Here is a 71,552-nt window from a genome sequence, read left to right on the forward strand (position 1 = left end):
CTGACGCCGCGTATGCGCAGCTTCAGGCGGCCACGCAGGAAGCAGAGGCCAGAGTGAAGGAGGCACAAGCCAGACAGGTAAGTACCGCTGCTAACCTGTTCTCCTTAGAATCACCTGACTCAGATACGGAGAACGTTTCTGCTGTTAATCCATCCAGCCAAACCCTTGGCTGGACCCCATCTAACCCCATCACTCGTGATGGTCACCGTGCCCAAGTAGCGGCCCGTCCGATGGACACAGGTTCACTGCCCTCCAGAAGTGTACCCCAATCCATCCAGAGCCGTGCTACTTTGCGGTTTGACCTATCTCCACCTCTATTCCGGACAGGGGTAAGTTACTCACGAGAAGCGAGTGGTTTTAGATCCTCATACGCGGACGATCGCTCAACGTCACGTAGCTCGCGACCTAACCCCAACCGGACTCCGCCCCCTGCACGAAGGAGGAGCCATCGTCCTTCCCGCTTTGGTGACCCAAGCGACTACGGGTCTTCAGATGACTCGGACCGTGGTTACCCGCCCCGAAGTCATGGCCTGCGTACCCATCAGCTTGAGTCCCTGGCAAAGGACATTGAGCGCTTTGATCCCAGTAGTCGAGAGTCCAACATCGACGACTACCTCAGGGAGATCGAGCGCTGCCTTCTTGATCTACCTCACGCTTCGTCACGTGAGGAGCTAAAGCTTGTGTGGAAGACTACGGCTAGAAGCGTTCATGTCTTCATGGAATCCTTGGCACCACAAATCAGAGACCGCTATTCAGCCCTCTGTAATGCCCTACGAGAGGAGTATTCTCCATATACGGATCCAGCTTCTGCCACTCTCGGCGCTTTCGCAGTAATGCATAAAAAGCATGAGTCCCCGAGAGACTATTACAGACGCCTGAGAGCCGCTTACTTTCAGGGACGTAGCGCCCCGGGTCTGGAGGAAGAACAAACTTTCAAGTCCCTGTTCCTGCACAACCTCCACGAAAGTGTGCGTTATGATGTCACGATGTCCAGCAGGTCAAACAACCTCAGCATGCATGAGATCAGGAGGTATGCGCAGATGGCCTGGGAGACACAGACACGCCCTGTTAAGTGGCAAGAAGACGACGCCGCCCGTGTCCTGGGGATTCAGTCCTCTGAGAGCAATGACCTGGCACTCGAAGGCAACGAAATGCCTCGTGCTTGGGAAAATGCCAGGGTGACTTACCAGGGACGCCAACCACCTCGCCAGTATGGTAGCCAACCACCTCTCCAGCATGGTAACCAACAGAACCAAGGGGGTGGTAACCAAGGTTACTTCCACAATCAGGCCAGGCCATGGCAACCTGATACCTTCCAACCGAAGAGGTTTCAGTACGACCAAAACCCCAAGCAAAGAGGTAAGTATAATGATGCAGTCCCAAACCCCCCCAGAGGGGAGGGTTGGCAAGAAATGGAAAACATGATTCGAAAGTGTTTCAAGGAAGCGATGAGACAGTTTGGGACAGCCAGTCAACAACCAGCGCTGCCGGACACTCCAAAGAAGTCCGACGACAGCCCCCCACCAGTATGACATGGCCGGATCCCATTCTCTTCTACCACCAAAGTTTACGTCGTAAGCTGGAGAAGGGAACCAAAGGAGCCCACGTTGCTCCCTGGGACCGCCACACCGAACGTACCGCAACCTCCATTCTTGACCTCCTTGGCAACCTTGTCCGCAAGGATAATGCCACACACATATACACCTCAGTATTCATAAGGAGCTGTATCAGCACCCTTGATCCGCTTGACTCCGGTTTTGAACTAAACCTTATGTGTTCCAACACTTGGGTTCCATCACTCTTCCGGGGATGACTCTCGTGCATCCCATTTGCATCTGCACTCATGATGCAGAGCCCACGCTCATCGGTCAGACGGACAAGCCGCCGTCATCCAGGAGTCCAGAGGACCCCCACCGATGCTCATGCCTTTTCCAGAACCTGATCCAGGTTCTGATCTTTCCTTCTGGATCCACACGGACCAGATAACCTTAAGCCTTTTGCACTTCCAGGAGAGAGGGCAGCCTCCACACCCGAAAGGGGGGGGGGGCAGTCCCCACTCTCAGAGGAAGAGAACACACCCATGTACACCTTAGAACACCACCAACCATTGCCTACCACGATGACGACCCGTCTCTCTACCTCATTCCCAACCTGAACATGTGTGCCAAACAAAGGACATACACTGGGTTTGCCCGAGCAACCCCTTTGTTCAAGATGTAACAAGCTACCTCCGCGGCCGGAGAGTGACACTCCCGGACAAAAGCGCCACGGTAGTATGACCATCAGGGATGAGACCACGGAGACACGGGTGGAACAGGCTGGCAATCGCTGGCTTGTGAGTACATTGGCCACCGAAGCCCTATTGTGTCATGACCGCCATGATACAGCCACTAAACTAACACTACCTAACCAGACAGTGTTTTTAACAATTCCATTGAGAGCTACAATATACATCGATGACATTGTCCTCCATCATCTCAACCCCGACAGACATGACGTGGAGATTGAGATCATGGACGCGTTCAGAGGTCACGACCTCACAATAGGCGACACCCTTCAACAGCAGCTTCTGGCTGAAGGGACTAAATTGGTTCAGTTCAGTCTCAAACCGACTGGACTTACCACCACATTTTCGTCACATATGAATGGGTTATCGTCCTATCAAGATCATCCGATGAATTGGATAGCCCTGGTGCTTTTGCTTGGTGGTTGGATCATCACGGCCATCGCTGCACACAGCATGTACAAGTACATCCAGACACTACAGGCCAAACTAGATTAACTTCTGTTTGTGTCACCAAGCTTCATACATCAGCCCTCAACCACACCTCTAACTGGCTCCACCCCTCTCAAGGAGTAAGTTGGTTAACCCTAACCCTAATTCTTTCCTCCCTCTCCGAGCAGCAAAGAATGTGATAAGATTGGTGTTTCCCTCAGGTTGAATGATGTATAAATGTAAAACAATGCAACAAGAAATAGATAAGTCATCTGCCCAGATACTAGAGCCTCTGTAAAACGTCATGCGCTGAACGGCATGGACTACTCCAACCCTTTCCCACTCAGGAATATGGACTGTAACCCTCAGGTTACCATCACCTACATGGACTGTTCGGCCCATTCATGCTCTAAAGACCGGGACCTGCGTCCCACTCTTCAGAACAAAGGGGGACTGTAGGGACCTCACGAGACAAAGAGCCTTGGCCTACATGGGAAACCAGAGACCTGATCACAGCAGGAGACCTAACGGCCCAGTTTTTAAAATGTCGCATCTACATGTGAAATTTCATTTTGAACCCAAACAAGGACCCCCATTGGATGAGGCTAACAGGAAATGTGGGGTCTTTCCGGTGAAACGCCCACTATTCTCACAGGAGATGTAGGCACGCTCACCTGAATCTCAGCCCTTTCCACTGCGACTCACGTTGCTACAGGAGGTGCCCAACGCTGCGGCGTTCACCTAAAGACCGAGCCACATTTTCTGACCTCGCTGGACGAGTTAAGATAATGTTGTGTCCATCAGACTTTGATCCACATCCCTGCAGAAGGAAGACTACAGCCCGGCTTCACCAAGGAAGCCGAGGACAACCGTTCTTCATCAAAGGAAACGAGCGCACCGCCTTTTCCTCCATTTCTGGCTGCTTTCCCCTCCGCTGCCACACGGAGGTCCAGCCCGCCGTTCATCAGACGTCCAGACCACCATACCTATAGAAGGAAGACCCGGATCCGCGTCCTTCACCAAGGAAGAGACGATCGCCCCGCCGTCTTCACATCAGCTGCTTCCATCCGCTGCCACACGGAGAGCCAGCCCTGCCGTTCTTCCCCCGCTGACGAGCATCATAACGGCCCGTTATTGTCCGAGCCAGCGCGACGCCGCCGGACCAACTAACGACGATCTACTCCACTATCGCTCCGAAGAAGCGATTCAAGTAAGAGGCTTGTGTCTGGGCAGAGACTAGTGAGATTGTATATTCCAATAAGTTAATAACTATTGTTGATGTGTCCTGAACGTACGGACCGCCGAGTCCGTCTGTTGGTTTTGTTTATTTAACTTGCTTTGCTCTGCTTTGCTTGTTTATGTTGCTTTGTTTACTGTTGCTGACTGTCTGATTACTGTGTGCTCCTTGTGTTAGCTCCTGCCAAACGTGAAGATCTGTAGCTGTAGTTTATTATGAACAGACCAGTGCACGGCTGACTAACGAGCATCTGAGTAATAATAACCCAGCTAGTACATCTCTCGCGCGGCAGTTAGGATTCCTGCTGCTGCGGTGTTTACTGTTTTGACTGTGATACTGTTTTCAGGCGCTCCCCGCCTTTCTTTCCTCCACTTCTACCACACACAAACAAACACTTTGCCGACACGCGGGATCCCCGTCCCGTTCGTACGCAGTCGGTGATTTCCGTGGCGCTTCCGCCACCAGAGCACCTCCTCCCTCGTGACGTAACCACTTCCGTGGTGACGCCGCCTCGGGGTTTCCCTTGCTCCTCCCACACACGCACACACGTAGATACGCCTCCTCACGTTCCCACCTTACTGATCACGCGGGACTTTCACATCCCGTTTGGGCGTGGTCTGTAACGTTCGAGCAACCCCCTCCCTCGCGTGACGTAACTGCTTACGTGGTGACGCCACCGTGAGCGTCCCCTCTTGCTCCTCCTACACTCACACACACATAGACACGCCTCCTCACATAGGCTCACGCCATTACCTTACAGGACACGTGGGGGTCACACCCCCGTTCGTGCGTGATCTGTAACGTTCGAGCAACTCCTCCCTCACGTGACGTAGCCACTTACGTGGTGACGTCCACTTAGGGCGTCCTTTGCTCCTCCCACACCACACACACACATAGACACTCTTCCTTCACACCTCAACACATACACATTTGCATTCACACACACATCTCTCTCTCTTACACACACATCTCTCTCTCTCCCGCACACACATTTTCTTTTGCTTTTGTGTTTTGTTTAATTCTAGTTTAGTGCTTAGAGCTGCATTGTAGGACATCCATTTGTTTATTAAAAGTGTTGTTAATTAGTAATTACTGCTGTGATAAATATTGATTTAGATTAATGTTGTTAGAGTGTTTATTATTGATTAAGATTACTGTATGTAAATAAATGGTCTTATTTTAAATAGCAGTTGTCTGTGTTTATTGTGCATTCATATTGTAATAACAGCTGGTTATGAGAGTTAGTGCTCGGATTCACCCTTCGCTATTCACCTCCTAAGTGTAAAGTAGTGTTAAAATACTGGCCTTTGGAGGGAATATTTCCCTTTTGAGACTGGATTAACGTTTTGGTTATTGGTCCCTGATTCCAGGGTGGTGCCCCGTTCATTATTAATGTTGATTAATAATTCTTATTAATAATAATAATTCTATGAATATTATTTATTAAATTAGCTAATAACCAAACCTGTTCCATTTGTAAATCCCTTACATATCTATCTGTCTATCTATTTACATATCTATCTATCTATCAATCTATCAATCTATCTATCAATCTATCTATCTATCTATCTATCTGTCTATCTATTTACATATCAATCTATCTATCTATCTATCAATCTATCTATCAATCTATCTATCTATCATCTATCTGTCTATCTATTTACATATCTATCTATCTATCTATCTATCCATCTATCTATCTACATATCTATCTATCTATCTATCAATCTATCTATCAATCTATCTATCAATCTATCTATCTATCAATCTATCTATCTATCTATCTATCTGTCTATCTATTTACATATCAATCTATCTATCTATCTATCTATCATCTATCTGTCTATCTATTTACATATCTATCTATCTATCTATCTATCTATCTATCTATCTATCTATCTATCAATCTATCAATCTATCTATCTATCTATCATCTATCTACAGCAGTAAAATGCAACATACACATTAATGCAGCAGTAATATTAATCCATAAACATCAGATATAACAGTAAAACCCTGACAATGAACATTTTACTGCACAATGAAAACCTTTACTTTCATACTTTAAGTACATTTAGCTGATAATACTTAATACATACTTTTACATTACCCTGCTAATGTTGATGAATTACAACATATATCTTCCTCCTCAGCATTCATTGAACTGTAACATGCTCTAAAACAACGTGTACATTGTTTATGAAACACAGCAGGTAAAGTTTTTAGTCGTACTTTGATAAAAAGGTGTTTATTTACCTGAATCAGCCTGCTTTAGTCTGCTTACTCCTCAGCTCATGAGAGTCGCTGTCTGATGACAACACACCACAACATCCTGTCGCGTGCTGCAAGGCTTATGGAAAGGAGACTGGATCACGCGTCATCAATGCGTCATGTCTCCAGGGGTACAGCGCATGCGCAGTGAAATCTTGCCATCACTCGTCGAAATTGAGCCGCAGCTTGGGTCACGCTGCGCATGCGCTGTATCCACCACGACAACACCCGTGTCCCATCCTCCTTCTATAGGCCTTGGATGTAGCGTTAGCATGAGCGTTAGCTACAGGGCAGATATTCACAGTTTTATCATCCTTTATTTTCTTTAATCAACTTCTTCTGTTGTTGTTTTAATACTTCTGGAGAAATGAGAAGACGAAGGTTCAGAAACATGAAGAAAACCAGCTAATGAACGAGTTCATGTGGAGATATCTGAAGGTAAAGGTTAAAGTAGCAGATATTCTGTTTATTTACAGTCTCTGATGTTAAACATCAATTATTCACTGCAACATCAGAGACTGTAAATATATATATATAATATATCTAATATAATGTAATGTAGTGTATGTAATATAATGAATAACCAGAGCTGTAGATGCTTTATTATTCACATAACATGGAAGAGGAAACTAAACCTCATCACAACATGTGTGAGGTTAACCTTCATTAACATGATACAAACATAATGTCCTCATGTTTCCTGTAAACAGCTCTGATTTGTTCCCTACATTGTCTCAACTCATCTTTTACATCTTTTACAACTCACATAGACATTTATTTTTTTAAATAAACAAATAAAATGCAAGACTAAAAATTACAACAATAACAGAATAAAATGTTAAAAATAAATAAATAAAAGTCAATTGAAATTAAATAAATTGAAATAAAACAAACAGCAAGGATAAAAATGCATATAAAAACTTAAATTAAAGCTTAAATACTAAGGCTATAACATTACTCCAGATCAAAAGCCAGATTGAATAGAGAGGTCTTTAAATTCCTTTTAAAAATACAGAGAGCCATTGCCATTGTTAAATCTGGTTTCTAAATTGTCTCAATTCAGCTTTTACATGCAGCCCAAAGTGCTTCACATAGAAAAAAAAAATAGAAATAAACAAATAAGATGTTTGCAAGACTAAAAATTACAACAATAACACAATGAAATGTTCATTAATAAATTAAAGTGAATAAATAAACACCAAGGATAAAAATATATATTAATAACAATGATTAAAGCTTTAAAACTAAGGCTATAACATAACTCTAAATTAAAAAGATCGGTCTTTAATTTCCTTTTAAAAATACAGAGTCATTCTATTATCCAGAGGCAGTAAGTTCCTCAGTTTAGCGGCATAAAAACAGAAGGTACTTAAATGGGACACATAAGGGACATTTAAAAGACAAGTGGTGCTCCTATCATGCTACTTTTCTCCTGAATTGTCTCCAAACTCATCTCCTACCTCGTCTCCTAACCTGTTCTTATTCACTCTTGTCTCCCTAAGTTGTTTCCTTCTTTGTGTCCCAGCTTGTCTCCTAGTAGGTTACGGTCCCTGTGTCCTCGGCAGCATCATGGTGGACATTGCAGTGAAGAGCGGAGCTGCTTGGACCTGTCACGCTCAAGGACGTCAGTTGGCTGATGTCCTGCGTCCCGTTCACATCGGTAACGAAGAGGAGCTCAGTCAGTCAGAGGAAGACGAGACAAACTGGTGAGAAGCTTCTATTGAAGTGTCTGTGGAAAATGTGGATTCATGTTTTGAACACTTTGCATCTTTGGGTGAGCGTCTCCTTTAACACGTATCTTCCCTCCACAGCGGCGTCCCAGTGCTGCTGGAGCAGACAGAGGACGGGTCTCCGTGTGTCCTGATGCTCCACTGCAGCCCCGGCTCTCCTACCGCCATCAGCCGCCTGCTGGTGGTCAGCGAGGCTCGAACCATGGAGGTGTACGACCAGATGGGAGAATACTGCGGGACAATACGTGGAGAGAAGGACGACAGCGTCCAACCAGACAGGTATACACACACACAGTTATCACCGCTTGGGTTGCATGTTTTACATGTTTTTTGAGGTAACTGAGGTCTCTTTGACGGCAAAGCTGTAATTGCAGGGGTGTTTTTGAATCTCAGTCAGACATCAGTCAGGATTTGCACTTGTTTTTGAGGTTGAATCATTTGTAGTCATCGCTCTTGTCTTTGCTTGTCGGAACCACAGTAGCCGTTAACTCACAACGTTAGCAGAGACTGGAGAAAACAGTACGTTGCTTCACACACAAGTGAGTTGAAGAGCGGGTTTGATGGGATGTTGAAGCAGTGTCTTCTCTCTCTTTTGCCCACAGTTCAGACAGAGGGCCTTTCTACAAGAAACAGCTGATCCTCGAGAATCCGTCCTCAGCCTGTGAAGTGAAGGTGAACAGCGTCTTGACGTCTACTAGAGACCCTTGCATCTTCTAAACTTTAGTCCTCACATCTATAAACTGTTGAGACATCTTTTAAGTGCCTTTGACAGTTTATTTGTCCAGTTCCAGTTATATATTTGTTTCATCTGGTTCTGTCTCTCTGTGATCGGTGTCCTAGCTGCTCTCCCTCGGCGGTAGAAGCAGCGTTTTGGTGTGTCGAGTCATCGTGGGCCTCCAGCCTCTACAACCCTGCGCGGTCCGCGGCCCCGGCATCGACATGCAGCAGGTGCAGTGTCTGGTTGAGGAGATGGGAACGAGCCTCTCTCCGGGAGCCCAGAACCTCATGGAAATGGTGCACTTCCAGCAGAAGGTGGGAGAAAAGGAATTACAATAACAGCGACCTAAATTATAGGACTATGCTGATGGATTATGTTTTAGCTCAGAACCGTCCACTTGCTTGTATTTTACTTCACTCATCATTGCTTTCCAAAGTGTGCCATAAGGTTTTAGGTTGTGTATCAGGCAACCTTTGGTTTCAGTTCATTTCACCTCATTATGAAAATCAACTTGCTGCTTGACACAGCGACTGTGTTTCTCTCCAGAACCAGACCAGCTCTCTGGGCGGCTTCCTGCCTCTCCTGATGGGCGGTGGAGTTTTCTCTGCTCTGGCTCAAGGAGCCGTCAGCAACCAGCCCCAGCCTGCAGACTCCAGGGTATCAGTATTATTATTATTACTAAAATACAAGCAATCTGACATACAACTATTTCACAATTTATAGATCACAAGCTCGGGAAACGATCCAGACAACCAATAAAGACACGGACCAGCACAGTGTAAACAGCTGTAGCCACGGAGTACACTTCAGCTGCAAAAGTTCAGCATCTAGTTCTCCTCCAACACAGTTCACCCATAATTTATTGCTGTATTTCTTGCAAGCATAAATCCTAATGCCAGTGAAATGTGGGTTCAGAAAACAGTTGGTTGCACATACTGCATATCAGATAGAATCATCGAGTCTTGTTTCTTTGTCACTAGCCTCCAGTCGGCTCCATCAGGCCTGCAGGTGAAGCTCCGCTGGCTCAGAACGGAGCGACGTCAGACGGCTCTAGCGCCTCGTCCCCAGACCGGCCGGTCTCTGGTGTCAACGCTAACAATATAAGTAAGGATCATCATTTCTCTCAGGTCAAACAAGAGTGCACAAGGTGTAGACCCAGAAAATAATACTTTACATTTGTGCTGAAACATTTGTTGAAAATCAAAACGAGTCATTTTTTTGATGTTTCATAGATGTAGAGAAGAGAATTTCTTTTGGAAATGGTAATTTGTGATGTATGTGTGTCAGCATTTCTGATATTTTAGAAAAAAAAAAGTTTCTTTCTTCATGCAATGCTTAGTCTCAGATTTTCATGACCAACCTGAATTTTGAAAATTGATTTGATCTGTGCGACTTGATGGAATCAAAAAAGACAAACTACTCAAACAGACTTGGAATGAGAGTGCTCTGAAACGCAGCTCAGGCCTGACAAAGAGTTTGGATCGGCATCAAAATAATCTGTCTCTGCCTCCAGTAGACTGTTTGTCCATCTCGCTGCCTAATGAAGGTCGTTAAACGTGTTTAATAATGTAACCAATGACTTTTTCTTAGTTTTCAAATTCACAATGCTGACCAGTCTGCGATGTGGTTTCCCATGATCTCTAGCGAGCAGTGAGAGCGGAGGCCCGGTGAGCCACGCCCAGCTGGCCGACATGGTGTCACACTTCCTGAAAGGGCCGGGGCCCGGCCAGGCGTCGGGCCCCGGCCCTTCCGGCCCTGAGCTGCTACCCATCCTCCAGAGCCTCTGTGGTCAGGTGACCAAGCTGAGACTGGACGACGCCACGGCGCTGGCAGAGAAGGAGAAGGTGATGAGAAACGGCTCATGGTGGGTGAAGTTTAGTGAGTCCGTCCTGTTAGACGGCGTCTTTCAATACAACACAACACAACACAATTCAATGAAGTCACTGTGACTGCTTTTATATGTGTTTAACACCTGAAGCCAACACTCTGAACCTGAAGATGTAGCTCCATGATGCTGATCTGTGATCAGATAAAGTAGCTCCACCTTGTGGTAGAAAGACTTCACTGCAGACAAACTCAGTCACTAAGGCTACCAAACATGGAAGATAACAATATGTTCAATTATAGATAATAATACGTTACTATTCTTAGTATTACTACTATAATATAATACCTCTATTATTAGAGTATAATAGTACTGCTAGTAGAGATAGTATTATCCTGTAATGGTCATTTGTTCTTTCTTTATTAGGATCCCCGTTAGCACTAACACATGCATCGACTATTCTTCCTGGGGTCCACAAACATACAGTCAAACACACTTATACACACTATAGCCACATAAACACAACTATGGGGGACGGAACCTGCCAAAATAAATAAACAAAAATTAATAAATGACTTGATAAATAAATAAATATAAATAATAGCCATTAATTAATTGATAAAATGTGCCATGAATTGATATTTCTGTTGTAATTTGCTTCTTCATTTAATTATCTTTGCATTTATTTTGTATTTATTCATTTATTTTTGCATTTATATCTTTATTTATTTTTGCACTTTTTTTTATTTATTTTAAATGTATTTATTTATTCACAATTTTTTTATATCTTTCATTGAAGCACTGGACTAAATCACTAAACAGTCAGTGTTTAGGTGCATTAATGATGAGTTTCAAAGCGAGTTTCAGAGCAACAGTTGATGTTTTCTAGCAGTTTCATTCCCAATCTGCTTCTGATTAAATCAAAAAGGCGACTTTGCGACCAGAAAAAAAAGCAATGAATTTACTTGAAATTAATGTAACTTTTTCACAGGTCCTTTCACCTGCGACCGCTCAGAGCTGTCATGTGATCGGTTTAGAAAACCTTTGAAACATGTGGATGAAACAGAGACTCATTTATTTAACGGGCCATTATAGTTCTGGTTGTGTAAGGTGGCATTGTTAGATGACGCCCAAATGTTTCCCACTCATGGTAGAATATTCACTGATCTCCAAACTCCCTGGCAGCATATATCATGTTGTTCATCAGACTACGTGGTAATAAAGTAAGAGAAGCTTTCATATTGTTGTTTTTTTGGTAACAGTTGTGGTCAGTGACCAGCTGACAGACTCATCTACATAGAAGGATCTGGGTTTGAGCAGCAGTGCAGGGAGGAGGCTGATACGCAGACAATAGAGTTCATTTATCAGCTTGGCTGTGTGCGTGAGTCATTAAATTGTGCAAACTGCACCAAACCTCATTTGAATAAATAAATTTTTTAAGCCAACACTGATGCAAAGGCTCAGTATCCGTTAACTTAATTTACAGCTGACATTAGTTTCACTCTACAGATTGAAAAATATGTGTTTAAGAGTTGGTGTGCTGCAGAGGGCAGTTTGATAAATGAGGCTCTTTGACGGAGTCGTGTGGGTTCAGAACGAACGTCAACTGAGTGTGACTCCACATCGAGGAGAGGACAGCAGCTCAGCGGTACGTTTCACCAAAAACACGTCAGCCTTTAATATTTAAAGAGTTTAATACTTTTAATTATGTCATTTGAGTGGTTGCTTGTTTTAAAGATGGCTATGTAACATCGCTGGCACAGAAAAATACTAAAAGAACTCGACATGCTGACGGTGATTTCTCCTGCAATATAAGACATGAACGTTGGTGGAGTTGAGCATCAATGTGAAAGACTGAGCAGCAGTCAGGATTTCCTCTGGTTGTAAGAGAAGCTGCCAGAGCGCTGGGATCGGTTTGAGAAAGACTGGAAGGTGGTTTGAAGATTCTTTCAGATCCTTGAGGGTGAAAAGTCATGCTGAAAAAAACCTAAATGCAAAGACACACACAGAAAGACTGGAAATGTTTGAGAGGGTGGAAAAAGAGGAGGATGTTTTATAAAGCATCTTGGCTTTGAAAGATTTCCTCCAGATGGTTAGGGATGAAACGAACCCAAAGTCAGCTGAGAGTTTCATCCAGACAGAAATGTGGCTGAATAGGATGGACGCAGCAGGACTGTGAGGTTAGAGGAAGGTTGGTGGTCAGCTCCGACTGTGTGGGTGGTTTAGTTTTAGTGTCTGTGTTTTTATTGGAGGTTTCATCTCTGATGTGGCTTCATCACGAGTCACACTCTCTCATTCCTCTACGCTAGACTTAAATACGCCTCTCTCTCCTCGTTTTAGTGCTTAATAGAAAGTCACATAGAGTCTCAACTATAGTATTAATAACAACACCGTCGAAAAGTGTTACGTCAAACTGCTGTTTGATTATTATTCATCATGTTCAGCTTAGTTCAACTTCATCAGATCACCTGTTTATTAGTGGCAGTAACGTTCAGTGCCACTAATGAAGAAGAAGAAGAAGAATAGGAAGTGAAAGAAGAAGAGAAAGAAGCGGAAGAAGAAGAAGAAGATGCGAAAGTAGAAAAAATAGAAATAAAGGAGTATATAATATGTAAATTATGTACATAATGCTACAATATATAACAGAATATATGTAGAGAAATATAAGTAAATAATACAAATAAGAAATGAGAATATAAGTACAAACAGACATGCAATGTACGACATATAACCACATAAGTGAATACAAAATGCTGAGAAGTGGAGAGACCAAAAGTGTCTCTATGAGCGTGTTTAGAGAGGGTGAAGCTTAAAGAAGTAACTACTAAACAAATCACACAAATAAGATAAATTCATTGTCCCTCCTCATTGTCCCTCATTGTCCCTCGTCTCTGCAGGGAGTTGGACGCGGCCATGGAGCGTCGTCTGGAGGAGATGGAGAGGAGGCTGAAGGAGCATGTGGACCGTCGCCTGGACGCTCTGGAGCAGAAGCTGGAGAAGGCCCTGCTGAGCGCCCTGCCGCATGTCGCCCTCAACCAGGAAGGAACAGCATCCACGGAACCGTCGGAGCAGACCGCCCCGACACCAGCCACGCACTGAGCTCACAACCACTAAAAGACTTAACATGTAACCTGGACGCCTTTCTGCTTCTGGAGCAGCGTCTGAGCAGGACGCAGACACTAACAGAGACATGCTGAATAACAAGAATCACAATAATCTGCTAAAGAAAATGTGTTAAACGACGAGCTGTCAAAGAGGCAGCGTCTGTAACGGTTTGTCTTTTATCTCTGGGAACATAGCAAATGAATGCGACACTGTTGGACAGCCAAAGTGAATGTCCTCCAGCAGGACTGTCTCATCAGCTTGTGAACACGATGCAAGAAATCCCATCTCCATATAACAACAAAAAACATGTCGCAAACCAAGCAGGTTTTTTAATCAATTAAACAGAGAATGAAGTGAAACATGTGATCTTATCCAGGTTTTAACATAAGAATAATTTTACATGCAACACCAGCAGAACACTTATTTATTCACGTTAAAATGGGCATGTAAAACACTTCAACTTTGTCCTCCCAGGTTTCATAATCACACGATCCTCCCGTTGATATCCCGACCAACAGTTACTCACTTTACGTTCTGTAACTGCACTGATCTGCTGTTAAGTGTTTCGGTTATTCAGACCTAATCCTGTTTGGTTAAGTACAGTTCGGTTTAAATCTCAGAATGAACACATTATACTCCCGTTACAGGAGTGGATATAGAAGAAGGTGTAACTGATTAAAATGTGATTTAATATGGCACTGTAATGTCTGAAATAATGTACATGTCTGTAACACAATGCTGCCGATGTAAACTATTAAAAGGACCTGTGATGTTGATGGTTTTAATAACTGCTGACATAAATAGCAATAAAAATATATTTATACAGATGAATGCACTCTTTTTTGGGGGGTTGTGTGACAACTCTTAGACCCATAATAGACCTGTTTTTGTCTCTTTTAGGGGGATCCAGGGGGTGTTTAGGGGGAGATAGCAGGTCAACAGTAGATGTCACATAGAAGTGGTGTACATCATCTGAAAGCTGGGAACATGAAGATTAATTTGAGATGCAGCTCAGCACTGTGTGTCAAGTTGTTCTAGTCATGAATCAGAAATATATGATGGTCATCCCCATGCTCTATTATGTCTCATAAGTTGTTTCATCAATGTTTGGGTTGATACCATTTGTTACACAGATTTGGTGCTAAATTTAACAATTTTTTACAACTGGAGAATTGATCAAAATGATCAATAATCACTCCAAAATACCACATTAAGACACCAAGACCTTGAGGAACACCATAAAAAAATGCTAGCTGTGATTTGGGATCACATTTTTTTTGACATTTTGGAGATTTCTGCAAGAATTTCTGCATTTTTCGGCTATTAGATGGCGAGCACTTCTGTTGTGTAAACTGCTCAGAAACCCCCTTATTGTCAATCTAGCTAGGAAAGCCATCCATCCTCTGAATGCTCTAGGTCTCTAGTTTGATCCATCCATCCTCTGAATGCTCTAGGTCTCTAGTCTGATCCATCCATCCTCTGAATGCTCTAGGTCTCTAGTTTGATCCATCCATCCTCTGAATGCTCTAGGTCTCTAGTCTGATCCATCCATCCTCTGAATGCTCTAGGTCTCTAGTTTGATCCATCCATCCTCTGAATGCTCTAGGTCTCTAGTTTGATCCATCCATCCTCTGAATGCTCTAGGTCTCTAGTTTGATCCATCCATCCTCTGGATGCTCTAGGTCTCTAGTCTGATCCATCCATCCTCTGGATGCTAACTGTGCAAGAGCTCAGAGCCTTAAAGCTGTAGGACAGCAAGACACTTGAATGAATGATGAGGGAGCGCAAAGAAAAACACAAAAATCACATTTTTTATGCAAAGAAATAAGTGCTATAAAAGCATATAACAGAAGTAACTTTAAAGCAAAGTTCAGTCGACTATGGCAACAATAACGAGCAGAACGTTTTGGCGTTGTGTTTGGTATCTTTGGGCTCGAGCGCCTGACAAAACATATGAGTCAGAAAATACTTTTAAGAGTCGACAACCCTGATTTATGTTTGGACGATAGTGGCAGTTAGTGGAAAATGTTGTTCATGATTTTCCTGAAAGTTAAAATCAGCTTGGCCGATGGTTCCTTCCAGTAACGCTGACTCATAAACGGGTCAGAAGCGAAGCGTGAAGGTCACTGGAAGTGTGGACAACCACTGCAGTTATCTGAAGTTCCCCGAATATAAAAAGAAACGGAGGAGATGATCGATGTCGACTCTGCATGAACTAAAAGGCAGCTGTGAGCCGAGTCGACAGAAATGAAATGGGTCACATGTTACATAAGGAGGATACCAAATTATAAAACGATGTGCGGATGTTTTGTTGGAGACATGTGGAGGACAGACGCTGAGTCAGCAGAGGAGAGCTCTGTCAGTCAGGTCACATCTCATCCAACTGGGCTCCAAATGAAAGAAACTCTCCCTGCTCTGCTTCTCCTGCTGCTGCAGATCATTTATCTGCAATCCTGGAGGAATTCAGTGATGAAAACATTCCTGTTTTTAATGGTGCTGAATCCAATTCTTCTAAGTGAGTGTAGCTCTTCCGCATTACAGTTGGACATCCCAATAGTTTGCATGGCCAAGCAAAATTAGCTGCAAGATGGGAACTGGATCACCAAAATCTCCATATTACAGAAGATGAGAGGATTTGCAAAGACGATATGTGTTTCCCCAGTAGAGTGAGTCTTTCTCTTATCTCTTAAACAGGCTCACAACTTTTTGAACATCAGACAGTCTGATTCTGTGGACTCCTTTAAATCCAAACCCAACTTTAAATTAGTAAGTTATTCTTTTATTATTCGGTCTCAGTCTCAATGTATAATTTAAGCCGTAGTCCTGCCGACGAGAATAATATTAATTTTAAAACACTGCCTCTCAATAACCCTCTGTTGTTTATATCCCACAAGTTTTCTTTTAGGCTACATAACCAGGCTACAAATTACTATTTTTTTTAGCATTCAACAACAACATTTCCCAAAAAGAGAGCTGCATGGATGACGCATTTTTGTACGCATTTTTTTTTTCTGCAGTGATCCATTGGATTTTGGATCACTACAAAAAATAATTACACGTTTTGTTCAGTAAGATAATCTCCACAAATGAACACCACTTTTGTGATTTTTGAAGCGTGAATGCAATCCTCAGAAGTAAAAAGCTAACGTTAAGGCTATAACGTTTTTACAAAACAAAACATGGCCAGTACTCCCTCAGATATCGTGGGGTACAATACATGTTATCAAGAGCTCGTTATCTTTAGAAAATTTAAAATTAAATTATCATCACAATTAATTCATGATGTCTAACTATCTTTTGATATGTTAAGATATATTTTCTTTATTTCTGTACTGTTTTTTTATGTATTTCATTGTTTTTATTGGATTGTTTTCCACTGTTTGGTTAAGTTTTTTCTGCTCATTTTGTGTGCTTCTTGTTGTTTAGCTTTTGTTGTATTTTTAAAATTATGTTAGTTTAGATCTTTCTTCCTTTTTTGTTATTGTTTTTTTCTCCCGGGGTTGGTGGGAGGAAGGTCCTTAGTATAAGCCTGTTGGCTTCTTGACCTCTCCTGACACATTTCTTGTTTTGTTTTTTTCATTGACTAGATTTTGTGCAGTTTTTTTTTGTGCAAATAAATTTAAAAAAGGAACTACACCACGGTCGCATGACTTCACATCACCATCCCTAAGATAAAGGATGACGAGTCGGCGTGATAACGTTTAGTCTCATTTAGCCGCTTCTTAGCAGCCGCCTTTTTTAAGACGCGTAAAAGCTTCAAATTTCACGAGTGGGGAATATACTGACCGACTCATTCCTGCAGCACCAAGCCCGCAGGAAGAGCGCTGGGCTTTGAAACTAATTTTCGTAGTGGCCAAACGGCGGTACTACAACTTGCCATTGGGCCCAAAAAGACTTTTTCCCATAGACTTACATTGAGAAAGAGACGTCTGAAACTCAGTGGATAATTTTTTTTGAGGTGAATCAACTTCCCAGTATGATCACTCTAATAGTCCTTATTTAAATCATTAGGTCCTAAAAGTTGTAAAATGCACTAATAGCTGAATCCAGAGTTATTTCTCTTCCTCCGTTCATGTGAATGAGACCCAGAACGAGGCTGTAGCGAGGGAGTTAAAGGAAACGCTACTGCGCCTGCTCTATCGGCCCAACGGATGAGGAAGATCACCGGATGATCCGGGTAATTTTATACTCAGAAGTCGTGCTTTTTTGACTTCATGCGCCGCTGAGCAACTCTCATAGGAATGAACGGGCGCCAGTTCTCTTTATACATCCATGTGCAGCCCTTTGTAATCAACAACTGGCACGCAGTCAAGACACTTGAGAAGTAGTTGTTGAATGCTTACATGAGAAATGCTGCTTTGTTTTTGTTAAAATGTCGAAACACTCAAATCTACAGTAATAGATACTAATTTAGTTTATGAGCTCTCTCTGAGAAAACCCTGTGGCATTGGCTTACATCAGCTGTCCTCCATGAACCTGCAGAGAACACATCACTAACCTCACTGTTAACTGTGTTACGTAAGCCTTCGCTCCACTGGGCCTACACACACACACACACACACACACACACACTGGGGCCAACATTGTGTCAAGCATTGTTGAAGTCAGTGTTTCAGTGTGTAACACGGCTCAGAGGGACGACACGAGAGCAAGATGTTTGAGCGATGATGGAGTTGTTTTCTCCGTCTCCTTGTGAACGGAGCTCGGCTGCTGCACGGGGGTCGTAGCGGAGCTCAGTTTCTGCTCTGTTCTTTTTCATTTTTTTATATTTTAAACTCAGTGTACATTTATTTAGTTTCTTTTGGAGCGTCTGCATTTGTCACATCCAGTGAAGTCCAGCAACAAAGGGAGGAGGAACCAAACGCAGACGGATCAGGTGATCACGTGGTGTTTGTTGCTCTTTATACTTCCTGGTTCACGATTACGTGGATTAAATTGATTTTGTGAGATATATATAAATTACAGTGTATTACTTTCTGTAGGTATACATGAACGTTATATGAGAATAGCCCGAACCTATAGACCTCATTAAGGGATGTTTGTCGTTCACAAAGCAAAGTGCTTCTTCTTAGTTCCATTTGAGGAACCTGTTTGAGATGAAACATCGTCTGACAGTAAATAAAAACATCACTTTTGAAAATAATTTTATTCCCTTTATTTTAAAAAACTGTCATCAAACACATAGAGACAAAAATACTATTAAAAAAATATTCCATCAAGAACGTACACAACCAAACAGAACTACGGTGACCTGCAGTAATCTCTTTGTAGCGACAGGCGGCGTAAGTAGAATAGAAAAGGTCCGTGATGATGGAAAGTAAAATGGGATTAGAAGAATAACTAACATGAGAAGTATGACGACGGGGTTGAAGCTTTGGTTCCCGGGGTCATGACGTTGGACCTGTGAAGGTGTGCGAGCGTAACGTCATGGAAGAGCAGTGCTAATAATTACAAGTTCTTAAACGCAGTAGGTGTGGCCCCAGACGCACACACAACCCTGTTGGTGGCTTGGTTTTTCAAAGTGTTCATGATTGGTTGAAAAACACTGAGAGCCAGCTCGGGATTGGTTGACTGGTGGTTGATTGTTGTTGAGACGTCAAGGCTCGATCTCCTCGGGGACGATGGTGATGATGACGTCCTCGTTGCCTCGCCGCACCACCACTCGCAGCGTGTTGTCATTCTTTATGGCTGCGCTGACGTCACTGGCCGAGGTGATCCGCTCGCCATTGATGCTGATGATGACATCTTTGTCCTGCAGGCCAGCTCTGTCAGGAAAGAAGAGGGAGGGTGTTTGTCTTTAGCAGGATTAATCTCTTTATAACTTTTCCTTATTTTATATCTATTTACGACACATCGTTTTACGACACGCAGCTTTACGACACGTCGCTTTACGACACATTGTTATGCTTTTTATGTCACGTTACGTAAGAAAGTCTAAGGGCGGTTGTTGTTTATTTACAGTAGTTACGGTTGTTAAGTTACATTGTTATGTTACCTTGTTGCATTGTTACGCTACGTTGTTACGCTACGTTGTTACGCTACGTTGTTACGCTACGTTGTTACGCTACTTTGTTACGCTACTTTGTTACGCTACTTTGTTACGCTACTTTGTTACGTTGTGCTGTTATGTTGTGTTGTTGCATTACGTTGTTACGTTACATTGTTACGTTACGATGTTACGTTACGCTGTTACGTTACGCTGTTACGTTACGTTGTTACGTTACGTTGTTACGTTACGTTGTTAAGTTACGTTATTACGTTATCATTTTAACACAAACCATTATCTTTTTTCTAACCTTCTAAAAAAAGTAGTTTTGTTGCCTAAACCTAACCAATCGTTTCAAAACGTTAACCACGTGGCATTGTGCGTTTCTGCAAGCGTGATACGAGGCTGATATGAAACGTACGCATTAAACTTTTTTTGGTTCAGAAACGTCGACATTTAACGAATCCCAGAAAAGTAAAATGCCAACATTTTTTCTGGCGACTGGGTTGGTATGATAGTTTATAGGTTACGTTCTATTCTAACAAATCTATAACTATTTGAATCTGCAAATATGTTTAATACATGTCTAATATATTTGTATACATTTCTCTCGTGTTGTTCTTTCACATAACTATAGAGAAATATTTCAGATTTGAAGGCTTTGCTTTTATAAATAAAGCAATCAAACATCGTTTTTTTGTACCTTAAATGTAGAAGCTCTAAAGTAAAGAGAAATCAGAATTTGCTCGACTGTGACTGAAGCAGTTTGTCTTCCCTGCCAGAGTCGGACAGTCTGAGTGGGAAACACTCATGATTCTGCCTTCACTGCCAGCGTTCAGCCCGTTTCCAAATGCAAAACAGCAGCTTTGAAACCAGAAGTGAACTTTCCATATGCTGCAGTCTCCACACACAGAAGGTTCACATCTAATAAATGTCCTTTCAGCGAGATCAGATCATCCTGACTCCGGCCTGTGTGCCAAAGAAACCCACCAGACAATAAGAAAACAAACTCTACCGGCTGTTTTCTCAGGTGGAACGCTGCGGTTTGATGTCAACAAGCTTTTCAACTGGATACCAAAAATCTCCCCACGGACAAAATACTGTATATTCTGCAGGAGTGAGTCTGGAAGAGTGGGCTACCTCCAGGTCTGAGAAGTAACGCCAATGCTGAAGTGTCTTAAACCTGCATTCTGTCTACCAGCCAGCAGGGGGCGACTCCTCTGGTTGTATAGAAGTCTCTGAGAAAATGAGCCTCCTTCTCTCTTGATTTATTACCTCAGTAAACATTGTAAACATGAGTTCATGGTCTCAATCGCTAGTTTCAAGTCTTCTTGAATTAAAATTACACATCCCAAAATCTTTTAACTTGCTTTTAACAAATTGGGCAGAGAACAACAGATAATGTGAGAATAAGAAGTGCTGAGAGAGACACTCACGCCGCCGCTGGAGTCCCTCTGATGATCTCGATGACGTACGCCCCGGAGGTGACATCTGGGAAGTCTGAATGCCTCTCCTTCAGCTCTTTAGCCAGCCTGAAGAGAAAAACATGAGCTCTTCAGTAAACTTGAAAGGGGTGATGCATTGCAACTCATTTTAAATTACAACATGTGAGGCATTACTCTGGTTAATCGTGACGCTCTGGTAAAACTGCAAATTTCAAGCTTTGAAAAGCCGCAATTTGGAGGAAGCATCTTGCTTAACGCCACCTGTACCATTCAGACACCATGTACAGATTTAATCAGGTTGTTCAGGCTCAACAGATTCTTATGATCAACAAGATCCAGGTAAATTTGGAGCGTTATTTAACCTCCTTCACGACAAGCTAGTATGACATGGTTGGTACCGATGGATTCATCAGGTTTTCTAGTTTCATATGATGCCAGTATCTTTATTCTAGCTTTAAAATTGCAAGTTACATTAATGCATTAAAGAAATTACTGGCGTTAAAATGAATTTGCGTTAACATGTGTAAATAATGTGTACATTTTGCACAATGCCATCAGAAACAGGAACTTACGATGGAGTGAGACTCATCATCCTGACGCCGATGTATTTCTTCTTCTGGTATGTTTTACCTGGAGAACAAGAGGTAACGTAGAAAATGTGAGGTTTATCATCTTCTCCTGCCACTCTGTTTATCTTTTTATTAATCAAACAGGAGCTCAAGTCTACTGTAACGTAGAGAAAGACATAAAGATCTTTGACAGGCAGCTTTGCATTGTGGATATGTTTTTGGAGTTAATGTCCATGTCAATGTAAATGACTTAAAATCAACAATAACATTTATTTCTCTGACACGGGAGGCAATAAACTGTGGACACATTGCGTGTCTTCGTCCTCTCTCTGTCTCTGAAATAAAGAGTGAAACCTTTGATCATTCTTTCGTGTGACTCTGCCAGGAACTGTCTGATCTTGTCTGAGGGGATGGCGAAGGAGATTCCTGCCGTGACCTTCAGAGTGTTGATGCCAATCACCTCTCCGTCCTGCAGGACACACACACACAAACACACACACACATTCATTAGCCATTATTCCTCCAACGCCCACAGTAAAAGTCCAATATCCACACGAGGCTTGTTAAACATCATTTGTGACATCACATTGTTCTTTGTTTTAGTAACACGGCCGTCACAAAACAGACTTATAATCAGAGTCAGCTGTGATTTACATTTGTTAACGAGGACTTTATGAGTCTTGGTGTTTGTTTATATGAGATTACGTATACAGTATATATACACTCACCGGCCACTTTATTAGGTACAAGGTGTACCTAATAAAGTGGTTATTAGAGTGGTTATTTGAGTTACTGTTGCCTTTCTATCATCTCCAACCACTCTGCCCATTCTCCTCTGACCTCTGACATCAACAAGGCATTTCCGTCCACACAACTGCTGCTCACTGGATATGTTCTCTTGTTGGGACCATTCTCTGTAAACCCTAGAGATGGTTGTGCGTGAAAATCCCAGTAGATCAGCAGTTTAATACTCAGACCAGCCCGTCTGGCACCAACAACCATGCCACGTTCAAAGTCACTTAAATCCCCTTTCTTCCCCATTCTGATGCTCGGTTTGAACTTCAGTAAGTCGTCTTCACCACGTCTAGATGACGTAATGCATTGAGTTACTGCCATGTGATTGGCTGATTAGCTATTTGTGTTAACAAGCAATTGAACAGGTGTGCCTAATAAAGTGGCCGGTGAGTGTATATCTCTGTTTAACAACATATAGATGTGGTCCCAGTGATGGTGAACTCACGAATCTCAAGGTGAGACAAACTGTACTGTACATGGCTGGTTACTTTACAAACTTCGACTTTCCTGACTTGCAAAACTATCTTTTAAATTGACAAACATCAAATGTGTGATTCATGGCGTAAAGGGCGGGACTTCGCCTCTCTATCAGCTCTTCGTTCGTGTCCCGTGTTCACAACGTTCAGTATTGTTTTCATGTACAAACGTAGTAGTTTAAAGCCCAACCATGTAGCTTTTTCCTGAACCTAACTAAATAGTTTTGTTGCCTAAACCTAACAAAGTGTTTTCAATTCGCGTGTATTTACTGAGACCGAAACGTGATGCCGAGGGGTCTGACGAAGCGGCAGTATGTGACGTGTTGGGTTTTCCTTCACTCACCAGATTGACTAGTGGTCCTCCTGAGTTGCCGTACTGCAAGAAAACAACAAAGAAAGAATGTAAAAGAAAATAAATCACAATAACGTTGAGCCAATCATTCTGAAGTGAGAGAAATAAACAGATTGGTGCCGTTGCAATGAGGCATTAATGTAATAATGGATATTTCTCCATCAGTAGATTTAGATGACCTCATGTTACGTCTGCATGACCATGCTGTAATATGTGCACCTTGCACTACATGCACCAGGCTGTGGGTTTGTGTTGCTTATCAGAAGATGTGTCAGTCATTTCCAGACAACCAGCAGATCAATGCAGAACAGTGGAATCAACATTGAAAACACTTAACCTCTTCCTCTTCCCGCGTTATTTAGCCTCCTTCACGGAAAGCTAACATGACGTGGTTGGTACCGATGGATTCCTCAGTGGTTTTCTAGTTTCATATGATATCTGATATCTTGGAAGAGGTTAAACTGCATCAAACATGTATTTACATGTGTGTCAAATACACACATGGTTATCATAAACGCAAACATGCAAACAATTTGGGTCGTGTCATGTTCTCATGTTCGGTTTTGCAGAATTTGGAGACTTTTGAGAGCTGAAGCTCATGAAAGCCTCACGCTCTTTTTGCTCTCCCCACACAATGTTTCCGACCTCCCCGCCTGTCTCAGTCTCCTCACTCACGTTGATGATGGCGTCCGTCTGGATGTAGTCCATGTCGGAGTTGCGGAGGCCCAGCTCCTTGCCTCCTCTCTGGGTGGTGCTGACGATGCCGGTGGTGACGGTGTTCTGCAGGGAGAACGGGCTGCCGATGGCGACCACGAACTCGCCGGGACGCAGGTCCGACGACCGGCCGAGCAGCAGCACCGGCAGCTTCATCTGCTCCACCAAACACACAAGGGAGGGAGACAGAGAGGGTTGAAGAAAGGATGAGATACTAAATACACTTTTATTCTGGTGTTTTTTGCTTTGGTGAAGCTAAAAAAAGAAAATATCCTCCAAACTCACATCGTGTTTTTCATTTATTGGGAGGAGAAAACGGATGATGAACGGATGTTCAAAGGAACACGGATGATGAACACCAGCACAGTCACTGGACAGTTGGCTGGACTCACACAAACACGCACACACACACACACTCAGCCACACAGCTGTAAACAGCAGTTTATTCTCTCTAAGCTGTTGGAGACTGACGTGGATTTCCTGTGGAGAGCTGAGTCAGCTCTCCGTCTGGACGAGGCTTCTCTTCATTCATAACTCTGATTTAAAAAACTGTAAACCACCAGAACCGATGGCTCACTTCAGCCTCGTTTCCACCAGGACCGACCGGCGACGTTTAACATCTGAGGGTTTTTTCATTCTGTAAGAATCCAACCTCCCACTCAGTTCATTCAGGTTCATTCAATACAACTACTACGAGTATTTCCACAAGGGCTGTCAATCGATGCAAATATTTAATAGTGATTAATCGCAAATGATTCACACACTTTGTATCAGTTCAAAATGAAAGAAAGTGAAATTTGTCAAATATATAATACTCTTATCAACATGGGAGTGGACAAATATCCTTGCTTTATGCAAATGTATGTATATATTTATTACTGAAAAGAGTCTCCATACCCAATTTATGTTATTCCAACACTGTTTAGGAACCCCAGTGTGTAAAAATATTCAAATACACCATTTTAGAATAGCTGGAAATAAGACATTGCATGCAAGAAACTGCATGTGATTGTCATAAAGTGGGCATGTCTGTAAAGGGGAGACTTGTGGGAACCCATAGAGCCCATTTACATTCACATATCTGGAGGTCAGAGGTCAAGGGACCCCTTTGTAAATCGGCATGCCAGTTTTTCCTCGACAAAGTTTAGCGTAAAGTTTGGAGTGTTATTTAATTTATTTATAAGGCTATTCTTGGTCTGCTTCTATCTTACCTACGGATCTACATCCTTCAAAAAAAGTACAGGAAGGTACTGTCTTCGCTCCAAAGACTTCATCCTACTAACTGTCCCTAAAGAACGTACTGAACCGGGAAAAAAGGGCGTTCCAGTCTGCTGCTCCGTCTTCCTGGAATCAGCTACAAAATGACCTGAAACTTGGAGAGCTGCTCTCACTGAATGTGCTTCTAAAAGATTTGGAAACAAGCACATCTGGTTGCAGATGTTTTGAATGCTGAAGAGTGTTTTATCGATACCTTATGATTCTGTAATCTGCTCTTTGTCTTCGTTTGTTTTATGTCTGCAACCGTGTAACTGTGCTGCTGCCGATATTGGCCAGGACACTCTTGGAAAAGAGATTTTTGATCTCAATGAGTTTTTACTCCTGGTTGAATAAATTAAAATAACCTCCTTTGCAACTGAGCCCATAGAACCTTAAACTCTCTCTCATAACCTTCACAAAAACACTTCAATAAAAGCAGGGTGTTGTCCGTTATCTATTCCCTAATGCAGTTCTCTTCACATCAATCGATTCTCACCGACATGTGGTCAGCTGGCAGTTCTCTGTACAGTTTAAAAAGCCTTGGCTGCTGTTGCTTCAGCACTTTTCTGTCTAAAAGTAAATATGCAAGAACAAAAAAGAAGAGTATTGCCAAAAGAATGAATCACAGCCATGTGTCATTACAGCATGAGATGGGAAGGGAGAAGTCTCGTTAGATAACTCGGTGAATACGCAGCAGATTTTTATTCCTACTGTTGTTTGTTTGGCTGCAGCTTCGATGAACTGGCTCATAATTATTAACTTTTCCATCCCTGTCACTGCTGTTTCCAGTGCTAACATGGGAACGCTGAGTGTGCCCGACTGCTATTACACACACACACACACACACACACATGCACAGAGTTTATGTTGGCACTGGACGTAAAGAGCCCAGTAAAGACTTTTTTATAAGAATTAATCTGTTAAAATAGATTTTAGTAGAATTTTATTACTCTTGCAGCTGGCTGAGTCTCCACTTTATTAAAGCCAGGAAACACTCAGACTGCAGACGGCTGTTTGCTCTGCCACTGCTAATCATTTTCAGCATACATACACACTCAAAGGCATGCGCCAAAAAAATTTAAATTAACATTTTTATTGAGTGTTTAGTTTACCTTGATTTTATTAAATAAATACAAGTGGCACGAGCTCCTGGCAGTTTGGTATAAACCCAGTCAAACTCTACTAACGCTATTAAATCTGTGTCAAAATGATCGAAATCGTATTTTCTCAATCAGTTTCAACTTAACTTAACTTTTATAACTTTGGGTTATTTAATGAGAGATTTAATAATCACATTTTTCTTTGAGCCCCTTCTTCTATTACTGTCTCACATTCAGCTTTCATCTACCTTCATTATAATACTATGGATTTCCTTTCTTTATGATCATGATTATTATTATTATTTGAATGAATTTCAATTTATTTTCCACTCACTTACTTACCATTATTATTGTTATTATGATAATAATAATAATAATAATAATAATAATAATAATAATAATAATAATTTGTCTTTTTGTTTGGCTGTTTCTCCTTGCTTTCATTTTATTGTATTTTATTTTAACGCAACTGGTAGCCTTCGTCGTCGCTAGTTCTTTAATGTCGGGTTGGTGTGTCTGGGCCTATAGACCGTGACGTTCCCATTGGGTTGTGAACTGCTGTTTTGAAGCCTTGAGGTCGGCATTTTGGCCGTCGCCATCATGTTTTTTTGCAACCAGAAGTGACACGTGAGGGTGGAGCTAAGTACAACCAAACGCTGAATAAGACATTTTTAGGCGACCAAAAATGTCTTTGATGAAGTGAAAACACACTGTGAAAGGACCGGACAACGCCGTGGTAGCGACCTGTCAATCACAAGGTAGCCCCGCCCTAAAGCATCCCCTGCTTTATGGTCTATCTGACTCTAAATGGGACCATCATTTACTAAATGAACATCATGCTGTATTGAAGAAGACTTGAAACTAGAGATTGAGACCATGAACTCATGTTTACAATGTTTACTGAGGTAATAAATCAAGAGAGAAGTGGGCTCATCTTCTCATAGACTTCTATACAACCAGAGGAGTCGCCCCCTGCTGGCTGTAGAGAGAATGCAGGTTTAAGGTACTTCAGCGTTGACTCTCAGCCGTGCAGTTTGCTGATTGGCCAAACTGTGCGCCGGCCTGCTGCATGTCGTTCTACTAACGTATTTCAGCCCCAGATGTGACACCGAGCAGAGAAACTGAGACGTAAAGCAGCCGTGATGTTCGGACCTGACTTTCAACACCACACTCCACCGAGCATGACGAGCGTCTGTTTGTCTGTCAACGCGTGTGTTTATGTGTGTGTGTGTTTACGTGCATCTTGTGTCCCCGCTGATGACAGACACATGTGTCGCCCGTTTCCTCTGTTAAGTAACAAGCCTGAAGACTGTGACCCACTTTTGGTCGGGTTTAGTTAAGAGAGAGAAACATACTGTAAGTATCGAGGGACGAAGAGAGGGAAGGAGGAATGAGGTGAGAAGGGAAAGAACGAATGAAATGACAGATGTGACAGATGAGACAGATGTGTTTTACATCTCAGGGCAGCTGTGGAGCGATGAAGACATTTGCAAACAACCAATGGAGACGGATCGCAAACTGAATCTTTCTCTCTCTTTGTTTCTGATTGACGTGCACGATAAGCACATCTAAAAACCACAGGTATGCTCAACACATCTGTACATGACCAACACCTGGAGTATGTGCATTCGTGTCTATGTCTGTGTGTGTGTGTCTGTGTGTGTCCTGAGGTTTGGTGAGTCAGGGCATATGACGAAGCAAAATAAAATGTAGAGCCTGAAACAGAAGCCAGAATGTGAGATCAAAGAAGTGTGCCTCTGTGCCTAACATAACATTTACACTTTTTGCACAAAAAGCAAAAATGCTTTTCGACTTCATGTCAGGAGACATCTGGAGTTTATAAATTCTGCATTGTTTTGATGAATTATTTTCGTTAAGGGCTACTAATTCACAAAGAATGGATGGCGGCCGCTGATAGCACCATGAATCGGGTGTCTTTGTACGTCACTACACTTCCGACACACTTTCTCTGAGCGTTAACTGTTGCCGCCGATGGGTTCACGTTATAGTTAACGGAACGTCCGGTGCCTCATGCGGCGGTATCACACGACGATGAGGCATTACTTGCAACCTCTATCTGCCCCGTCTCAAGGTCCAATTTACAAAAGATATTGCGTTAATGATATTACAGCGCAAACACGGGACTTTCTCCAAGGAGAGCGTGTGAAACCAGAAGTCAATGTTGACGTATTTGTCTCGTAACTTCCGTAATTAAGTTACGGCACTATCTATGTTATTTAAACCCAAACTGCGATCTTTTCCTAAACCTAAACTAAGTCGTTTTGTTGCCTAAACCTAACCAAGTCGATCTTTTCCTAAACCTACTGTAACTAAGTAGTTTTATTTTGAAAAGACTGGAGCGGAAATTGACACGTGCGTCACGTGTTGCTGGACATTCGGAGGAAAATGCACGAAAAATACTTTGCTGAAAGTCGTGCTGAGCGTCACAAGAAAAAAAAGGGAATTTGTGTCTATGTACACGAATCAAATAGATTACATTTCGTGACAAACTGCCCTGAGACTTTCTAACACATATTTCTATACTGCAGTTTCTTATTACTCACCTAAATATACGTTAGTTGTGTTCTTCGTCAGTTTATGCTAAAATCGATTTAAATAAACCACCTGCTTGGCTGAGAGTTAGGAACTTGAAAACAAAGTTTGAACTCAATCATAAATAGATTGATAGAGTACTTATATAATACATCCAAAGTTATTCTAATGAGGTCATTCCCCCCATCATCACCACCACCGCCACCGCACACATGCACTCAAACTAAATCACCATCAAGCATATAGAGACGTATTATGAATGGACTCATTCAGCTCTTCTAATCGCAGCTTTACTCCATCGGTTCAACATAAAGCTGCTCTGTTCGCCTGCACTGAACCACAACCACAACTCATCTGAAGCCGCCGTCCAACAGCACACTTCCCGCTGAGCTCCGCCCACCGCCAACATGACCACATTTCTCGCTCTGTGGTTTTCACGATGACAAGCAACTTTGTCCGGAGTGAGATTACAAAGCCGGTGGCGCCGTGTCCAGCCGTAATTTAAGAGACGCCAACACAGCAACAAAGCAATCAAACACAAAGAGAGCACGGCAAGGAACAAAGCAGAGTTCATCGCCCCCGTCATTATTTTCTCCTTCTCATTATCTCCATTCATCTATCACGCATAAGATCTACAGCGTACAGCGAGCATGTTACAGGCTCAGTTAACCCACATCACACACACATTTCTCACCCGTAGTGTTATCCAGCCACGCAGAGAGTTTTATATTAATGTAACAGGAGGTCTTCCCCTCAACTCAATCGAGTTTTCAGCACTTAAAGCACAAAGAAATGACATTTGAAGAACTCCAGAAACACTGACTATGTTTACATGCACACTAATATTCCACTATGATTCTGAACATGACAATATAGTGAATTTGATACGGGTCATGTAAACAGCATATTCTGTTTGGATATTCTGAATTACGCCTCATTCTGAACGGAGCATTTTCAGATTAAGACGAGTGGGATCTGCAGATATTATTCAGGTTTTAGGAGCACTCTTTGGACAACTTGCGGACAGTTTAGAGAAACACTCCTACTTTAACACATATGAAACTAGAAAACCTAAAGAATCCATTGGTACCAACCATGTCATACTAGCTTGTTACGAAGGAGGATGCTGGATCAAGGTGGAATATCGCCGTGAGGCTTCACTGGATGAGTCAAGACTCAGAACAACAGCAAAGAGCTCCTGTCTGCACATGTTCAGAGGACACCTGCCTCACTGGCAACAGTACAGATCAACACTGCTGACTGGAACAATTTAAAGCAATGGTTAAAAAAATATACATTATTGTTCAGTGTGGTTTCAATCACCAAACTAAACAGGAAGGATAACGATGTAAATTGTGCCACCGTAACAGGTGAAACTAAAGTGCAATAACAGGGACAGCAAGCTAAGAACAACACTAACATATTATCACCTTTTAAGTTGGAAACATGCGAACAGTTCAGGCTGGTCTCACACAACATTCGTAGCTATACCTATGAAAATGATTGACTGTGATTCACTGTGATATTATTGTAAACGTGAACCAGAAAGTATAAAGAGCGGGGAACGCTGTGTAGAGAGGAGGTCGGCGTGAATGGGTGGGTCAAAAAATACCGGACTTCCGCCCTGGAGACCGGCGTTCGTGTCCCGTGTCAAAGTCAGCGTTGATTTATTTGTCACGTCAGTTAATAACTTAAGTAACGCCACATTGTTTCCTAAACCTAACTAAGTAGTTTTCTTGCCTAAACCTAAGGAAGTTGTTTCCTGTGACAAAAAGACTGCATGCATGTAACAAACGGAAATCGACGTGTTGCTGGTCATTTTTCGTAAGACATCATACGAACCGTTGTACGAGGACACGTTGCATATTTTGCTCATCCAGATACGGAGCAACGTTACCTCTCATTTGTAGTCCTGTTTCTGGCCACTAAATATAACTCTTTACCTTCTATCTAAAGATCAAAAGACAGTTTGGGTTATGTCGATAGTCAGGACGAAGTCAACAAAGCCTCCGTGTCTCCATCCTCTGAAGCTTATCTGCCCTGAACAAGCAGCTACATGTCTGACTGCTGCGTCTGCAAACACTTTACTGTGGAAATTACACCTAAAAAACACTGACCTGCACTATGTACAGTACACACAGAGAGATTTGTGCTACCAGACAGTGTAGTTGTGTTGACTCACTTCTTCTTTCAACACTTCTTTCTGCTGTGATTTGAATCAGTATCTCATGGAATCTCATATTTCACCTATCACCAACATTATTACAAGAAAAACGTTAAAATGATTCCACTAACTGTTGGTGTAAGCAGCTGAACATGTGTGTGTTGGGATGGATGTGTGGAGGGCTGTAAGTCATTTCTGCAGAAGAACAGTTGCCTCTTGGTTTTTGCATGTAAACCACAACCACAAAGTGCTGAGCAGTTTGAGGATTTCTGCACAATTTGATGCCCCGAAGCTCCAGTTACACCCTGCTGCTCCGCCCAAACACGCCGAGATAAAACCAAGATCTCTGTCTCTGTCTGACCGGCAAACATCAACTCACATCCTGCAGCGTCAGCGTCTCTCTGAATGTGTGTGTACGTGCATTGACTTCATGTTTTTCCCATCACATCTAAAGTTATACCTGAAACACACCTGCTTGAGCCGGCACTCTGCACTGCTCTCATACGGCGGTTACAACTGATGACGCCGTCCCGACCCACGGCGTCATCAGGAAAGCGTAGCACCCACCCTCCGTTAGCTCTGTTAGCTCTGTTGCCGTTGTTTGCGCAGCCGTCGCCATGTTGAGACCGAGCCCCCAGGAAGAGCGCCGGTCGTTGATACCAACTTTCGTAGCGGCCAAACGGCGGTACTGCAACTTTCGTGTCCGTCACGTGATGCCATTGGGCCCAAAAATACTTTTTCAACTTCCCAGTATGAACACTCTAATAGTCCTTATTTAAAAAATTATGTTTTTAAAGTTGTAAAACAAACTAATAGCTGAATCCAGAGTTATTTCTCTTCCTCCGTTCATGTGAATGAGACCCAGACCGAGGCTGGAGCGCCAAGCCGTGACGACGGAGTGACGTTGGGACCCCGTGACCGAGTCATGCGACCGAGCGGACGCTACTGCGCATGTTCCACGTGCCCGAGATCCAGGTACTTTTCCAGGCAGAAGTCGAGCCATTTAGGCTTCATGCACCACTGAGCAACTCTCATAGGAATGAACGGGGCCCCGCCTCCAACGCTGGATCCAGTTCTCTTCATACATCCACGGTGCAGAGCCACGCGAATGCATTAGAAATGCTCTGAATTTCAAATAGATTCTGTCTTTCAGAGACGATATGAGGAGCGTTTCAGTGTCCTCTGAAGGAAGATTTGATGTTCAAATGTTACATTTACAATAAACATCAGTTTCAAAATACCATAATCATGCTTGTGGTGATGTTTCTATTCTTTTGCATGTTTGTGTGACTCTGTGGAAACATCTTTACCCCACCCCCCCAAAAAAATAGACCTGCTTTCCACTGATGGCAGTTCAAGATGGCAGGAAGGATGTTTGTGTATGTGTGTATAGATGGCATTAGCAGGTCTGAACCGGCCCTCCTGACAGACTGGAGGAGGCAAAGAAAGTGCACTTTGAATTAAAAATGATCAGTCTCATTTTAAATTGACATACCCTGTTGTATTTATTGAGTTTTCTGTACTATATTGGGTAATAATTTATTTGCGATTTATGGGGATGAAAATTACATTTTAAGGTCCAATAATGTCACAGTAATACCGTGAGGAACTGATGCAGGATATACAGTATGTGGGTCCTTAAATAGAGCCTTTAATATCTACATTTAAGACTTTAAAAGTTCATAAAGTTTCTCTAATCTGGTGTGAAGAGTTGTGTAATGCATCCTGTCTGCCTTCGTAAGCACAGCTGGACTCATTGTCTGCTTTCTCTGATTATATACAGTATATTATAGATCCACAGCTTTAATTAGCCACGTTCAGTCACACTTTTTATGCTTTGGTTCTTTATTTAGGTGGGATTGATCTGACAGTCTAATATAGGATCTCAAACTCCTCGAGGCAGATTTAAACACAACATGGAGAGATGATATATTTGAGCACTTTGCTCTGGTGAGTAAATCTGGCATCAATATTTCTATTTTTACCCGTGAACTGGACGACATTCCCCTTTAAGCGTCTGACCTTGTGCAGGATGTTGCAGCTCAGTGTCTGTAGACAAATGAGACACGTTGACCTTCGTATGCTTAAACTGTTTTTCCATTGCACTCATTTTGTGGTTGAACCTCACTTCCTGAGCTGAGCCCGGCCGTCCAGTCATCCCTGGACCAGAACAAAGTGAAAAGATTCTCTCTGTCTCCTGACCCGCGCAAACAGATATCCACTTTCATGAGTCATGATATTATTTCTGCTGAGGCGCCTCGTCTCAAATATCCCACTGAGCTCAAATAAAAACTTTCCATTTAGGGAATGCTCACGAAAAGCACATTCTCCAACAAAGGAATAAATACCTGAATTTGTTTTGGAAAAATAAAAGAGAGAGGAGCGGAGACGTCTGTCTGAGAGGAGAGCTTAGAAGGAGAGAGAGGACACAAAGAGCTGCATTGTAAAACAGAACCAGACTGAGAGACAGAAAGAAAAAGATAATACGAAATGATGAAATCGAGGCGAGAGGAGGTTTCTTGCGTATATTTTATGCTATATCTCTACTGTCCTCTTGATTAAGATGCATCCCCTCTCCAAGTCTTTGTCACAATCAAATAACTCATCAGTGTGGAGAAAGCAAGCAGTCTTTTGACCGCAGTGAAAATGTTGTTTTTGAAAGGCTAAACGCCAACAAATATGGATTGAAACTGAATATTTTGTTAGATTAGAAAAAATGAGAATTTTGGAAACGATTACATCTCTCTTTTTTCAATTCAAACATTTTAACTTTTGGACTTTACAACGTTCTGGAGTTATTGGGAAAGTTTGGACCACACAAGTTGGATACAATCCTACGCAGCCGCCACTGGAATTTAATTCTACAAATAGTATAATACTAATAACATTAATGATCTTTATCTGACACTGTGCACAAATAACTAAGTGGCAAAAAAAAAATCTTTTGCATATATTATTCAGTTTATTGTGTTATTATAGCTTTAGTTATACATATGCAAATGTGATTTTGATTACTTCAGAGCAGACAAATCCCCGTGCACCCCCTGAGATCTTTGGTGCCTCGTCCTGGACCCCAGGTTGGGATCCACTGCACTAGATTTCCCAAAAAATCTGACAAATAGATAAGCTCTGCCGTCAACCTGGGACCTTCATCCCTTCCAGTAGTTTGTAAACGCCTGATTGTTCCTCTGCACATGCTCTACTTCACAGAGTTTGAAGAAGCGATAGAAACGTGATGGGTGAATGATCTTCTAGAGTGAAGACCTAAGATATCGAGCGTGATAGATGGATGCAGATTTCATGATTTCAAGGCAACTTGGAGGTCAGATGGAAGGCAAGATAAAAGGAAGAGTCCCTACAAAGACAATAAAAACAGGAATAAGAAGCATCCATCCATCCATTCATCTCTCTCTCTCTGCTCACCGGTGCTTCGATCTGGATCACAGCGATGTCGGCCTTCTCGTCCACATCCATGATCTTGGCGTCGTATGTGGCTCCGCTCTTCAGCTCCACCTGGAGGAAACATGTGACCTCACTCAGCACCAGTCACGCTGCCTTTCAATGTTTGTTTCAAACCATGTAACTAAATCATTACGTGCACATTTTGAAAAGGACATTTTCACGTTTGGAAAACAATAAATTACACAGATTAGCTAACACATTAAAATATAATTTATTACAAGAACACAATGTGAGCCTGTTTTCCCTGCACTGTCTCTGCAGCTGTACCTTGACTCGGTGCTTGTTGGCCACCACGTGAGCGTTGGTGACGATGAGTCCGTCCTCTGACACGATAAACCCGGAGCCGCTGGCTACTGCCACCTCCCGCTTAGAGAAAATCATCCTGAGCAGAAAGAGGAAGAGAAGAGGCATGTGTTAGCTCTACATGCAACACATTCTCACTACCAACTCGTCAAATACTGCCGCTTGGTCAGCACCCCTCCGACACACAGGGTCCCACTCTTGTGTTACTTTTGGACGGACCGGGGACAGCGTGTCAATATACGCTCGTTACATGCATAGTGTCCTTTCAAAATAAACTTCAGTTGTCCCTGGAAGTTAGGTTTAGGCAACACAATCACTTAGTTAGGGTTAGGAAACGATCGTGGTTGACGTTAACTTCACCGACGTAGGACTCATGTGACTCTCAGGACGGTTACCGGTTTAGTTTCACACAGGACACCAACAGCGGTCTCCTAGTTGAAAGTCTTGTCTTTCTTTGACCCGTCCACCTCCCCGCTCTCCCGCCCGCCGGCCCTGAGCCAAACTCTCACGCTCTTAAAGCTACGTCACGTTCTCTGACCTTTGAGTAAAGCCGCTGGTGGGTTTACATTTGCATTGGCTGAAAGCCTGGTTCATCACTTACAGTCGCTAAAGGGCGCCTTCGTGCACCGGCATCTGATGCCAAACGGCGATATTTGACGAGTTGAGAGTGAGAACGGGTTGCTACATACAGAGTACACACTTAATGGATGAGAATGTTGTTATTTTTCAGGTATTTGGTCATAAACCGAAGAGATGATCTGAGGATGACGCTAGATGGAAAATCAGGCGATCACCAAAGATATTACAATTAATTAATCATGAGGAGGATAGAAATGTCGGTGACAAATTTCTCGGCAATCGATCTAATATTCTGTTTGACTGGGGAAACAGTCCAGAAGCTAAAGAGAGGAAGTAGAAAGGCAGGTCACTGTTAGCGCTGTTAGGGAGTTGGATCAGGTCGTTTTTCTTACTTGCGGTACAGTTCAATATGAACGACAGCAGGTGCGATCTTCTCCACCACGTCAGCAATGAAGTTGTACTTGTAGCGAAGGCTGTCAGGATTCAGCTGAGCTGGAGGGGGAAAACACAACGTCAGTGACCTGCATCACACACACACACACACTCACACACACACACACACACCTGGCTGACCACTTCATGACCACAGTTGAATGGATTTTGCTCAGCAGCAGCAGCAGCAGAGTTACAGGAGGTCAATCATGTTTTGTACACTCTCAAACTAGAGGTGCACTCGGAGAGCGCAGACCTCCCCTAAGGTCTGTGGTAAGAAGTGTGTCTTTAAGGGCGATTGCATAATAGGAACAAATGATCTAAACCGTGCCCTCGCCGTTCAGCTTGCGCCATCATCCACATGTGTTTTTGTTTATGTTGAGATCAGCTGTACGTCGCGGAGCAGCATCGGAAAATCACTTCATTGGAAGTGGCCAGAAACAAAATAAAACTCATGCTTGCAACAGTCACCAAGTGTGCCTTGGTCGAAGTAAACTGTAATGTCACCGTGTTTGATGAGCAAAAAATGCAGAATCAACAGTCCTCCAAACGGACAAACTAACAAACAAACCAACAAACCAACAAACCAACAAACCACTGCGGTGAAAACATAACCTCCTTCCTAGACATTCAGCCTTGGCGGAGGTCATAAAACAGTTTGACCACAGTAACAGAGATGAGCTCCTGTTGCCAGGTCAGATAAAAACACCCTTTATCGGGTATACATAACGCCCTGTCTGAGTTTCATCTGCGTGTGCGGCAGGGTGGTTCAGGACGCTGTGATGGGACACAACCTGTAGCTGCTGTGTCAAACTGCATCCAGATGTGGAGTGCAGTATATGAACTGTAGTCAGCTGCTCTCACTGAAGCTTATAAAACAAAGGAAATGACTCAGAGCCTCAATAGATACGGAGAGATTGCAGAATGGGAGGTGGAGGGGGGGGGGGGGGTGTTTAGGATGTTTACTGAGAAAACTGTAACAGTCCAAGCAGAGCCGCTGCCGCTGTCACCTTACATAACCCCGTTTTTTGGTTTCACTCCAGCTGTGCTGCAACATCTGTCACAGCTACATCTTTCTTTTCTCATTTCACTGGTCATTTGTAAATCGGTTCCTCCCAGTCTGACCCGCTGGGACCAGTTACACATTCTGTGTGTGATGCTGTCGAAAACATGTTTTCTCAAAAGCAAAAGCAGCGCGTGACGGGAGCAGACACTGAGACATTAAGGCACTATTAATGTTTGTTTATGATGAAAACTCCGACCAATCACAAGCAACCAGGGACACATGATTAAAATGTCAACAATCGCAACTATACGATGCACTTTATCCACACAAGAGTTACCAGATCACTTGTGTGCTCTTTTATAACCAACATTTGTTCATGCACGAGAAGGAGAAGAGAGCTAGTGGGGACATGTCTGTCTCTGTGTCCTCAGGTCACACATCTGCAGGATCATACTGTTGTTGTATCTGAGCTGATTCACTCCACATATTTTCTTTAGATCTCATCACAGTCGCCGAGCTCGCTCCTCATCACCTCGTTCCTCGTCACCTCGTTCCTCGTCACCTCGTTTCATTTCATCGTCTTCTCATTCAGAGATTAAATGGGCTGCACTGCCCGGAGCACATAAAACGTTTTTGGGGGGGTCGGAAACAAACCAATAACAGCATTACTTTAGTTTTTAGTAGTAGTAGAGCTGTCAAAGTTAATCCGATAATAATACATTAATGCTAATTAGTGCTAAAGATACTGGTATCATATAAACTAGAAAAACCTGATCACTCCATCGGTACCAACCATGTCATACAAGCTGGTCATGAAGGAGGTTAAATAACGCTCCAAACTTACGATAAATTTTGACGAGGAAAAACTGTCAATTTCAAAGGGGTCCCTTGACCTCTGACCTCCAGATCAGTGAATGTAAATGGGTTCTATGGGTACCCACGAGTCTCCCCTTTACAGACATGCCCACTTTATGATAATCACATGCAGTTTGGGGCAAGTCATAGTCAAGTCAGCACACTGACACACTGACAGCTGTTGTTGCCTGTTGGGCTGCAGTTTGACATGTTATGATTGGAGCATATTGTTTTATGCTAAATGCAGTACCTGTGAGGGTTTCTGGACAATATCTGTCATTGTTTTGTGTTGTTAATTGATTTACAATAATAAATATATACATACATTTGCATAAAGCAGCATATTTGTCTACTCCCATGTTGATAAGAGGATTAAATACTTGACAGATCTCCCTTTAAGGTTCATTTTGAACAGATAAAAATGTGTGATTAATCTGCGGTTAATCTCGGTTAACTATGAACAATCATGCCATTAATCGTGATTGAATATTTGAATCGATTGACAGCCCTACTTTCAAGACAGATCTTCATTAAAAACATTTATATTTAGTGCAAGTCCTCAAATTCTTGACTTGAGTCTGACTTTAAGGACATTAAGTCATGTGACTCCAGTTCAGGCTGAAGTCCGACTCACATGACTTGAGTGGACACCTCCAGGACCTCCTGCAGAGTTTCTGACTGAGCAGCTGTTTGTTGTGAAAGTTCACTTCAGCCTTCAGCTGCAGCCGACCGTCTCAGACACTGATGTGTTTATGTGTGTGTGTTTGGCTGGAGGATTAGTGGTGTACCAGCTGCTGCAGCTTTGAAGTGAACTGAATGGAGGCAGTCAGGCGAGCGGAGAAACATCCAGACATCAAACGCGCTGCAGGTGTAACAGTAACAGCGGCGTGTATACGGAGGTCAAAAAAGGTCAGTTCTACGCTGACTCAGTGATTAAAGCTGCAGCAGGTACATTTTAATAATCAGAGCTCAGATGTCGGTGTCCTTGAACGCACCAACTAAAGCTCCTCTCACAACATGCACTGCAACCAATCTAGACATTACCCGGAGGAGATGTATGTGAGACCGCAAATGTGCGAATCATTCACAGATTATACCCTGCCTGCTCTGTAGTACAACGTCTGAGTAATGTCCGATTGAGCCCTTGTGTGTGAATAGAGCTGCTGAATTCACAGCAAGCGAGTGGACGTGTTGATGACGTTTTCTATCACGCGGCTGGCGCCAAACTGGAAGAAAACAAACATCCGAGGGTGAAGAAGAAGAGTCATATACATCTCCATTTAAACCGGAGATTCAGGGACTTCAGTCGGGAAGGGCTGACGCCAAAATCGTCAGACAAATTCAAGGAACGGCAAGAGACTCGTAACCTGATCCTGTCGGATGGTTTGTAACACAGAATGATCTGAGAAGCCGTCAGGTGATGGCAGCTGATTGGATGAACCGTCTATCAATCAAACTAATGAAAGCGAAGCTAACTGAAGGCGAAAACATCCCCTCACAGGACGCTGATTGGTCCGTTGTCCTGTGAGCCGGATGTAAATGCATAACTTGGAGCCTGGCAGGATGGATTTCCAAGTGACATTTGATCCTTTGTTTATGATCAAGTGAAGCTCTGAGTGCCACAGAAAGGGAAGATGGACTAACACAGGAAAAATACAGTAGAACACCAGTATTATTATTTAATACAAAAGATAAATGAAGGAGATTATTTGATCAATTGACTACATGGACGGTTTGTCTCTGCAACTCTCAAATCTAAAAACAGATGGTTTGTTTCAGACTCCTGAAGCAGCTCCAACATGTTATTCCCTCCAAAGCCAGCAGACACCCTGTTTTGAACCTAATGTGAAATGTCATTAAGAGCCGGACGAGCCTGAACTGGGAAACATTCTTCCAGTTCCTGAAAGAGTTGAGTCACCGTGCAACTGTGTTTTGTTGACGCCGTATCCAGGCCTGTCAATCGGACAAAGAGCTCACAAGTCTGCACAGGGAGCAGAAATAATAAAAGAAAACATATTGAGAAGGATCCCTTCAAATCTGGGTTAAATAACCTAGACTGACCCAGATCGAAGTTACACAATCCACCAATCAGCATCCAAGAGATGAATCATTACAGAAGACTTAACGTGGTGTGTCACGCTGACTTCTTCCAGATTTCTTTCCTAAAAAACCTCAGAGAGGAGCGATGACACAAACCTCTCCATCCCTCTCAGACGAACAGCTCAGAGATGGGAGGAGAGGAAATTAGCAGCGAGGAGAGGAGGGAAGGAAAGGAGAGAAAGTAAAGGAGGATATTAAATTAAAGGAGACGTGAGGAGTAAGGTAAACAAGAGAAGGAGAGGAAGAATTACTTGCTAGTCTTCCGTGCGAAGGTGAAAAGGGATGCATGAGGATCAGTGACTGGGAGGAGAGGAGAAAGAGAGGAATATGATGTGGGAGCAAGGAAGAGGAGAAAAGTGGAGAGGAGAGGAGAGAAGGTAACGTGGGGCAAAAAACAAATGAGAGGAGGGATGGGAATAAGGTCAGATCAGACAGTATATAAGAATCTGATGAAGTCACCGTGACGTCACCCTTTGGTTTGTGGACTGCTGTTTGAAGGCTCGAGTTCGGCATTTTGGCTATCTTGGTTTTTGGCCATCGCTAGTGACGTGACCTGTCAATCACATGTAGCCCCGCCCTAAAGCATCCCCTGCTTTATGGTCTATCTGACTCTAAATGGAACCATCATTTACTAAATGAACATCATGCTGTATTGAAGAAGACTTGCGATTGAGACCATAAACTCATGTTTACAATGTTTACTGAGGTAATAAATCAAGAGAGAAGTAGGCTCATTTTCTCACAGACTTCTATACAACCAGAGGAGTCGCCCCCTGCTGGCTGGTAGACAGAATGCAGGTTTAAGGAACTTCAGCGTTGGCTTCACTTCTCAGACCCGGAGGTTGCCCGTTGAAAAAGATAACGGCAGAGGAGAAGAAAACTGGGGGAAATGGAGGATGAGAGAAAGGAGGGGAGGGAATATGGAGAAGAATACAAAGAAGAAGCAGAAGGAGGATGTCAAGGTTGACGGGAGAACGAAGAAAGGGAATGATAAGATAACAAGAAAGGATGGAGGAGAAAAGAGGAGAAGACTTTGACCTGGTTGAACTCCACTGAGAGTCAGAACCAAACTGCACTCTGCAAACTGGTGTGTTCACAGCTGCAGCTACACTAAGTGTGTGTGTGTTCCTTAATATGCTTTCATTTCTCTCTCTCTCTCTCTGCTGTTTGTTTTTGCAGCACAGGGGAGGCAGTCAGGACCTCCTGGCCTAATTTCAAGACATGACCTTGTTAAGATAACAGAAAGAGTGTGTGTGTGTGTGTGTGTGTGTGTGTGTGTGTGTGTGTGTGTGTGTGTGAGAGAGAGAGAGAGAGGGAGGTAGAAAAACATCCCCATTTTTTGGTGCAGTGCGAGGCGCCGATGCAAATCGGACTGATCAGCAGATGGAAAGATGCCAGACAGACAGACAGACAGAGAGACAGAGACAGAGAGACGAGGACGGACAGAGATGCACCAAGAAAATAGCTTCTGATAACGTAGTTCATCTCAGATACTGATGCTGTGACTTGTTAAAATATTAAAACATTTTACATGAGTTGAAGTTGTGATGAAACACGTTTAAGTTGCAGTCCAAAACACAAACCACTGAAAACATGCTGGTGATCTAATTTAGATTCTGGTGTAATTACACGCTGTGGACTGCAGAACCAGAGGTCACACAGAGGAAGTATTAAAGCAGGACTATGTAACATTTACTGAACAGCGCCCCCTGTGGCCACAACTGATAACTACAGGATGATGGTAATAATGCTAATATGCAAATTAACAGTATAAGCAAACTAACAGATATATGTTACATGGAAATAACTTTCTAAAGTTTATTAAACTACAACTTCTTTAGGTTTAGGCAACAAAACTACAACTTTTTTAGGTTCAGGCAACAAAACTACAACTTCTTTAGGTTTAGACAACAAAACTACAACTTCCTTAGGTTTAGGCAACAAAAGTACAACTTCTTTAGGTTGAGGCGACAAAACTACAAGTTATTTAGGTTCAGGCAACAAAACTACAACTTCCTTAGGTTTAGGCAACAAAAGTACAACTTCTTTAGGTTGAGGCGACAAAACTACAAGTTATTTAGGTTTAGACAACAAAACAACAACTTTTTTAGGTTCAGGCAACAAAACTACAACTTCCTTAGGTTTAGGCAACAAAAGTACAACTTCTTTAGGTTGAGGCGACAAAACTACAACTTCTTTAGGTTTAGGTGACAAAACTACAAGTTATTTAGGTTTAGACAACAAAACTACAACTTTTTTAGGTTCAGGCAACAAAACTACAACTTCCTTAGGTTTAGGCAACAAAAGTACAACTTCTTTAGGTTGAGGCGACAAAACTACAACTTCTTTAGGTTTAGGTGACAAAACTACAAGTTATTTAGGTTTAGACAACAAAACAACAACTTTTTTAGGTTCAGGCAACAAAACTACAACTTCTTTAGGTTTAGACAACAAAACTACAACTTTTTTAGGTTCAGGCAACAAAACTACAACTTCTTTAGGTTTAGACAACAAAACTACAACTTCTTTAGGTTCAGGCAACAAAACTACAACTTTTTTAGGTTTAGACAACAAAACTACAACTTCTTTAGGTTCAGGCAACAAAACTACAACTTCTTTAGGTTTAGGTAACAAAACTACAACTTCTTTAAGTTTAGGCAACAAAACAACAACTTCATTTCTTAATGGTTTAGACAATAAAACTACAACTTCTTTAAGTTTAGGCAACAAAACTACAACTTCTTTAGGTTTAGGCAACAAAACTACAACTTACAAAACTACAACTTATTTAGGTTTAGGTAACAAAACTACAACTTCTTTAGGTTTAGGTAACAAAACTACAACTTCATTTCTTTAGGTTTAGACAATAAAACTACAACTTCTTTAGGTTTAGGTAACAAAACAACAACTTAATATCTTTAGGTTTAGGCAACAAAACTACAACTTCTTTAAGTTTAGGCAACAAAACTACAACTTCTTTAGGTTCAGGCAACAAAACTATAACTTCTTTAGGTTCAGGCAACAAAACTACAACTTCTTTAAGTTTAGGCAACAAAACTACAACTTCTTTAGGTTCAGGCAACAAAACTATAACTTCTTTAGGTTCAGGCAACAAAACTACAACTTATTTAGGTTTAGGCAACAAAACTACAGCTTCTTTAGGTTTAGGTAACAAAACTACAACTTCTTTAGGTTCAGGCAACAAAACTACAACTTCTTTAGGTTCAGGCAACAAAACTACAACTTCTTTAGGTTTAGGCAACAAAACTACAACTTACAAAACTACAACTTATTTAGGTTTAGGTAACAAAACTACAACTTCTTTAGGTTTAGGTAACAAAACTACAACTTCATTTCTTTAGGTTTAGACAATAAAACTACAATTTCTTTAAGTTTAGGCAACAAAACTACAACTTCTTTAGGTTTAGGTAACAAAACTACAACTTCATTTCTTTAGGTTTAGACAATAAAACTACAACTTCTTTAGGTTTAGGCAACAAAACTATAACGGCTTACAGTGACTGATAACGCCTATTTATGAGTCTAATCAGTATTTATTTTATATGTTACTCCATAAACGTGCCAATGAAGCTCATTTGAAAACGGATTCATGGAGGAGAAAGTTCAGTGTGTGTGTGTGTGTGGACAGATGCTGCTGAGGTCATCCAAGTTCACACATGCACACGCACACGCACACGCATCTCTCACTTGTCCCGCAGGCTCCTCTCTGGATGAAGATCACCGGCGGCTGCTGCAGCTTGATCGCCCGGTTGCTGACTCGCTTCAGCTCGCAGACGTTCCGGTAGGAGACTCCGTCGCTGCCGCACACCGGGTCGGAGCTGGTGCACGCGCACACACCGGCTGTCCCTCTCCTCCTCACGGTGCTGGAAACCTCCACACCTCCACCGGACACCACGCACTGCATCCCCTCTGCACACTCACTGTGTCCGTTACCGGAGTCGGTACCGGTGCACGGCTCGCCCTCTCCGGACGCGCACACCGGGCAGCAGTCGCAGCCGTCCAGCACATCACCGGCCAGACAGTCCGCAGGGATCGGAGCGCACTTGGATTTGTCGCACTTCTCCGAGCAGCCGATGGCGAAGCGTTTAACTATCCGAGATCCGGAGACCAGAGTCGGGCTGAAGAGCAGCACCGAGACGCTCAGGACCAGCTGGAGACGCATCATGGTGATGGAGCAAGGAGAGTCCTGCAGGAAACTCTGAGAGAAACTGAGAGATGCACTTTAAATGAATGTGCAATGCAAAGATTAGTGTGCTCTTGCAGTGTGGAAGGTCAGGATGAAAACAAACTGGTGCAGAGAGGAACTTGTGTTCTGGTTTATAAAAGCTGCAGGATAAACAGGAGAGGATTGGTGGGCGTGTGTGACGTCACTGTCAGGAGGAAGGAGGGATGCTGGAGGTGTGTGTGTGTGTGTGAGTGTGTGATGTAAATGGTGCATGTGGAAATTCACTGTGCATTTAACACAAGTAATTTTGAGGTAGTTGCATTTAACTCGAGTATTCCATTTTTTTTCTACTTTATGCTTCTCCATCACATTTCAGAGGAAACTATTGCACATTTTTCTCCACTACAGCTGTGTACAAATCATAGATAGATAGATAGTAACTTTATTGGTCCCGAGGGAAATTCAAGTTTCCAGCATCACAGTTCCATAGTGCAAAACATGTTAGTAAAAAGGCAGTAAAAAAATAGTAGTGCAAAGTACAAAGTACAAAAAAATATACCAGATATAAAAATACAAGGAGATGAAGAAAACTGTTAAAACTGAAAACTGTGCAGGGTAACAACTGTGATACACGACTATTAAAAAAGTGAATTTATCTCAGAAGAGACTGTTAAAGGTGAGTATAGTGCAGGGTAACTCCAGCAACTTAGTCTATGAAAGTGCACTGTATGCATTATTATCTGTCCTGCAGACCGTCCTCCTTTGTCCCCCCCCCCTCCCTGGAGAGGTGTTGTACAGTTTGATGGCTCGGGGGACAAAGGATTTCCTGAGTCTGTCTGTGCGATACGATCATCTTATAGGCAATGTCTATATATTAAACCATCCAACAACTAATTCAAAGTAGCACTCAGGTCTGGCATCTCCAACCTCCTCACTGTGCCTGTGGAACCAGCTCTCAGGATCACTTATAATATAAATCTAAACTTAGAACTCACCTGTTCCTCTTAGCTTTCCTCTAGGGGTTTTATAAATACTATAATTTTAGTAACTTTTAGCTTGTGTCATTAATATTTTGTCAAGAATTTTATTTAACGCTTTTAGTCGCATGTTCTTTTGTGTGTAAAATGTCTTAACACTGTCTTATGATTGATTTACCCCTTTATGTGAAGCACCTTGAGATTTAGCTGTATTTTAAAGTGTGCTATATGAATTAAATTCATTATTATTATTAATATAGCTCAAGATATGACAATTAATAATACATAAAAGCCATGAGGCCTCAGACAAACTGGAGGATGCTTCATCAAAAACTTGAGCTGTCCAGTGTTGACCTCATACCAGACTGCTGTCAGTCAGCTATCTCAGGACATTTTAATTAATTGTCTCAATGCATAAACATATATATGATCACTCTCTTTCCTGTAAAAATGATGGTCACAGTGTTTGTCTGTCCCTTGGTCCCTGCTGTCTCCAGACACTTCTCACTTCCCCTCTGCGGTGCCGTCCTCCATCCGTCCACCAGATGTCCTCAGACTCTCCCACCTGTCCTAATCACCTGACCCTCACCTCCACCTGCTCACCTGCTCACCTGCTTCCACTTCCCCTCATTAGTCCTGACTTTCTCTCAAGAGACATTTTGACTTGTCATATAGTAGGAAAAGCACAGGTGTTACTAATAAGACTAACGATGGATCCGTTATATTCAAGTGTTCCAGTGAGAATAACAGCGAGCCAGCATGGACGATACCTGGAATCAAAGCAGCTAATTCAAAATCATTAATTTCATTATTTACACCACTGTGACGAGTCAAAACATCTTCCGTGAAAAAAGCCCATTTCCTCTCATACTCTACCAGATAGGCCATTTCACCAAGGCTTATTGAAAGAGGCTGGGAGCCGGTGTTGAGCTCTGGGGTATGACATGTGTCGTGTAACTGGAGCTGCGTTCGTGCGTTGCTATTGGCTCAATTTTGGCGAGTGCAGACCAGATTTTTCTGCACATGTGTGGTACCCCAAAGATATAACGCGGTAATACGGAATGTCCAGTGTCAATTTCCACTTTAGTCTTTTTTTAAAAATACTTCCGTCTTCACAGGAAACAACTTAGTCAGGATTAGGCAAATAAAACTACTTAGGAAGGGTTAGGAAAAGATCGTGGTAAAGTCACGCCAAACCAGAATTGTTTACGCCGCACCGGAAGCGTAACTTAATTGCGGAAATTCTGTGACAAAAACTACTTAGTAAGGTTTAGGAAAAGATGGTGGTTTTGGTTAAAATAACACCGGAAGTGATGTGACAAATAAATCAGCGATGACTTCTGGTTTCACACGGGACACAAACGTGGGTAAAAGTCTGGTATTTTTAGACTCACCCATCTACCTCGACCTCCTCCATACGTTTGCAGCTGTTTATATACTTGTTCACAATTACGTGGATTACATACGAATTGATTTAGTGTAGTTATTAATTACACCTGTGTTTACCCTGATATGTCAAAATGTCTCCTGTGAAACTGGTCTATTGACACCGGTCGTGTCAGCAGAGTTTTATTAATTCAGTTTCTAAGGACAGCTGTTTCTGCTTCTCCTCTTACGATGCAATCTACTGTTAAACTAAAAAAGCCCACTGATGCATTCTACTGTCTCTTCTCTGTCCTCCTTCTACGTCCTTCAGTCTAACTGTCATCATATAGCCGAATCTGCATTGCTGCTGGCTGCACATTCCCATTGACCTCCATCAGTCAGTGCTGCTGTGCAACAATTGATTTTTCCAATAAGAGACGATTCAATACAGCGATCGAACAGTTCAGCTATTCCTGGGAGTCGTCTGTTTTGAACTCTCACAGTGGGACCTGGTTTGCAGCACATCTTCTATGTCAGAATGACACACTTTTATAAGTTTTACAAGGAAATGATTTTTAGAAAGAGATCCTGAAGAGAAACGGTGTTGTCTGTTCTCTAACTACAATACACCGAAAAGTTCTTACAGTTTTTGATCCAAAGAGCGACGACTTTTTCATCACACTTTCAATACCTTGCAGCCTCTAGATCCTAGAGTCTAGGAGACACTACGAGGACTTTGTGGCAGCTGCCAATTCTCTGGTGCTTGCTGTTGTTTCCCTTTTCCCTGGTGTTTTTTTGGTTGAGTTGCTGAGTGATTAGAGGGTTATTCAGTTCACCTGTTGCGCAGGGTGTGGGGACTGGCTCTTAAATGATAGTTGAGAGCAGCTTGGTGCATTCCCCTCTTGGCCAATCAGGGTGTAACGACGCCCTTTCTGTAGGGCTTAAAAGAGGAGGGAAACTGCACACCCAGGGTCATTCTGATCTCTCCTTCACTCAATGCAACATGTGTTATCAGCTTTACCAGAAACTCTGGTCTGTTTTGGGCCCTTTTGGGATTCTGTGATCTTTGTGTTTTGTTTGTTGAGAGTGTTGACTCCTAGTTGGGGAAACAAGTTAAGTGCCAACCAATTGGGTTACCTGCACTGGGACGTTTAGGTACTATTTGTGCAACGATCTGGCTTGCCTTACAATAGCCTAACGCCTGCAGGCTGTATTTTTGTATTCTATTCATTTGTTGATTTTCAATGAAACCCTTTATACCCATTTCTTTTAGTGTATTTTATTTGGGAAAACTTTAAAGGAGGGTAAAAGGAAAAACACAAACCAATATTTCAGTTTCCTTAATTGTTTGTTAATATAGAGGCATTTGTTCATTATTGAAGAGGCATTTGTTCATTATTATTATTAAGAAGGCATTTTATTTTATATTATTATGTGGATGGGAACTGTTTTTCAGTCTTCTGACTGAACAACTAAAGTCTGGGGAACTCAGTACCGCCACAACTAAATTCCTTTACTTAATCTTTTAATGCCATGCTACCTTTGCATTATGAAGAATAGAAGACTTTGCACAGTTAGTTCCACATTGTTTTAGTACCAGAAACAAGAACACAGGGATTTAAAGCCTTCCACAGACGTTCAGTCAAACACCTCGGTCCGACCTCCGGAGGCCACCAGTGAGTTTGGTTTTATTAACGTCCTGTCAGATGATCGCCGTGAAGCCTCGGGGCCGTTCAGCTGCTCCCGCTGCGTCTCATCAGTGTGAGTGAAGACGTGATGCAGAGGGGGATTTTCATCCGTCTCCGTCTCTCTGTTTGTGTGTGTTGACGTTGCCACCCTCATCGCCATGGAGACGTACTCCAAACGATCTAAAGGGAGCGTGAGCTGCGTCGATGAGCTCAAGACTCACCGCCTGAACAAAGAGGAGGATGTGTGTTATGTTCTCTATAGCTCCTCGAGGTCCTTGAGAGATTTCCAAGGTTCTTTAAATAGGTTCCAGGGGGTCTTTGAGGTCATTGAAAGGGGTTCTAGTGATCCCTTGAGAGTTTCCAGTGCTTTCCAGGGTCTCTTGAACGTGTTCCAGTGAGACTTGAAGGTGATCCAGTGGTCTTTGAAGAGACCCATGGATCCTTGAAGGGGTACCAATGTTCCCTTGAGATCTGTGATTGAATTTTAGGGATTTTTTGAGAAGTTCTGCCGGTCATTGAAGGGGTTCCAGGGATCCTTTAATGACTTCCAGGCATCCTGGAAGGAGTTGCATGGATCCTTGCAGGTGCTGTTAGTAAAAGGGGCTCAACTTGTCGTTAAGATGGTTCAAGGGGTCTTGAATCAACTTCATGGATCCTTCAAGGAGTTCCAGTGATACGTGAAGGTACTAATGGTCTTTTTTCCAGGCTCCATGGGTCTTTGAATGGGTTTCTCCAGTGGTTACTGAAGGACTTCCAGGGGACTATGAAGGGGTGCTAATAGTCAGTGAAGTAGTTCACTGGGTCTTGAAGGAGTCCTGAAATGGTTCCCAGATCCGCAGCAACATGAGGAACAATTTAACAGATGCATGTCTTTCCAAGAGAGCATGTAGTCAGATGTTTTTAAAACATGATTGAACTCTTTTATATATTAATAATAATAATAATAATAATAACAAATGCACCGGGGGAACGAGCATGATGTGACTCTGATGATGTCCTCCCACACGGACTGTTGGATATTTAATTTCCTGTCGCCTGATACTGTGGTGTAACAGCAAAGAACATTTATTGGCTGCAGGAAAGTAAAGTGTTCCACTCTGTTAAATCAAATTATGGTTATTTCAGAGAAATAAAGCAGTCTGCGTTGTGTAATAAGTTTGTATCCAGACCAGGACCCACGGGGAGCTGAGAAATAAAAGAAAAACCCTGTTATATTATTAGTTGCAGTCATTTAGCAACGCTTACAGTAATAAGAAGTTGTCTCAAAGTGTCTTTCTTATGGAGGGCGGAACCTGTTCTGTTTTATTTTTATTTGCTTCTTTATTTATTTATCTTTGTATTAATTCCATCATTTATTTACTCTTCTGTTTAATTTTCCCTTTTATTTATTTATTTAAATTCATTTTTCTATTTATTTATTTATTTTGTTCATTTATTTTATATTTATTTTTAAATGTATGTATTTATTTATTTACGTATTTACAATTTTCCCTTCCTTTTCCTATGCACTTCACCCCTTATTTTTCATGGAGGATGAAAACTGACAAAATAATTAACAAATAAATAAATGACTCAATAAATAAATAAATATGCCGATAAATGAACCAAAAATAATATTAAAAATAAATGTAGGCATTAATGAATCGATAAAATGTAACATAAATTATTATTTCAGTTTTAATTTGCTTCTTTATTTATTTATCTTTGTATTACTTCCTTTATCTACTCTTCTATTTAATTTTCCCTTTTATTTATTTACCTATTTTTATTAACTTTTTAATTAATTAATTAATTTTATCTTTATTTTTCAAATTGTATTTACTCAAATTGTATGTATTTATTTATTTCTGCATGATTTTCCCCTTTGCATCCCCCCTTATTTATTTCTGTATTCTTTTCTTTTATACAGAAATAAATAAATAAATATGTGCATAAATACATAAACAGATACATACATTTAAAAATAAATATAAAATAAATAAATAATAATATTTAATTTCTTTATGCATAAAGAAATACATCAGGAGAAGGACTTTGCCCAGTTTTCAAGGAATTGTAAATGTTCATTTTAAGGACTTCTCTTCCATGTTGGCCTCAAAGTTGAGATTGAAAGTTCATTATTGACTTTGGAGACATAAACTTAAAATGTTTAATCTGAGTCATGCGTGTAAAATGAGTCAGAATTCACATTAAACAGATATAAAATGTAATAAATGAACAAAAGCTCCAGTCCTAAGGGATGTGTGTCGTCCCCGGCTCCAGCGTCAGTTGGACGGCTCATCATTCCTGTTTATGAAACCCGCTGGAGGCCGTTCAAACACTCTGCTCGGCTTTTCCTGGAAACCCAGCGTGTGTGTGTGTGTGTGTGTGTGTGTGTGTGTGTGTGTGCGTGTGTGTGTGTGTGTGTGTGTGAAACATCAATCTAGTTCCACTCAAGTTGAGTCAGTCAGCAATAATGTTTTGATTTATTTGTGTGCGTGTCCGTGTTGGAGAGAGAGAGCGTGAAAAAGACAAGAGAGAACAACAAAGTGAGAGTTGGCGTTCGTGAACATGCAGCTGTGAGCGTGCTTGTGTACATGTCTGAGTGTGTTTGTATATGTGTGTGTGTGTGTGTGCGTGTGTTTGTCTCAGATGACTCAGGCCTCCTCCCATCCGTCCAAAGTGGAGTCCTCATGTCAGAGCCGCTCCGCAACATTTACATTCATCATGTTTGTGGTTTGCTATGTGAGTAATCACTTAAAGAAACATCAGATCTTTGATGCTGATTTTGGTCTGAATGAAGACAAACAATGACGTCTCCAGATCAGTCAAATCAGGACAAATCTACCTCCTGAAACCAGAATCACTTCTCCTTCCTGTGGATAACCGTCTAAATGAAAACAGCAGTCATTTCAAAATGTTAATCCTTGTTTATAAAACAATCTTCTGGTTGTATTCTGCCAGGTTGTTAGCTGGATATAGACAACATTGGCAGACCGAGAACCCGACCTGATCTGAACCAGATAGGTCAACCGCTTCTGGTCCATCTTGCCTCTTCAGGTCCGACTTAACTGGCTTCTCTCTGGGCAGCATCTCACTCTTCATCCCTGAAAATAAATGAATAAATAAATAAATTACTCAATAAATAATAAATAAATATGTCATTAAATGTAGCAAAAACAATATTAAAAATAAATGTAGCCATTAATTAATTAATAAAATGCGACATAAATTTATATTTATGTTTTAATTTGCTTCTTTATTTATTTGTCTTTGTATTAATTCCCTTATTTATTTACTCTTCTTAATTTATGTATTTATTCTGTATTTATTTATTTATAAAATATTTTATTTTATTTGTATTATTTATTTTTGCCTTTATTTTATATTTATTAACTTATTTTGCATTTATTTGTTTTCATTTATTTATTTTATTTATATTTATTTTTAAATGTATTTATTTATTTATGTATTTCTGCATTTATTATTTATTTATTTAATATTTATTTTTAAATGTATGTATTTGTTTATGTATTTATGCACATATTTATTTATTTATTTCTGTATAAAAGAAAAGAATACAGAAATAAATAGGGGGTGAAATGCAAGGGTAAAATCGTGCAGAAATTAATAAATAAATAAATAAATGCAGAAATACATAAATAAATAAATACATTTAAAAATAAATATAAATAAAATAAATAAATGAATACAAATAAATGCAAAATAAGTACATAAATATTAAATAAAGGCAAAAATAAATAATACAAATAAAATAAAATAAATACAAATAAATACATAAATAAATAAAAGGGACAATTTAACAAAAGCGTTAATAAATAAGGGAATTAATACAAAGATAAATAAATAAAGAAGCAAATTAAAACAAAAATATAAATTTATGTCACATTTTTATCAATTAATTAATTAATTATTTTTTTTATTATTTTTGCTACATTTAATTACATATTTATTTATTTATCAAGTCAGATATTCTTTATTTTTTATTTTGGCAGGTTCCGTCCTCCATACAAAGCCTCACTGACAGAAGAAGTTAACCTGGGGTTAACATTTATATGACGCACTTAAAAGCAAATAAAAGCAGCTTTCACTTTGACGTGGAGGCTTCTGGACTGAATTTACAGCAGCGCGGCTCCAGTGCAGCACTCCTTGTTTTGCTCTTAATGTTGTTCTTACTGGCAGCGTCACGGCTCTATCTTAAATCCTCAACTGGCAGCACTGGTTGGTTTCTGTCTGTCTCTTTCTGTGAAGGAACACATGGTGCTTTCCTCTGAAGTCTGTTAGCAGGAACACCATCTCAAATATGAACCCAGAGCCAGCTCCCATTTGTCTTGTGAGGTGCTGAGCGGCGGTGGCGAGAGAGAGAGAGTCCCGCGCTGATAAAGCCTCAGTATAATGTCAATAACAGGGTGGTAGATGGCAGGTTGTGTAACAGATTTATGGAGTGTTCGATAGCCTGAAATCGGGGCGACCTGACTGGAAGATTTGGCCTGAGGTGGAAGAACGGGACACCATGTGTGAGATGAGACAGATGCTTCCAGGACATGTTGTTGAGTTTAGTGTAATAACTAGAGAAACTTATAAACCATTTGTCTTGACAGAAAGAGAACTTATCGAGCTGTTATTGAAGACTAAATTCGTCATAACAAATCAACATTTTTTGACATTTTAGTTCCTTAGTTCCTGGAAGTAAAATCCCTGTTTTGTGTATTCATGTTTGTGTTTTCACCGCATCTCAAAAACATAAGAACACTGGTCATGGAAAAGTACTAGAGTAGTAGTCAATTTATCCCCTGGTTCCTCTGGTCCAAATGCAGCTAAAGTTCCTGAAGAAGTTCCTGTTGTGGTTTTGTTGGGGACCAGACTCCAGGAAGTCACCGTGCCCGGCCAACATGTAGTCTTTTGCACGGATCAAACAAACAACATAACGTGTTAATTAGTGAGCTTTAAGCAGGGAACACACAAAGCAGACATCAGAGAAGTAGCGGCGACGAAGGCAGACGGTTGAGTCGCCTCATGTCTTCTTTGTCTCGGCCAAAAAGTTGCACTTAAACACACCACAAAGACTACAGCCGACGGCCAGTTAGCACGTCACTATATCCTGACAGTAGTGCACGAGACAGGTAATCTGAAAAAAATCATGTTCCTCCGGTGTCCTCCGGTGCTCCTAATGGCATCTGCAAGATTTCACAGACCGGAGGAAAACAACCAATCAGAGCCGAGCTGGAGCCTTGCCGTGTCTGAGCAGCTGTCAATCATTCACCAACTCTGATCAAACGGTCAAACTAGGCAGCGCTGATCAAATATGAATCAATATTCTGTTACTGTAATGCCTATTTCTCTCCTCAAATGTTTTCAGAATCATCTTGTAGTGTACTGTTTAGCTGTAAAAGGAGAAAGTTGTGACGATGTTGAGATCAGTTGAGGAAATACCAAGCACCACTCACATCCAAACTTCATCTGGGGAGTTTTCAGAGCTTCTATTTGATGAGGAGAGGCAGCCGATGAGCAGAGCGACTGAAAGCTGCTCGCTCCAGAAGATCCATTAACGGTGGCGCTCTGTGGTTCTGGATCCAGTTTGATGTTTGGCTGAGCGGAGGGTCCAAAACATGAAGTTAAACTCTGTCTCTTTAATCTTTGAATACATTTGGTTTTAAATCTATCTATGCGTCATTTGAGAAAGTGACTTTTACAAAACAGCATGAAGTTGTTACAGAACAATGAAGACGTTTCAGGTTCAGAGCTGTTGTCGGGAGCTGTTGGCTTTATAAAATGGAACATAATCCTTTTCCATTTTAAGGCTCTTCATGGCTCTTACAGTGGAACCAGTGGAGTGTTTCATAGTGGAGTTCAGTGTTGCCTTTCCAAAATATGTTTCACATGTCACTTGATTTATTTCCAGCTGCAGATATTCTGTATTTCAACAGCAGAAAGAGAGACTTGTAAATCCAATGAGGACTTCATCGTGTCTGTAAACAACACAGACTCACAAAAAATACGTGTTTACTCGATGTAAAAGTTTCCTCGAGGAGCGTGAACGCAACTTCGGAGCTCTCACTCAGAACTGACTCCTAAAACCTGTTTGAAACATCTGGAATGTTTTCTGATATCAAGCTCCACTCTGGGAAACATCTGGACGACACGCCACTGCCTCAACGTTTGGCCGGCTCCCCTCAGGAATAAATAACCGGGGGTCATTTAGGGGAGTTCCTCTTTAAGGCCTCGGCCGTCCACACAAACTCAAACTGATTTGGAAATATTTTTGTGGATATTTTGACAGCGCTGACTGTAACAGCTGGACAAGAACAGATGTTACATAATGATGTGAAGGCAGTGTTTAGACGTATGCATCCTGGCTACACAGACACCCACACACTTTGTCAATTAACAGTAATGTTGCCTGTCTATATGCAGATTGGACACCTTTAGTTCTGTGCTTTGGGAAAGTATTCTTCTTATAAAGTCACACATTTGTGACTCAAATAGATAAATAAATATGTCATTAAATGTAGCAAAAGTAATATTAAAAATAAATGTAGCCATTAATTAATTGATAAAATGTAACATAAATTGATGTTTCTGTTTTAATTTGCTTCTTTATGTATTTATCTTTGTATTAATTCCCTTACTTAGTGACAGATCCCCCATTTGTATAATGAGGCAGAAATGCATAAAGTAATGTAAAAAGAAATGTGTTAACAAATCTATAAAGAAAAGAATACGGAAATAAATAAGGGGTGAAATGCAAAGGGAAAATCGTGCAGAAATTGATAAATAAATAAATGCATAAATAAATAAATAAATAAATAAATACATTTAAAAATAAATATAAAATAAATAAATATAAATGTTAAAATAAATAAATAAATGCAAAATAAATGCAAAACAAGTAAATAAATATAAAATAATTGCAAAAATAAATAAATACATTCAAAATGAATAAAGATATAACTAAAAATAAAGACATAAATAAATAAAAGGAAAAATTAAACAAAACAGTAAAGAACTAAGTGAATTAATGCAAAGATAAATAAATAAAGATGCAAATTAAAACAGAAATATCTGTTTATGTCACATTTTATCAATTAATTAATGGCTACATTTATTTGTAATATTATTTTTGCTACATTTAATGACATATTTATTTACAACAACAACAACACCACGGGGCTTGACACGTAAGATAAAAACACACACAACCACATACTAAAAGCACATGAATACAGGAATAAAAAAAAGGTGAATACTTGAAGTACGAAAAGTTAAAAAGAAAGTTACAGTTTTAGTGAACAGAACAGGCGTGGATGGAAACATGCTGATGCGATGTACTTTACAGAGCTGAGCAGTGAAATGGCAGAGAGGTCTGACAGATCATTTATAACTGTTAGTTGTGATCCAGAGAGGAGAAAGTTAAACTGTGAATGCAGTGTGTGGGTTCTGTCAGAGATAATGTGTTGTTTATTGTTCAGTTCAGACAGACGCGTCTGAAGAGAGCCAGTGATTTCTCTGCTGACTTTAATCACCCTTGTTAATGAGTTTTTCTTCATTTACCCATCATGCTCCTTGCCAGGAATTTGCCGCTTCTCATAGAAAATGACTGAATTGCTGGCGGCTCGTCTCCACCTCGTTCTGAGTTTTACACCCAGCTGGTCAGCAGCTCTAACATCACTGATTGGGACGTGGCCAACAGTGCAACATGCCTACAGAGAGCAGCTCAACTGGGATTGATTGTTCCACTGAGGAACAGCTCAAATGAGTAATGATGGAAAAACAAACATCTTCCTCCTCATCTGATAAAAGCTGCAATGCAAATGAAAGTGTCCTTTTTGGCTTCAATGGTGAAGAAAGAGAACTTCGTAGAAATAAACTCCACAGCTACCAAAAGGAATTTGAAACTGGGTCGTTCAGTGTTTGAGCATCAGCTCAGATGAATGTCTTCATCACACTGGATGATGTTGTTATGTAACTCCTGGAGGTTGCAGGTCGTGACTGCAGCGTGTTACATGGCGCTGTGGGACTGACGTTCTATAGCCGGCGTCCAGATACTCATGACCTAACGACCAACAACCGCCTCAGAAGAGTTTATTTGGAGAGCCTCCACCCGATGAAGAATGGAAGCTTCCTGTCGCCATAAATCAGAAACAAACCGCCGGAGACGAGGTGAGATAATGGGAGAAGGTTTACGACGTTTGGAAACAGTGATACCTAGCGGACTGAAGGATTTAAACCAGAGGTGTCAAACTCATTTTAGTTCATCGGCCACAGGGGTCCAATTTGATCTGGGTGGGCCGGACCAGTACAACCATTTCATTATAACCTACAAATAACACCTAATGAACAATCCATTTACAAAACAGATGATGAACTGAGCTACGACTAAAAACAGAAACCCTGTCTCCCACAACATGACGTCCCCATACAACTAAACTGCTTTCTAAATTATATTTCGAGGGAAACATATTCTTTCCCGGATTATGGTCACAGTTTTTAACAGTTTTAAACACGTGGTTAATGTTGTAAATTGGAACAAAAAACGCGACTAAACTACTCGGTTAGGTTTAGTAAAAAAATGACTTAAAGCATTTCTATTGCCTCCACACGGCTCTCAACATGACGACGGCTGAGCTCGGCTCGACGATGAATTCCCATCGCCTGTGGCGGTTTGATTCTGCTGTGAGGTAAACAGGTCCTGTGACTCCTGTGACATGTTGACCTGTGTTACAAAGAATTTCTTCCCGCCTGGAACACATGAACACATAAACACATGAACATGCCTCCCGGCCGCAGAAACATGTAATTATTGCGGCGAGCGGTGTGAATTTGGCGTAAGGGTGCTACCAGCTGTTAACAAAGAAGACACCTGAATCCAGTTAAAATCATTTTCAGATTTCTTTTAATAAACGGAGCACGTGGTCTTAGAATCAAATACACACTAAAAAGGGTCAAAACATCATTTTCTTTTTTATCAACTCTTTAGAAAGAACAATGCAGGCACTTTACCCAGCGTATGTCTAACGGGGAACAGCAGTGGGGGGGTTGTGAGCATGCAGCCATGCACACGTGTTTATAAAAGTCAGTAAACAACATATATATATGTTTGTTTCTTTCCTCACTGTAAATAATGAAATCATTAAAAACTAAAAGCACATCAGAACAGAAATCAAACACCCACAACCACCCGTCTCCAGCAGCCCGGGAACCAACAGCAAAACTACATTTACACATCAACAAATCAACAATAGGAGTTTGGTTTCATGTCTATCCACGTCTTCAAACATTAACACATCAACGTCTGATGGAGACACAAAGGAACGGTAACATGAGAGGACAGTTCAGGAGGTGTAAAGGGGAGTGAAGCTGGTGAGCAGAAGAAAGAGCAGCTCCTCAACTCTTCTGTCCACAGCAGTGATCCTTTTATTAATGCGGCTTTATGTCGTCTTATCTCGTACTTTGACCAGAAACATTGTAAACTGTCCAGATGTTTATGATAATATGAACGATTCTGGGCTAAAATCGTGAGTATTTCCTTATTGCTAAATCTGATTGTACTGTATAACTTGATCAGGTCATCCACCGCAGGAATAATACACGGCAGACGGCGGTGTTTGTGGTGCGATGAGGTTCATCCATCCTTGCAAAGAAAAGCAAATTTATGATTTCATAATCTCGGAGAATATTCAAGTTTTTTTGTCGTAGATTTGTGAGTTTTTTCTCGTAAATTTACGACTTTAATCCAAGAGAATATCCAATTTATTTCTTGCAATTTTACGACTTTAATCTCAGAGAATATCAAAATTATTTCTCGTAATTTTACGACTTTAATCTAAGAGAATATCCGAGTTATTTCTTGTAAATTTATTTTTTTCTCGGAATATTAACCCCCTCTCCCGGGTCTGTATTTTCTTTTTAACCTACGATGGCTATAATACGCCGTTGTATGGATTTTATCCGACAACAGCAGTAACTTTCTTGGTCAATAAGATGAAAACAATGTGCAGACATCATTAGAAATACAACCAACTTTGGAGCTCTGAAGCGCTAAAAACCATCTAGAGATGAGAAAGAAGAGACAGTAAAAGTTCTCCAGAGGAAATTCAGGATTGAAGAGTTCATATCAAGCGGGATTGTCTTAAAAAAGTAAACTGAGAAGCTGGATTAGTCAGTCTCTCTCAGCAGAGTGGACACACACGACGGAGACTCTGAGCTGCTGCTGTAAAAGAAAACAAAGAAAAGACATGATTGCAAACTTTGGTTTGTTTGATTCATGTTTGTTTCTCACATGAATCCTGAAACCAGCCCGTCATCGCGTGATGAGCAGGGTGAAACATGTCACTGTACAATATCCAAGTTTGTTTTTCTTTGCGTGACAACGTGGTGTTTGTTTGTTTGTAAATAATATCCGGGAAGACCGACGTGAAGGAAAAACAGCAGAGGAAGAAGGTTCGATTCCACATGTGCACACACGTACAAAAGAAATGGTCCCAGGAGGTTTTGGAGAGGATCATTTAGACTGTCAAGTAGTTTTCTAAGAACACGGAGTCTCAGCAGTCTGTGTAGGAGTGTGTGTGTGTGTGTGTGTGTGTGTGTGCGTGTGTGTGTGCGTGTGTGTGTGTGTGTGTGTGTGTGTGTGTGTCCTTTAGAGATTGTCAATCATCATCATCATCATCATCATCATCAAATCAGGGTCATCTGCAGGTCAGACTTCTCAGTGGTGCGACTGTTCAGCTCCTCCCCGCCACCGCTGCCAACAAACCCCAGCCGGGCCATTTCGCTGCGCCGTTTCCACGGCGACCCGTTCTCCTCCGTCACTTCGACGACTGCACCGTCTCCTGCAGCGACAGGCGGGAGCGCGCCGAAGGCAGGGGCACCATCACGGTCTGGACGCCGCTCAGCCTCCACGGGAGCAGACCCAGGAAGTTGTCCTGGTGGTGCGTGTCCAGTGTGAAGCTGAGGGCCCGCTGAGGGGGCGCCGGAGGAGGATTGTGGGTAGTGTAGTTCCTCTTCGACGGGGTAGTAGAAGGTGGAGGAGGATGTTGGGGAAGGAGAAGAGTTGTCACTGCGTTCCTGGAGAGAGAGAGACGGAGAGGGAGTGAGAGAAGAAGAGACAGATGGTTGTGAGTGATGGATGGATGGATGGATGAACACGGCGATGACTCAGTGGATGGATGATGGATGGATAAGGGGTGCAGCGTGAGGAGAAAATAAGAGGTAGAAGGTCTGTCTTCGTTAAGACAAGAGCGTCTCATTAAGCTGCAGGTCAAACTTAACGTCACCGTGATCACCAGCAAACTCAACTTTCTGACCTGTAGTGTTTTTTATCAGTCTAGATAGTTTTGGTGTGAGATGCTGAGTGTTGGAGATGTACCCAAGGTATCTTCTCCTTATCTGATTTAACTAACCCTAACAACCGACATCCCGCTAAGCGGTCCTACGACGCTGCTTATCAACTCGGTAAATCCACCCAGCGTTTCTCAGTCTTGATATGAGCTTGTTCACATGAACGGGACGGTGTTTGCAGCATCTGACCAATCACAAACATGGACAAGTCTACTGTCAGCAGAGCGGCACGTTTTACAAACTATAATATCAGACAAATATGAGGAAGTTAAACACATAATCCAGACTAAAAGTAACATCGTCGAAGCGGCCAAATGCAGGAAGGAAAAACTCCCGATGTGTGAATGCATAAATTAACAGATTTATCAATTTAACTGAATACTCAAAAGTCAGATATAGTCGTAGATGAGGCAGTGATATTATAAACAGCTTTCAGAATATAATAGATAAATAGATTACACTTCATTATACCATTTGAACAATGAAGTGGAGTGTATGATTATTCCAGCCTTCATCTCCGGCGGTGTGAAACGGATATAAAATATAAAAACCTAATTCAAAGCGGTAAACACCCACAGCATAAATCCAGCTGTCCTTCATGCATCTGTCAGTTTAAACTGTGTTGTTTTTAACCTGGATTATGATTTAGACTTCTTCGTCTTTGTGTAATATTATCATACGATCCACGCACCGAGCTCTGATTGGTCAGTAGGCGGTGCTTTTATACGAGATATCTGGAACATAACCTGCTCGGGAGCAGGTTAGGAGTTCAGCATCAGTTACCATGGCGATCTACCCCGAAGAGAAGTGATCCACCATCGTAGGACGGAAAGCCCCTGAAGGGTTAACCTTGAAGTCACCTCGCTAACCGCAAATCCTGTTTCGTAGGACAGACCTCTGGTAAGAGACAAAATATGTGTTTCTGATTTTAGGGTGAACTGTCCCTTTAAAGTTGGATGTTTTGGGGAAACAAGCTTCTTCACTTTGGAGTCTGGAGAAGTATCGGATAGTGTTGAAGTCATCATTAGCATCCGACCCTTATTGAACAGCAATCATTCAGCTTTTACAAAGTCCTGTTTGCTGGTGATCAAGGAAACATTTACCTCATAAACTTTGACATGCGATTTGATTGACACTCAAAAAAACAACAACAACATGCAGGTTTCAAGGGTTAAAATGAAGTTCAGCAAACATTTTGCAATAGGAGGGAAGTTAAAGATAACAGCCAGAACCAGATCACAGCAGCATGAGACATGAAGTCCAACCGGACCTGCTCCTTAATCCAGCTATGACAACATTTCACCCGCCAGCTTAAAAGATGACGGTCGCAAAAGAAAATTGTGACTGTAACACGAAGGGTTCATGCAGTTTACAAGCAACACGTACGAACAAGTGACGCTGCGGTCGTCAGGGAGGCGAGGCGGGATCGAAAGGCGGCTGCTAAGGAAGCGGAGAGGCAGTGGGGGCTTGGTGATTGGACGATGAGCAGCGGTGGGAGGGGCAGGAAGTAGAAGGCAGCAGGGCTCATTTGGGGAAGGTTAGTACGTCACTGTCACACCTCACTCTCTGAAAAGCACACACACATACGCAGAGGAAATACAAAAAGACACAGAGAGGGTTAGCAGGAAAAGAAAAGAGAAAGAGAAAGCGATGATGAATTTTGTTTTTGCGAAGTTCTGCTGGGAGTCAGGAACGCTGTAAACGTTATTAAGACGTGAATAATGACACACAACAGCTGAGACAGAGAGACTTCAAAAGATCAGATGATTGAGAAAGAAAAGGAATAAATGGTTTGACCCGACTCGTGTGCAGATAGATAGATAGATGGAGGGATGGATGGATGGACTCTCATTATAACATAACGTAAAAATATGAAAAGGTGGTGAGAAGCTGGGACGTCATTAATCGATGGCAGATCAATAGGAAGACGATGATGTCTGGGTGGGACGGGTTACGATGGAGGATGAGGACGCTGCCAACAAACAGCAGTCAGACACGAGTTGAGCAAGCACATCTGCCTACAAGCTCGGGTCAAAATGGACTGGGGTCAAAGGTCAGTTACCAGGAATATCTCATGCAGCAAACAGCAGAATACTTTACGCCCCGTTTCCACCGCAGGAACTTTCCCCCGGAGCTTACAACTTTTTGAGGAACTTGTTTCGTTTCGCCCTCAGGGACCAGGGTCTACATTAAGTTCTGGGGCCTTTTTAAACCCCCGGTACTTTCTGAAAGTACTGGAACTTTTGGGTTGGAGTTGGCAGGGATGACCGTCCGCCGCTGCTTTAACTCGTGTACCGCTTCATTCATAAAAAAGGAAGTACTCCAGTATCGATGTAGGACCATTTGAGGACGAGGGGAGAGCGTTTCTCTTTGCCGTTAATAAATAACCATTAAACACTCAACAGATGATTTACTGTGGAGACTCTTAGTTTCATTCATTACATCCAACGTGCAGCAGGAAATATCGGCGTTGCAACGTTTATTTCTTTCCAGCGTGTTCTTTAGAGTAAACCACCAGCAGCCCTCGTCACGTGTCATGATGCTTCTTCATACGTCAGCGGACTAGTTTGTTTAATCTTCGCGGTGGAAACGCAGACAACAGCAGGCTGAAGGAACCTTTTAGTTTAGTGGAAACCCTTTAGATGCTTTACATGTTTGTTTTATAGACATTTGAATCTCAAATACGGTTCAGCCAAATCTATCAGCCTGCTGTTTCTACAGACTCCAGCTGGGACTGTAAAGGATTGTTCCGTAGGCGGTGAGACTCTTCATCAGCTAGCAGCAGCTTTAGGATGGATGAACACTACAGGGTTCACTCTGAACTCCTGTAGTGTGCAGGGTAAATGCTCAGTATGGGGAGGCTGGTGGGTTAATTGGTGGGGTATGGGGGGGCGTGGGAGGTCATGGGGTCACATACGTGCTGCATTCACCACTGCAGAATGGCGTATACCTCTGTATACAAGGGCTGGACAGCCGTCTGGCCTGACGGATCTGAAAACAACAGTTTACAGCTCAGTTACAGTCATGAGAAGAGCTCCTTTCCAGAATACCACACATCCATCCACGGAGGCCTCACTGCCCTGAAGACAATCCAGAGAGGAAGTGCAGCTCTATAAAAGTTTACTGTTAAACTGTTAGTAAGGGCGATAAAATGCTAAAAATGTTCCTGTCTTGAAATGTTAAGTAGTCCTTTAAAATGCTGTGAATCTACTGTACTAGGGCTGTCAAAGCCATAATAAGGCTTTAATGCTAATTTGTGTTAATGCCAATAATTTCTTTAACGCATTAATGCAACTTATGATTTTTAGCTAGTTTTGTTTTATTTTTTTCAGCTAGAGTGAAGATACTGGTATCATATAAACTATAAAACCTGATGAATCCATCGGTACCAACCATGTCTTACTAGCTTGTCTAGAAGGAGGTTAAATAATGCTCCAAACTTACACTAAATTTTGGCGAGGAAAAACTGTCATGTCCATTCTCAAAGGGGTCCCTTGACCTCTGACCTCCAGATCAGTGAATGTAAATGGGTTCTATGGGTACCCACGAGTCTCCCCTTTACAGACATGCCCCCTTTATGATAATCACATGCAGTTTGGGGCAAGTCATAGTCAAGTCAGCACACTGACACACTGACAGCTGTTGTTGCCTGTTGGGCTGCAGTTTGCCATGTTATGATTGGAGCATATTGTTTTATGTTAAATGCAGTACCTGTGAGGGTTTCTGGACAATATCTGTCATTGATTTGTGTTGTTAATTGATTTCCAATAATAAATATATACATACATTTGCATAAAGCAGCATATTTACCCACTCCCATGTTGATAAGAGGATTAAATACTAGACTAATTTCCTTTTAAGCGTGATTAATTTGCGATTAATCCCGATTAACTATGGACAAACATGCAATTAATATTTTAATTGATTGACAGCCCTAGAATCTACTTAATTAACTACTTTAATACAAGATCAAGTTAAATTTATTTTACAGTAAATCTGTCCATGAGAGACAGAGTTGTACCTGGTTCGTTTTCTTAATAATCTTAATTATTATTTGACGCTTTGGCGGTAGTGTCCTAATAATAGTGCATTCATGCCAATAAAGCATATAAGAAAAAAAGAGAGAAAGTTCCCATCTAACAGCTGTTAAAGGACAACAACATTAAGAAGCCTTTATAGACAAAGTTACATGATTATAAATAAGACCAAAACATATATTCATGGTAATGTGCTAACAAGCTCTTAATTTATCTGCTAACTAACATAAACTACCTTCTTCTGGCCGACATTACACTTCCATCAGTATTGTTATTACAGTGATGCCGACTGGATGCATATAAATGTCATTTGTTTTAATTTACAGTGGCTTCATTATGCTGTTTTTCTTCTGGTGGTTAACTGTGTGGTTTTGGAAGGAAACTCTTCAAACAGAGAGAAGAGACTGTACGTGTGAGCGTCAGGTGTGTTGAGGCAAAAGAAAACACACTTTTCAAACATCATCATCAGGTTGGGAAACTCCTAAAGAAAAGGAAAATACAGACTGAATCTGTAGGACGTGTTAGGTACCATGTACATATATTGAAATAACAGACAGATATATTATCTTCTCACTACTGATTTATGATTTACAATGTGATTATGTGAGATTGAACTTGAGCTTCTGAGCGATTTAAAGATTTTTCCTCTGTGAATAAATGAAAATAATGTAATTAAAATGCTCCATGTTTTAAACCTCAGTGAGCTGTTTGTCTGCAGTAACTCCTCCCGCCACTAGATGGAGCCGCTCCACCTGATTAGACATCAACAACAACATGCAGCTCCTTCTGGATGTGGAGCGATGAGGCCAAGAACAGCAGTTTAAAGTCACTTCACTGACCAATAGGAGGGAAGAGTTCAACAAAATCATGAAGAAAAATACATTATTTATGTTAATATGATCTTTTCATTATCTTTGTGACTTACGTTTTAACCATACCAATTAAGAATTTGACCCAATATCCTTAAAGTCCCTGGTAAACCCCTGGTTCCTCTTTAACAACATCAGTACAACATGCGTCAGACAGGATACCTACAGTGTTAGCGGAGCGTCCCGGGCCGCGCTGAGCAACGATCGCCCCTGAGATGGCCTTAATCCAGCTGTGCATGTCCTCTGGACTGTCAGCCTGAGAGAGAGAGAGAGAGAGAGAGAGAGAGAGAGAGAGAGAGAGAGAGGGAGAGAGCGGTGATTTTAATGTACATTTTCTCCTTGTTTCATTGTTTGTCATGTTTTTCAAGGTTACATCTGAACTAGGATGCTAAAGCAACATCATATTCTCATCCCAACTCGTCACATACCGCCACTTTGTCACTCCCCTCGGCGTCACTTTAGGATTAGGCAACTAAACCACTATAGTAAAGATAGAACTACATGGTTGGGCTTAAAGCTACGACGTTTGTACAGTGATTAAATGACGCTGAACGTTGTGAACACGGGACACGAACAGCAGTCTCCTGGTTTCGCCTTGTGTTTGTTGGACCCATCCACCTCCCCTCCCTCCCACCCGCTATGTGTCTTTTCGCTGTTTAAACTACGTCACCCCGCTCTCGGCGCACTATCTCGGAGCGTTAACTGTTGCCGTGGATGAGTTTACATTGTAGGAGCGCCCGGCGCGTTTCATACCGGCGCTGAATGGTGCCTTGTGCGTCGGAACCGAATGCCGACGGCCGTGACAAAGCCTCTATATCTCACACCCTGGGAATGAATTTTGTTGTCGAGACATTTCACACAAAACTCCACGTTGACCTGCTGGTGTCGTTGGAGGAGGAGTTCACCAAAGAGATCAGGATTTGCCATGAAAACTTGTCTGATAATCCATCCACTCGTTGTTGAGATTCAGTCTGAGAACTAAAATCGGAGGAACCAACGGACAGACATACTGACTGACATTACCATCCCCAGAGCCACGCCGCTAGCATGACTACAAACACAAGATTTTAAACACAAATTAAAGCAAATTACACAAAATTCAAAGTAAGCAAAGCTTTTGTCTCAACTCTCTCCAGATGTGTTACCTGTATGTAGAAGGTTCTGGAGCTGGTGACCATTTCAAACAGGTTGTCTCTCATCATCGGCTCCCTGCACAGAACAGAACAGAACAGGGACAAAGCAGCAGCAGTTATTAATGAGAACATATACTGTATATGATACATGTTCACCTGGTAACCAGAACGCTCACTGACCTCTGTTTGCACTCTTGAACTTTGTGAATCTCCTTCAGCGGGATGACTCTCAGCGCCTCCCTCTCCTGCTGGGCCCAAGAGAGGAAACAATAACACACAAACCTCAGAACAGCAAAAACAGGTATGGCGAAGGCGGTCAGCTGTGTTCACACCCAAACATAAAGGGATAGTTGGGATTTTTGTGAAGCAGTAGATGGCGGTCGGCACGCCCCCAGTTTGGAGAAACAGAAAAGCAATGTACTGCTGTGGACGAGGGCAGCAGCAAGACGGATTTTAGACACCTAAAAAGATCAAGTGTACGCTATATTTAGAATATTTTCACCGCTTTACCTCGCTGTCAGACAGCCGGGATCTATGCTCTCTTCAAAGCCACCAGACTCCATAGACAAAAACAGTAATTTTACCTCGCAGAACACAGAAGAGTCGCTGGTCTACCGCTGCCTCCATCAGTTTGTTTGTGTTATTGTATGACTTTTTAAGGGTTAGTTCGGATTCACCAAGGTCACACAATAACCCAAACAAACTGACCGATGGAGGCAGCGGTAGACCAGCGACTCTTCTGTGTTCTGTGAGTTAAAATGACTGTTTTTGTCAATGGAGTCTGGTGGCTTTGAAGAGAACGTAGATAACAGCTTCAGTTCCTCATGGGAAGGGACTGTTTGACCGCCATCTACTGATTACATATTTGAATCGATTGACAGTTCTACTCAGAACATAAACCTAGTGTTGTTAAATCATCTAAGAGACTTCTGTGTTTCTAAAGAAGAGAAGTTTACAGAGGGGGTGGGGAGAAATACCTGAAACCAGCAGCAACTCACACCTCTGTTCTCTCTGTCTCCTTGTACAAGTACACATAAGATAAAATAAGATAAGATAAGATAAGATATTCCTTTATTAGTCCAACAGTGGGGAAATTTGCAAGAATGTAGTTTTGTCTCTGACAATGATTCACAATGCTTTTGATTCAAGAAGTGCCGTCATTACGTCACTCTACACGCGTGACTGTTTAATACCTACAATGGAAAATCAACAGGCACTGGGTGTGTCCCTGTGTTTGCACAGACAGCCTGCGGTTAGGACTCGCTAATCTGTCCACACGTGGATCATATGAGGAGGTATTCAGAACACATGCCGCTGCGTGTAGAGACACACAACTAACTGAGGGCTTAAGTGTAATGTAAGCCAACAGTCAGCGTGCTTACACACACTTTAAGTGCCCTGGTTACAGTCAGCTCTCTGCTGGAACATGATTTTGTTTTAAAGGATCCGTTCACTCAAATAACTAAAAAACATTTTCTCACCAGGTCAGATTTGTAGTAGCTGACAGCGTTTTCCTCCAGAATGAAGTACCTCCTCTTCCAATTCTTCATCTGAGGAAGAGGAGCAGAGCAGATCAACATCGGTGTATTTGAGAGTATAGTCCTCCAAGTTTCAACAAAATGAATTAACTTTGTTTAAAACTGACAAAAACACATCAAGTAAACCAGAAACATGTTTAAAGTCCTGGTCATGTCCTGGTCTCTGCGATATCAGTTACACCCGACAGATGTAAAGAGTTGGACAAAACAAACAACATCCTGATGATTTAGCTGTTTATAGTCAGTTTGTTGTGAGGGTGGCGCTAGAGGAAAGGACATTAAGGGTCATTAAATCAAAAGGGTTCATCCTCTGAGGGGCAGGAACGCACTCAATACATATCATGATAATTGGGTTATAGGATTTTCTTATTTCTTGTGCAGTAAGTTGACACTTTATCCTAACGATGGGGCTAGAGGAGAGGTCAAGTCACCACCGTTACAACATATAACATTAGGAACCATCCTCTGGAGAGCATTAACATCAATACTGAGGTTCAGTAGCTGTTGTTGCCTGTTGGGCTGCAGTTTGCCATGTTATGATTGGAGCATATTGTTTTATGCTAAATGCAGTACCTGTGAGGGTTTCTGGATCAATATCTGTCATTGTTTTGTGTTGTTAATTAATTTCCAATAATACATTTGCATAAAGCAGCATATTTGCCCACTCCCATTATGATTAATTATGGACAATCATGCGATTAAGCGTGAAATATATGAATCGATTGACAGCCCTATTTAATAGTAATACTAGTCCTGTGTAAATAGGGCTTTAAGTTGAATTCTGAGACAAATAGGGAGCCAGAACAGGAGAGATATGTTTCTGTGTCTGTTGTGTTTGTTGGAAGTTTTGCTGCTGTATTCTGCACCAACTGTAGACGGGCAACAGCTGCATCATTCAGGCGAGTAAATGATGAATTACAGTAGCCTAGGTGAGAGGAAATGAAGGTGTGAATACGTTGTTACTGTGTTTTTCTTTAGGGAGCAATGGTTTAACAAGACTCTGAATGAGCTGAGTGAATTTGAGGTATTGATCAAAAACAACTCTTAAATTTCTGTCTGAAGGTTTTCAGTTAGTAGTCGGAGGGATCAGGACTTCAGTCTTATCAGTAGGTATTGTGTGTGTGTGTGTGTGTGTGTGTGTGTGTGTGTGTGTGTGTGTGTGTGTGTGTGTGTGTGAGTGTGTGTGTGTGTGAGTGTGTGTGTGTGTGTGTGTGTGTGTGTGTGTGCTCTCACCAAAGCCCCCTGTTTAACACAGTACCCAGCCTTGATGGCCTGGTCCTGCACTCCTCTGGACAGGAAGTAGGGCAGCTGATTCTGACCCCGCTTCAAACCTCCCCGCTCCGCCTCGTTCTGCCCCTCCCCCTGTTCCTAAAACACACACAAACACAACGTACATGTATATTAACATGCATCTGTATCATCACATTACTTCATTTCCATCATATCAGCATTGCCCTCCTGTAAACACACTCTGATGTATAAAATAATAAATGATTTTCTCCTCTGACTCTTAAAGCGCTCTGCAGCATTTCTGGGTTTTTTCTTTCAGTCATAAAATTCAAACCAGCCGTCACTCGTCTGAGTTGACGCGTGTTGGGTCACGTGATTGTGGCTGCATACCAACACTGACAGGACCGGACCTGCAGAGCTGCTGCTGCTCCCGCTAACAGCTGCCAACACAACGCACATGACGGTATGTGTGTGTGTGTGTGTGTTACCTGTGTAGTAGTGATGATAGGGACTCCTCCTATGATTTCAGTCTTGTAGGAGACCTGTTTCATGGCTCCTAGTACTTCCTGGGGGGTCTCTGAGTGAGCGGTTGTTTGACCCTCGCCCGGCTTCGGCACCTAAAGACACAACGAGAGATAAACAACGTGTCAAGCAGCCGGTTCACCCTCACAGGGTGATATGGTTTAAACTGGGGCTGTCAGAGTTAACGCCATAATAACACGTTAACGCTATTTTGTTTCAACGCCACTGATTTCTTTAACGCATTAACGCAACATGCGATTTTTAGGTTGTAGCGGCTCAGTTTTAAAGCTAGAGTGAAGATACTGGTATCATATGAAACTAAAAGACCATGTCATACTAGCTTGTCGTGAAGGAGGTTAAATAACGCTCCAAACTTACGCTACATTTTGGCGAAGAAAAACTGTCATTTTCCAAGGGGTCCCTTGACCTCTGACCTCCAGATATTGTGAATGTACATGTCCATGTTGATAAGAGTGTTAAATACTTGACAAATCTCCCTTTAAGGTTCATATTGAACAGATAAAACATATTGTAATGGATTGACAGCCCTAGTTAATAACGTTAAGGACCAGAGAGGACTACAGCTGCAGGTGGATATGAAAGCTCTCCTCCTCTCTTTGCCCTCACACTCTGTTGAGCCTGAACTCTATCTCTCTGGCCTGATGGGTAATTTTCCATCTGCTGTAGCCTGAGGCAGAAGACAGAGCGGCGAGAAACGGGGTCACCTATTGATCCATCAGCGCGCGCGCGTGTGTGTGTGTGTGTGCGTGTGTGTGTGTGTGTGTGTGAGGCTCACAGTGATCTTGGTGGCGTTGTTGAGAACACTGATCCATTCCACCAAATCCTGCTGGTCGTTGGCCTGCAGATAAAACTTCCTCATTCCTGCATTCATAACTACAGACAGACAGACAGACAGACAGAGAGAGAGAGAGAGAGAGACACAGAGAGAGAGAGAGAGAGAGCGAGAGAGAGAGAGAGATGTAAATGAGCTGGTTGTTCTTACTTTGAAACATTAGAGCAGAAAACACAAGAGGAAGAAGAAAAATACCCGCTTCATGCTTCATGCAAATCAGGATCTAAAAATATCAGCTTGTTTCTCAGAGGCAGAGGATGTGTGTGTGTGTGTGTGTGTGTGTGTGTGTGTGTGTGTGCGTGCGTGCGTGTGTGTGTTAACATCCCATCCAGATGCAAATACACACCCACACACATGCAGAGGTCAGGTCAGAGTCATTGTACAGTTTCCTCCTATTGAGCGACAGAAAGCTACTGTTGGCCACCAGAGGAACAACAACAAGCAGTAAAAGGACAAAAGAGAGGAAATAAATCTAACGCGAGAGGAAAGGAAGGACGAGGAAGGAAGGAAACAAGGAAGGAGTGGGAAAAGGAGAAAGGGTAGAGGAGAGGAGGGACGGCTGGACGAAGGGAGGGAAAGTACGTGGACATTCGTCTGATCTTAATAACAGCCTCCTCTCTTCTGGTTTCAGTCTTTTCACCAGATGTTGAACCTGCTGCAGGGATCTGATCCCGTAGGTGGATTTGAGTACGGAGACGTTGTCATGTTGGAACAGGAAAGAGACACAAACTGCTGCCACAAAGCTGGAAGATCGCTATTGTCTCACATATCACTGTATCTTGTGGCCTTCCCATTTCCCTTCATTGGAAGTAAGGGCCTAACCACAACCATGAGGAAACTGCCAACAAGTGTCAGTTTACATCTGTGTCTGTCCGTCCAAGATGTCATCACTTCTTCATTTTATCCTGTTAAAATTGTCTAGGGATGAGTCATGATTTTAGCGGCGATCAGCTGTTGGAGCAGCGGAACGTATCGTCATTCAAACCCGACAGAAACAAAATAAAACTCACCAAAACTATCTTGGTGTATCTTTCCACCGGCCTCTCCCGCTGTTCCAACAATATGGTTGAAATAAACTCTTAATCCACATCGTTAGATGGGAGATGTGCCGACCCTACATGCTGTTTTCCACAGCGATTTAAAAAAAATCATCGAGTAGTTCCCAGTGATTATCGAATAGTATTTTTGCTTGGTATGCACATCCCACAGAGACCTTGACCTTTGACTAAATCCTTGAGTAAGAGTGGACATTTGTGCCGAATTTGAAGAAATTCCCATAAGACATTCCTGAGATATCACGTTCACAAGAATAGTACGCAGCATTCTTGTGAACGCGATATCTTAGGAACGCCTGAACGGACAACCCGAAAACAATATAATCAAACAAAAAGTACACAAAAGTATATGGCCAGAGCTATAGTTTAGGTAAAGAGGGAGAGAAAAAGAGGGATGAAGGAAGGAAAGAAAGACTAGGAGAAGAAAATGAAGATGAACTTACCAAAGCAGAACTCTGCCTTTGGTCGGAGTTTGGTGGCATCACTGACCTGAAGGAGAGAGAGAGTAGAGTCAAGTAAAGAGGGACACGTTCATTCACATTGTCTAATGTTGGTTTTCTGGAAATTCTGTTAAAATGTGTGAAGCATATGAAGCCAGAAAGCAGACTGACACCCTGCTGCATCCAGCTGACACCCCGCTGCATCCAGCTGACACCCTGCTGCATCCAGCTGACACCCCGCTGCATCCAGCTGACACCCTGCTGCATCCAGCTGACACCCTGCTGCATCCAGCTGACACCCTGCTGCATCCAGCTGACACCCCGCTGCATCCAGCTGACACCCCGCTGCATCCAGCTGACACCCCGCTGCATCCAGCTGACACCCCGCTGCATCCAGCTGACACCCCGCTGCATCCAGCTGACACCCCGCTGCATCCAGCTGACACCCCGCTGCATCCAGCTGACACCCGGCTGCATCCAGCTGACACCCGCTGCTTCCAGCTGACACCCCGCTGCATCCAGCTGACACCCCGCTGCATCCAGCTGACACCCCGCTGCTTCCAGCTGACACC

At 42.1% G+C, this 71,552-nt stretch overlaps 4 protein-coding genes across 16 annotated transcripts in view; 1 reads left to right on the forward strand and 3 right to left on the reverse strand.

Moving 5' to 3' along the window:
- asb3 (ankyrin repeat and SOCS box containing 3) overlaps positions 1-6,383 on the reverse strand; it is a 15,304-nt gene extending 8,921 nt beyond the window's left edge. For all 3 annotated transcript variants that reach the window (XM_037754172.1, XM_037754171.1, XM_037754170.1), the window contains exon 1: positions 6,210-6,383. The gene's annotated coding sequence lies outside the window, so the exon portion shown is untranslated. The remainder of the gene's footprint in view (positions 1-6,209) is intronic.
- A 100-nt stretch (positions 6,384-6,483) lies between these two features.
- c20h10orf88 (chromosome 20 C10orf88 homolog) lies at positions 6,484-14,429 on the forward strand. 4 transcript variants are annotated; one of them, XR_005204584.1, is made up of 10 exons: positions 6,486-6,662; positions 7,750-7,930; positions 8,036-8,233; positions 8,557-8,626; positions 8,795-8,986; positions 9,219-9,329; positions 9,653-9,776; positions 10,317-10,536; positions 13,395-13,654; positions 13,879-14,429. XR_005204584.1 is itself a non-coding variant. In XM_037754206.1 (9 exons), the coding sequence occupies exons 2-9, from the start codon at positions 7,794-7,796 to the stop codon at positions 13,594-13,596; spliced, it is 1,251 nt and encodes a 416-aa protein (XP_037610134.1). In that variant the 5' UTR covers positions 6,484-6,662; positions 7,750-7,793; the 3' UTR covers positions 13,597-14,429. The 4 variants fall into 4 exon arrangements, 3 of the variants coding, with proteins under 3 accessions (XP_037610134.1, XP_037610133.1, XP_037610132.1); XM_037754206.1 differs by having other exon boundaries at positions 6,484-6,662; positions 8,039-8,233; positions 13,395-14,429; XM_037754205.1 differs by having other exon boundaries at positions 6,485-6,668; positions 13,395-14,429.
- Positions 14,430-18,729: 4,300 nt separating this feature from the next.
- Positions 18,730-44,087, reverse strand: htra1b (HtrA serine peptidase 1b). The gene is made up of 10 exons (XM_037754178.1): positions 43,459-44,087; positions 35,750-35,849; positions 34,743-34,857; positions 34,437-34,526; positions 23,901-24,095; positions 23,217-23,249; positions 21,957-22,071; positions 21,606-21,663; positions 21,025-21,120; positions 18,730-19,367 (listed from the first exon to the last, which is right to left on the reverse strand). Exons 1-10 carry the CDS (start codon positions 43,934-43,936, stop codon positions 19,199-19,201), a joined length of 1,449 nt encoding a protein of 482 aa, XP_037610106.1. The 5' UTR covers positions 43,937-44,087; the 3' UTR covers positions 18,730-19,198.
- A 12,755-nt stretch (positions 44,088-56,842) lies between these two features.
- The window catches only part of plekha1b (pleckstrin homology domain containing, family A (phosphoinositide binding specific) member 1b), a 23,803-nt gene continuing 9,093 nt past the window's right edge, over positions 56,843-71,552 (reverse strand). The window contains exons 4-13 of one of the 8 annotated variants that reach the window (XM_037754192.1): positions 70,984-71,029; positions 69,429-69,526; positions 68,599-68,727; positions 68,114-68,248; positions 66,824-66,892; positions 65,523-65,587; positions 65,355-65,418; positions 64,376-64,465; positions 62,221-62,294; positions 56,843-59,030 (exon numbers count right to left, since the gene is read on the reverse strand). In XM_037754192.1, the coding sequence (XP_037610120.1) occupies positions 58,772-59,030; positions 62,221-62,294; positions 64,376-64,465; positions 65,355-65,418; positions 65,523-65,587; positions 66,824-66,892; positions 68,114-68,248; positions 68,599-68,727; positions 69,429-69,526; positions 70,984-71,029 (1,029 nt within the window). In that variant the 3' untranslated portion in view covers positions 56,843-58,771. Of the gene's footprint in view, positions 59,031-60,689; positions 60,870-62,220; positions 62,295-64,375; positions 64,466-65,354; positions 65,419-65,522; positions 65,591-66,823; positions 66,893-68,113; positions 68,249-68,598; positions 68,728-69,428; positions 69,527-70,983; positions 71,030-71,552 lie in introns of all 8 variants that reach the window. The other 7 variants (XM_037754187.1, XM_037754188.1, XM_037754193.1 and 4 more) reach the window with 7 other exon arrangements.

This window comes from Sebastes umbrosus, chromosome 20, assembly GCF_015220745.1.
Source record: "Sebastes umbrosus isolate fSebUmb1 chromosome 20, fSebUmb1.pri, whole genome shotgun sequence".
In the NCBI taxonomy this organism is placed as follows: Eukaryota; Metazoa; Chordata; class Actinopteri; order Perciformes; family Sebastidae; genus Sebastes; species Sebastes umbrosus.

Excerpts from the sequence above, each read along its gene's own strand:
- c20h10orf88 (XM_037754205.1), top strand. The coding sequence starts at position 7,794 with ATGGTGGACATTGCAGTGAAGAGCGGAGCTGCTTGGACCTGTCACGCT. Across the intron at positions 8,627-8,794 it reads CCTCAGCCTGTGAAGTGAAG|CTGCTCTCCCTCGGCGGTAG; the intron begins GTGAACAGCGTC and ends TCGGTGTCCTAG. Across the intron at positions 10,537-13,394 it reads GTGATGAGAAACGGCTCATG|GGAGTTGGACGCGGCCATGG; the intron begins GTGGGTGAAGTT and ends TCGTCTCTGCAG.
- htra1b (XM_037754178.1), bottom strand. The coding sequence starts at position 43,936 with ATGATGCGTCTCCAGCTGGTCCTGAGCGTCTCGGTGCTGCTCTTCAGC. Across the intron at positions 22,072-23,216 it reads GAGGACCACTAGTCAATCTG|GACGGAGAGGTGATTGGCAT; the intron begins GTGAGTGAAGGA and ends TGTGTCCTGCAG. Across the intron at positions 21,664-21,956 it reads ACACGAAAGAATGATCAAAG|GTAAAACATACCAGAAGAAG; the intron begins GTTTCACTCTTT and ends CTTGTTCTCCAG.